The sequence below is a fragment of the Papaver somniferum genome, chromosome 7 (assembly GCF_003573695.1).
Source record: "Papaver somniferum cultivar HN1 chromosome 7, ASM357369v1, whole genome shotgun sequence".
Classification (NCBI taxonomy): Eukaryota; Viridiplantae; Streptophyta; class Magnoliopsida; order Ranunculales; family Papaveraceae; genus Papaver; species Papaver somniferum.
In genome coordinates, this window is record NC_039364.1 from 2,046,282 (window position 1) to 2,118,370 (window position 72,089).

Below are 72,089 nucleotides of genomic sequence, written 5' to 3' on the forward strand. Positions count from 1 at the left end.
AAAAAGACATAGTTTGACTTTGATTTGTTCTCTCTTATGTACTCATCAGAAGAAATGTTCTTTGGAACACACATGACGGATTCCTAGTGACTTTCAAGTCTTTGGAACATACATGACGGACTCCTGGTGACTTTCAAGGTATGCATGCAAAAGAACTATTAAGAAATCTAACTCCTTTAAAAGCCTAAGTCATATATATGAGCCTCCACGTTGAACGGTGAGAGTACCTCCTTCCTCCTTTGACGATGATCCTCGCCCACTCTTAGAATTGCTCCATTCTCCTTTTCCTCAAAGGAGAGAAAAACAAGGATTTGGCTCACAAAATTAAGAAACTTATCCCGGAAAAATAAAAATCTAAGAGAGAACAAACCCTAAATCATTTTTCTCTGCCCCCTCCATCTCTCGCCTATTTCCTTCTCTGTTGTGCTTCGATTTATTTTACCTTGATTTCTCATTGTGTTATTGTTTTACATGAATGAAGAAGTAAGGCACATATATGATGTCGACCCTAAAAGAGAACAGCTAATCTTCAAACAGGGCCAATAAATCATGTTTTTATTTTATTTTTTGTAGGTCAAGCAGCTGATGTGCTAAACGTCCTCATCGCAGCTGCTTGAGAATTTTTTGAATGCTAAATAGTAAAGAGATAGAATTAGGGTTTTGTTTTGAGATCAAGGAATCAAGAGCAGTTTTGAGATCCAGGGATGAGGATAAAGCTTAATAAAGGTATTCTTGGATAGATGATAACTTCCTTAAGGAGAAGTGTTCTCCCAGGATAGAATATATATTAAAATCATAATAATATCTCTTGTGTTACAACCAAAGTAAATGGAGATATTCTCCCAAAGGTAAATAAGGTAAGAGGATAATATAAAGTCTATTACACCCCCTTAGTCTGAGCGGGAGAGGAACAAACGCTAAGTCTAGAACGAAAACGAACAAATAACTGTCGAGGAAGCCCCTTGATAAAGATGTCAGCATACTGGTTCTCATAAGGGACGTGTAAGACTTGAATGGCACCAATATGAACTCGTTCACGAACAAAATGTATATCAATCTCCACATGTTTGGTGCGTTGATATTGAACAGGATCTCCAGACATATATATCGCACTTACATGGTCACTGGTAAACAATAGTAGCACGTCGTAGAGGTGGACGGAGCTCTAGAAGAAGATTGCGAGGCCATGTTGTTTCAGCAACCGCATTTTTTACTCCCCGGTATTCAGATTCAGCACTGGATCGAGAGACTGTTGCTTGACGCTTGGAGGACCAGAAGATGAGATTGTCACCAAGAAAGACACAAAACCCAGATGTCGATCGTCGAGAATCGGGACAAATCGCCAATTCAGTATCAGAGAATGCAGTTAATCCAGAGATAGAGGAGACCGAGAGAAACAGTCCGTGGTTGATGGTGCCCTGAAGATAGCAAAGGATTCACTTGAGGGCATGCATGTGAGGCTCACAGGGATCATGCATTAATAGACATACCTGCTGAACTGTGTATGCAATATCTGGCCGAGTAAAGGTAAGGTACTGAAGATCACCCGCTAGGCTTCTGTATAGAGTGGGATCCGAAATTGCTGGGTCAGAGGTAGCACTGAGTTTGGAATCTGTGTCGACCGGAGTAGCCACTGGATTACATTTTGTCATGGAGGCACGCGCGATGATATCCTGTGCATATAGTGACTGAGACAAAAATAATCCTGAAGATGAACGAGTAATAGTGATGCCCAGAAAATGATATAGTGGACCAAGGTCAGACATAGAAAACTCTCTCTTCATCAACTCGATGAATCAACATAGGAGAGCATCTGTAGAGGCAGTCAAAATCATGTCATCAACATATAAAAGTAAGCATGCCGTTTCGGATCCTGATTGATAAACAAAAAGTGAGGGATCACATACACTACCACGGAAACCACAACCTGTGATAAACTTGGCAAATCTCTGAAACCACGCCTTGGGAGCATGATCAAGGCCCACGATGGAAGAAGGGGAACGTGACCGCATGAACATCCCATGTGAAATGACGAGGGTACCAATTATATCACAATATTTTCGATATCAACTTATAAGTCTGATACCTTGCGTGATATAATATAGACAAAGACTGTCAAGAAAATAGCAACCCACGAAGATATTCACTTGGTATATATTATAAGTTTGAAACCAAACCTTAAATTATAGGGATCCACCCAAATGTTTGGAATTAATGTACGAGTGAAATTACTTTAATTATAACTTAAACAAAGTATAATATGGAAATTAAAATAAAAGCATGCGACAACATTTTATTAACGAGAAAATCGCTAGTGCAGAAGAACCCCGGAACCTAGTCCATTTTTAAATAATCTCAATACCACGAACAACTTCATATAGTTGAGACAAAGTAGAGTATCCCTAGTTACCTAGATTCATCAGTATCTCTGCGCCAACAACCGATCTGTCCAACACACGTGAATATTAAGATATAGTTCACTATCTTAAGTTATTTCATCCTCTCTGAAGACTTTAAGCACTTAACCTTTTGGATCGTCTTCCAAACAGTAATGGATTAATGTGTTTGGTAACCACTCTTCTTATCTCAATAAATTAACCAGAGATATTATAGTTGAGCTAGACAAAGGATTTTTTGTTTAAGTATATAAATTACTTTGTCAGGTTAGAACTTCCAAAATCTACGTTAACAGGTTAACCATATTAAGTCAAACAGAACTACCAGATTCTGATACTGAAGACTACCACCAAATGATAGCTTTTCAATCTAAATATGATTATTTAATCAATCCCCTATCAAAGATAAACGAGATCTACTTGTATCCCAGTCGATCAAGTTTGTGCAAGAAGAAAATCACAACGATACACTACACCAGAACAGTCATTTTGTGACGTTTATAAACGTTGCACATAATTTGTGCAACGGAAATAAAACGGCGTTGCGCATTGGTGTGCAACGCTTGTTATCCGTTGCACAAATTAAATTGTGCAATGTTTGTAAACATTGCACAGTCGATCGTGTAACGGTAAATTTTTCTTATTTGTGCAACGTTTATTATTTATAGATAACATTTTTGTGGGTCCCATTGTAATTTTCAATCAACGTTTTATTTATTTGGTGGCAGTTACATCCGTTGCTCATTTCAGATGATTTGTGCAACCGATAACTTTTCCATGTTTATATCCGTTGCAAACTAATTTTTAGGCAAAATAAAAGTTACTGCCGGCACAATACTCCGGTAGATTTGTGCTCCTGAATCACAATCGATCAAGAACAATTATTGATCATCACAATCCATCAAGAACGATTCATACGTCGACAAAGTAGCTAGATGGATGAATTATAAAGTATAAACCCATACAATATTAAACAACTTATATAAAATCCCAAATTTTATAAACATAAGTTTATGAATTTCTGCTCAGGAAAAGGTGACCGGCGCCGGTTGCCGCTGCCGACCTGCTACTACACCGTTGCCGTAGAAGGTGACGGAGCCGGAGAGGTGACGTCAGCAGATGACATCATGATGTTGCAGACGACGGAATATGCTGACGGCATTATAGACGACGTTAAGTTTGACGAAAAAAGCTGACGTCGTTAATAGTTGACGGAATATTCTAGGTATATGCTAACATCGTTAACGGTGATGGTTTAATGACATCATGCAGACGTCATCCTTTGTCTGACGTCACTCTGTGACAGGGCAGTGATTGTACAGGCTCGGATTGTGTGGCAGCTTCGGGTTGGTGGTTCCTTTTGACTGGGCAACGCTAATGTGGCTGGCTCTTCCTTACTTTTATTTGGACCTTCTCTCTTGGGCTTACATGGACAATGCTTATGAGGCCTAGTTAACATTCTTGGTTTGTTGCACATGGACTTGCACATAGAGTGCTTTTAGGGTCCAATTTGCTTACATTTGGCTAATATGTGGAGCATATTAGACCAAAAGGAGCCAATTTTATGTGTGGAATATCAGGGTACAAACAATGATCTGGAAAAAATATCTCCCACGGTAATAGGGATGGACCCAAGATAGTTTATTGAGTAGGATTGAAATCCGACTGATTGATATAATGGTCGAAGACTCCAAAAAAACGAAACTTACACGTAGCGCGTGGCTAATTCTAAATCACTTATAAAATGCTAGATGGATAAACAACTACCGAATAAAATTAACACAATTAATAGCCAAGTGTGATTATATAGAGAAATGACTGGGATGTGTTGAATTGGGATTAGTACGGATACTCAATAAAAACTCATAGGTACTCAACTAGGATATGTAAGGAATCATAAATATCCATGGAAATCAAATTGAATTATGTAAGATTCCACAAATACCTTATTTAAGGTTTTTTCGGACAATTAAGGGTCAAAATATGTATGGATTCTTATTGATATTTTAGTTAAAATATGTCTTTTACTAATCCTAATTTAATTATAATTCAAATTATATATCTTTAACGATCTACCAAATTCGTTTAAGAAACATCAGAAATCCACTGCATCCCTATTATAGTTTATGGAAACAAATTGGAGATGATAGTGTTGAGAAAAAGTTTTCTTTTGCTTTAAAGAAGGTAAATTTTAATTATCTCTTGCAATATGCACTAAAAATAAACTCTCTTAGAATTTATATAAATTAACTAAATCTAAAGGTGGCTAGAGTTTCTTTTTGAAAACTTTCACAGTAAAATGAATTTGTCTCAAAAGTACGCATGGGCTATAGCCTAGGTTAACCCCTTGTGAGGCGCATCCGTACCATGCACGCAGCCTATGTACCTTGAAAGCGAATAAGTGAAGACATTACTTTGGCTCGTGAACTATTAATCCACTCTACGAAAAGAAAAAAAAAGACCAGGAGAGGTTATATGGCTTTGAAGCTCGATATGTCCAAACTACTTGATCCTACAGAATTGTCTTTCTTGGACAATATCAGAAAGAAACTTAGATTCAGTGATAATCGGTGTGATAATATTCAAGAGTTTGTAAGTTTCTGAGATTCAGATTCTTGTAACTGGATCATCATGTGAATCCAATACGGGGGGAAATCTCACCTTATCTGTTTTTCTCACAACGGAAAAAAATAGTTTTTATGCAACACCGTCCACTCGATTCAGTAACCTCATACCTGACTCGAATCTGAATTCAACTCAAGAGTTTTTATGTTCCAATCCCCTTGGTAATCCAATTAAATATTATTTGTGGCCAGCCTTTGTGTTTGTGGTATAAAAAAAACTAGGGATAAGATGGGAGAGATGCGACAAGTTGGGATAACAAGAAAAATGTTTATAGTCAAATTTAAACTTATATCATTCATTATATATATAATTAACTTAATATATTAGTTCAAATAACTGATAGGGATCCTTGCCATCAGCTGGACACCGACGCCCTTACATATGACAATACCTAATCAATGAAAAAAGAAATTACCTTTTTTTGTGCTAACATCAAACCTAAACAAGTAGATTTTGCAGCCTATTCAAAAGATCCACAATATCCTCCCCAAGTCGTCAAAGCCAAAATCTTGAGCCAAACATTTTTCAAAATATTTTTTTATGTTTACGAGAAATGGCATTCCAAAAGGCCAACCCGGGCTAAAAATCACGAACTCCTCCACCAGTAAATGGTGACACCCCAGTCACATCCAAGCAAAAAATCCGGCCCTTACCCTAGTTGTAAATCATAATATTTGTAGGTCTAATAAGCCCCACCATCATTAGATAAGAGACCCAAATCAACTTCCTTCCTAGCAGGAACCTCAGCACGATAACACATATCATCAATAATATCTCTGACCAAATCATGCCGAAATTTAAGCCCCACCTTATGAGCACAGTGCAAAGCGTGATCTCCAAAACAATCCATATTCCGATCACAAAAGGTACAAAAACCATCCGCCGTGAAAAGGAGGATACCCAAACGGTAACAAAGAGATGCACTAAATCGGCACATGCCCCAAGCCTCTGATTGATTGAGCCCCTCAATTGTTCATTTATATATTTAACATGATTTTCATTTAGAGTTTATAATACTTCCTGATAAAACTCATCTTAATACGAGTGCAAATTTGTTCACCTGTTGAATACCAGGATGCACGTTCCTGCTCATCCCATTGGTCCACGCCGCCTGAATTGGTTCCGAGTTTTAGATTTTAATTTTTGGTCTTTTTCTTTTGTTTTATATCTTAATCTAAATTAATTCCTTAATTATATCTCTTCCCACCCGAAAAAAGGAAGAAGAAAACTGACCGTCGAATGAATCTGTAAATCTCCACCACTTTTTTTATCTCTCTTCGAGGCCCCTTAAGAAATCAGTGAACAGTCAAAAAAAAATGGTATGTTAATTGATGCTTAAATGGCAGGGAAGATATTGATCTCTTAAACTTAATAGACCGAATACTTGTGGAAAGAAAAAGAAAAAAAAACAGTTTTGATGTATAATTTTTTTCTGGTTACAAGGAAAAAGAATACAAGGGTTATCATCAAGAACAGGTGAGTTTGCAACTTGTATCCATTCGTATTTTTTTGTTGTTGGTATTCTTCATACATTGGCAGCTATGGTTTTGTTTCAACTATGTACTCACCTCTTCTCCTACACCTACTGCATATGTCTGCTTCTAAATCTACTACACCATTATTCATCCTATTGCTTACAGAGTTCACCTCCTGCTGCTGCGGAAACAAATGCTTGCATACGTTCTTTCTACAACTACACCCACTGCGACTACTACGACAATCTGCCATACCCGTTTGCAATAATGACTTCTAAGATTAACACTCAATTCTCAATTTTAAGGATGAAAAGTTTCCATAACCATTTTGAGGATTGGCTGTATAGTTAAAATGTTCGATATTGGACAAGAAACTGTCTTTTTTTTTTTTAATCCATGGAACCAAACAGAAGTGACCATATATTGCACTACTTTACAAAATGAAATTGTTGCATTACTGAGATAAGCATAGTTGTTTTGTTTGAGTTCCATTATGTAACTTATTCATTTTGTCATCGAGTTGAGCATCGATAAATTGGAGTCTTGTTTATAAATAGGCTCTCTATTTGAACTAGGTGTTCATAAGAGCAACTGCAGTGGTGCGATCAAAACCAAAGATCAAAGATAAAAAAAAAAGACCAAAATTTGGGTTTAGTCCGTGGTGTGACGCAACGGTACATGATTAAAATTTCGTCAGGCGGACTTTAAAAGTCCGCCCCATCCTTTGTAAATTTTAACAGGCGGACTTTAAAAGTCCGCCTCACTAAAATTCCATCAGGCGGACTTTAAAAGTCCGCCCCATTCTTTGTAAATTTTAACAGGCGGACTTTAAAAGTCCGCCTCATTCTTTTTTTTTTTTATTTAATTAAAATTTCATCGGGGGTAATTTAAAAGTCCGCCCGTTAACAAGCGTACTTTAAATTTACGCCCAGCAACAAGCGTACTTTAAATTTACGCCCGACTATATTAGAATTTGGGATTTGGTCGCGACCATATTTGGTCTGGAATTTGATCTTTGGTCCAAATTTGATCTTTACTCCGTCCCACTGTGTTATGATCTCATCCCATAAATTTGGTTATACTCGCCCACTGTGGATGCTCTAAGGGACAGTAGTTGTTGGCATAAAAATTAGAATACCGGAAGCTTATGATGTTTAACAAACAAACCTGGCCTCCAACAACAGTGGCAATACCCAATTGCCCAATTTCTTCTTTTCTTGGACAATTTCGAGTATCGTGACCTCCCTTGTCACATATTCTGCAAATTCTTGGTTTCCTTTTTGTCGTAGAGATACTTGTACCAACAGCCATAGAGTTTGGTGAGGGTGCTACCTGTTCGTGTTTTATGAAAAGAACTTGAGTATATTGAGATCTTTAGACAGTAACACACATATATGAATTTGATGCTAATATATATATAAGTATAGTTTGTACCTGCTGTGTTAAAAGAGATCCAATATGCAGTAATAGGCTTTGATGATCACTAACTCCTTGTGAGGTTTTTAGGCCTTCTGGATTATACACCATTCGGTTTATGGTAACTTCAACTACTGTGCGACCTGAAATGGTGTTGTTATGAAATTTGCTAACATGCTATCACAATTTGAAATGTATAATTAAAAAATGGAGACTAACCTTTTTTAGCAGAATTTTTTGGTACTCCAGTTTCAAATGTGCCCTTTATCGGTCTCCTTGGTTGCCCTCTAGATTTTTTTTTTCTGTTGGTCTCTCAGTACTTCCTGCTCAGTCACATTTGGTACCGGGTCAGATTTGCATTGGATGTACTCTTTGGAACATTAGAATCTTGTTCCTTCGGTGAACGTATGTTTGCCTCCATCTGTTGTTCCACTCTCAGCAATGACAACTTAGTCAAATCAAGTAATCCTTTTGATTGTGAACAATACTTGCTAACAATTATTTTGGAAATATGTGACAACTCACTGTAAAACTGTGTAGCAGATGGGTCGTTGTAATTTGGGATTAAATTGCCAGAAGCGTCGAACACAACTTCGTTTGTAGCTTTTCTAGACCATCTTTTTAAGTAGTACTGCGGAGGTAGATTTTTATACTGCAAGTCATGGAAGACTTTTAGTGCATGGGCGAAAATAATTCCATTAAATTCGAACTTCCTACAAGAACATGAAACCGAATTCTCTATTTTACTGTAAGTGAGTGTACGTACCCTTCTCAAATCGTCAATATCGTTTTTCTTATATATACGAATGCTTCCATCTTCTTTTTCCATTTCCAATAACAACTCAACAATTAACTTAAGGTATCCTTGAAAGATACTGAACATTTTTCGAGTATAAAATTTAGTTGCTTCACGCTCTACATTCCAATAAAAAAACACATCAGGCGATGTCTGTGCGTTTTAAATTCCTCCTCCAATACCTTTTCTCGTCGATCAGTCATGGCCTTCGAATATATTTGAAAAAATTGCCGCAGCACAAATTTTCCATCCCAAAAGTAAGACTTCAGAAACTTATCAATGCTTTCACTTCTTTGTGTTGTGGTTATTCCAGCACAAAAATAAGAATGACTGTAAACTCTTGAGCCCATTTTTCTCGCAAATCATATATTCCTTGTAACCACTCGTTATCTGTAAGCTTATAATCCTCAAGAATTTTTTCCCAGTTTTTTTCAAATTCATGAATTGTTTCCGGATTGTATATGCAAGATTTGAAATCTGATGCAAATGATTTATACTCAGCAAAAGTTTTACATAAATGCTTAACTACATTCTGACTGATATGCCACAAGCATAATCCATGGTGCGAATCTGGAAAAACTTCTTAAATGGCTTTCAAAATTCCTGGTGCTTGATCAGTAAATATACTTACAGGTCTCTTTCCTTCCATAGCCTCCACAAAATTATTAAATAACCACACCACAACATCAGTTGATTCACCATCTATTAGCCCGCATCCAAAAAGTGTATTTTGCCCATGGTTATTTTTCCCCACAATTGGTGCACGAAACATGTTGTAATTATTCGTCCCGAACTGTTGAGATTATTAGTCCCACATTGTATGGGTAATCTAAGATCTCGCGGTTTATAATTTTTTATGGCCTCTCCACTCAATGTCAATTGGTTTTGAGTTGGATGCCCATAAATCTTACATGGTATCAGAGCAGGCTATTTGCGTCAAGTCAGTTGACGGCACCTTTACTCCGTGTCACCCAATTTATTGTCCCACGAGTTAGACCCGACGAGGCTACACATGAGGGTGCTTGTTGAGATTATTAGTCCCACATTGTATGAACAATCTAAGATCCTGCGGTTTATAATCTCCTAAGGCCCCTCCACTCATCGCCAATTGGTTTTGAGTTGGACGCCCAGAAATCTTACAGGAACGTAGTGCCGAAACATATAACATCACCAAATAATGCATAATCTCTTCTCCACTGTGCATCGCAAAAGAAAACACCAGGTGTTTCTCCGTCTTCATTTGTTCGAGAAGAGTAAAAAAAAATGTTTTTTTTCCTGTTTCTTTTTCTGGAAATAGTTTAGGAGACAATGTGCATCACCTTTCTTGAAGATTTCTAGCCTTTTCATCCTATGTATAAAATTGTTAGAATCAATTCTAGTGGAGTTAAGATTTTTAGTGCAACCAGATTCTTCACGCATATATGAGTAAGTTCTACCGGTTTTATCCCAGAATCGTACATTTTATGGACAATTCCCTGTTGTGGAACCTTGATTTTTCTCTGGGACTTCAGATAATGGAAACACCATGCCGGTACTAGATCGTGTGTATGATCCGCATACAAACCGATTACCTCATACTTGTCACCATCACAAAGTTTAAACTCAAACATAGCTTTACATCCAAATCCTTGCTCAGCTCTTTTCTTCTTAGGTGTTCTAACCTTCCTGTATGAACCTTCATTACAAACCAAAAGTTGCCGACGAATTTTAGTACCATAGGTTCGGTTTCTATTTGTTCTTTGTATCCTCACACTAAAACCAACATTTCTTACGTATTTGTTGTAGTAGGCATAAGCTTCATCTCGTCAAATATCATTCCAATCTTTGGCTTTTCTTCCATCCTAGTTTCAATACCATCTGAAAATATTTCTCTCGTTTCATGATTTTCAACCTTTTCACAATATTCATTTACCATTTCACAATCAATTTCAAATCCCAAACTATGTTTTGAATATTTATTACAATTACCATCAACGTCACCTTCATCTTCAGTAACGTTACCTGTGAAGACCATTTCAAGAGTTATATGAATCCATGCATATGTATTACCCAGCAAACAAAAGATATATAAACGAGTAAGAAAAGAAAAATCATAGAAATTACCTCCATTATTGAATCTTCGTGAGGAGCAGTATTGACATTGGTTTCATAAAATTCTTTCAACATCATGTTGTTGCTAGGATTTTGAAAAGTGATAGAGAATCACCGATTCAGTCGACCTTCTGTATTCTTCTTCCTTTTTTGGGACGAGAAGAGAGATAAACAAGGCATTAATTGAGAGAAAATAGGGCGCTGACTTTAATTTCTGGGATTTTAAATACATATTAAGCTCTAAAAAACCAAGGTGATACTGTTTGAGTTACACAAACACCAGCCATATTCTTCGTCCTCTTCCATATCCACCAACACCTCCTTCTTTTTTATGCTACTACCATTTCACATGGCCACCAATACTACTTCCGCGACCACCAACCGGTTACGATGCTCAGATCTACATTAACACCAAATCCTCCATATTCTCCCCCTCCCCCTTCGCCACTAGCAGCAACACCTTCTCTTCCTTCTTCTATACCTCTATCAAACCCACAACCACCTCCACCAACACCACCTTCTTTTCTTCTTCCCCCAACCCACCAGCAACACCTCCTCCTCTTCCTCCTTTTCCTCCACCACCACAAGCAATAAGTTGAATTGATTGATAGTAATACGATTGAATCTGAGAGCCGAAATGATTCAGGTGTTTGATTATTATTACAAACTCGATTAGCGAAACCAAGGTGGTGATGGTGGAGAATTGATATCATGGTGGAAATGGACCATTGACGGGGATTCAATTTCATCTGCTTATTGTGTTGGGAGAAACGATGATTTTAATGGAAATTTGAAGTTGGTAAGTAATTAAAATCTTATTATTTTACTGATTTTTTTTAATTAAATTAGATACTGGATCTTGTATTGGTATGAATTTTGTTGAAACTGGGAATTGAAAAGTAACATAGAAAGAATAGAGCTAGATTGAACAAGTGTAAAAGAAGTAATCATGTAAATATTTTGTGTACGTTTCTGTAGCTTTTAGTTTGTACAATCTGTTGTTAATCGAAGGTTTGTTATGAGGTTTTATATGACTTCATTCATGTAACATTTCCTGTTACTTTTAGTTTACAGTACTTTCATTTTTATTTCTTGTACCTTGCTGGAATTCTCTTTGCTTACATGAAGATAGTTCCAAGTGTGCAAGACCTACTAAGGATTGGAGAGTACCGCCCTAGTTCGACCAGCTCTCATCGATGAAACTAACCATTAATTCTCCACCATATTTCAGGTTTTTAAAAAAATTGACTGCGTAACCAAAAAAATGGAACTGCACAAAGCTTAAAAAGTCTTAAATAATTTACCAGATTATGAAACACTCAAGAGTACATTTATGATGAAACCAATTTTGGTTCATCTAATTTTGGTGGAACCGATTTTGATTTCATCTAATTCTTTTTTATATTTTTTTAAAACTTCACCCATATCTTGATATTTTGGTTTCATCTAATTTTGTTTTATTTTTTTCATCTAAGTACTGATACCATATTGTGGTGCTAAATGATTGAGTGACCGGTGTAGGTGGTCAGTGTTGAATGAGTATTGCAGTTAGTGATTGAGTCAGTAAGTGGTGATGGTGGTGAGTAGGTTGTTTTATTCCTTTTTATCTTAGATTATTTAAGTGCATTTTCAGCATTATACTATACTTGATAATTTGGCCAATTTCATGTCTCAGTAGTTTTGAGTTTTCATTGTTGGCAGGTCAGAATTGCGGTTCGATTTCGACGTACACAACAAGTACACATTTGTTCAGTGGAGATGCTGAATAGGTATTTGCATGAAACCAATGTTGTAGAGAAACTAATCAAGTTCCCACAGTTGAAAGGCCAGCTATAATGTTTCCAAAAATCCCTTGTTATTAATCCCGATACTCCGCCACAACCAGGTCTTCCAAGTAAGAAGAAGAGAAATTTTAATACATGTTCACTTCCCAAGAAGAAGATGAGAACTTGTGGTAGCTTCCATGTTTTGACTACCCATAACCGAAGGGCATGCCATGCTCGACAGATGTGAAGCCATTTCGATTACAATTCTTCAAATTTCAGTTTCAATTTAGTTTAGGCCACATACAATATGTATTTAATCTACTTTTCATATTTTATTTTGATTTTTGTTTTAGAGTTTTTTTTTCGTTTATTCTCCTTTCTATTCTTTCTATAGTTAAACATGTTAATTTGTTGCAGGTGTGTCATGTTTGTTTCATTTTTATATTAAGTTTGTCAGAACTTGCGGGCTTTTGCAATCTGTTAGAACCAAAATAGGTTTCATCATATTTTTGCTGGAACCCTTTTTGGTTTCATCATTTTTTATTGTTATTGTTCTTTCTTATCTTAACAACATAAAAGATAATGTTGTCTGCTGTTTTCTTACATGGTTATCAAGTGTAACAATGTACTGAATTAGTGAAATTTTTCCCAGTTTTTTTAAGTGACGATCAATGTTCCCAACAAAAATAGACATCATATTCTTTAGACATAAGCTATAAGGGATTACAAACTGAAATCAATTAAATGATAAAACCAAAGATGGTTTCATTAAAACTACTGAAATTAATCAACACACCAACAGTCCTGGTGGAACCAAATTCGGCAAGGGAAAAATAATGAAACCAAAAATGGTTTCATCAAAATTACCATAATTAATCAACACACCAACAGTTCAGGTAGAACCAAATTCGACAAGAGAAAAACGTCGAATCCAAAAATCGTTTCGTCAAAATGACCGGAATCAACCAACAACACCGAACTAGTTCTAGTGGAATTAAATTTAATAGTCGGAAAATGTAATATTTGTTCATACCGACCATTAATGAACATCAACCAAAAATATGAACAATAGCAAGTAACGATCTTATGGTTGATCAAACAACATGAGATAAAGGATTCGATTTACCTTTTGGAGGATTTTTAATCGTCTTCTTGAGTTGTTCATCTTTGTTTCTCTCTTGTTGAGCATTCTTCTTCACCATTTTAATCAGTTTTTGTGATTTTTGTTCTACTTTTTTGAATTTAGGTCATAACTTGTCTCGATCTATAATTTCTAATTTCTAACAATCCATATCTGGAAAAAAAAAGAGGTTCCAGTAGAAGAAAATAGAATCGGAAGGGAAATGAATTTCGTAGAACTATTTTTTTTTTCCTGAGAGGTTAAGAAAGAGAATCAGACGAAGATACGGTGGGGGTGGTTTGCTGTTTGTTTTTGGGCTGAATAGATGGAGGAGTATTGTAGACAGTTTTGAAATTTGGGGTTTTTCTTCCTTTCTTGTTTTAATGGAGTTATCTTATGCAGATGTTGACATCCTTGGGACCGTAACGCGCGTGTTATTTTAAATATAATAGAAAAAGACTTGAAACCGGACTTCTGCGTGGACCAATGAGATGAGCAGGAACGTGCACCCCCGGTATTCGACGGGTGCACAAATTTTCACTGTCTTGATACAATAAAACTGATAATTATCTCGTTCAATAGTTACAATTCAAGTACATTTCATATATTTTTGTTAGCATAAAATATAATGTATCTTATACCGTTGAAACAAAAATTATTTTGTAATTTGTAGTGAACGTTGGCACAAGGGGAAAAATAAAGTAATTAAGTTAATGTCAAAGAAAAATCTGATATGGAGTTTATTACTAATTATTACTATTATCTAACATTAATCTCGATATTAATTTGCTTCCTAATATGGAAAGGAAATTTATTACTAATAATGGAAAGATTTTTTTATTTTTCAGATAAAAGTATATTCTTTTAAAGGTAGGTTTTGACAAACTCATTATAAATTTGTTTATGAATTCATTTTAATTCGAACTTAAAATTGCTCATAGTATCTCTGTTCAATCAAAAAGGAAAAAAAAATGAGTCGAGAAAATGTTGTTTCTTCTTCCATCAATTTTGTAATAACAGTTGTTTGTATTTCCTTTCTACTAAACTTGGCCATTGCAGCTAAGCCAAGAGGGTTTCGCATGAAGCTGATTGGCAGCGATTCCAAAGAATCACCTCTATATCCAAGGTATGCTAATTTAACTCAAGGTGAGAGATTCCAAAGACTATTCGAACAATCCAAAGCTCGAGCACATTACTTTGGATTGGCAAGAGCTGCAGCTTATAATAAAAGCAGCTCCATGAACCCCGACATTGTATGTCCACCTGTAAAATACATGGAGAACGGAAACTATTACATTGCTGAGGTAGGTATAGGTACTTTCGATAATCAACAACAACCTTTTTTTCGGAATTTTTATTTAATTATCGATAGCGGTAGTGATATAATATGGACTCAATGTTGAGGTGGCAATAATTATTTCTATCAAGATCCGCCAATTTATGATCAGCTAAGTTCAAGTACATATCGCCGTATCCCTTGTCAAAATCTTGATGTGTGTGACGCAGGACATTGCGAGCACGGGTTTTGTACGTACAAACAGGGATATGTGTCCGGACCAGAGACATCCGGTCATCTTGCTTATGAAAGGTTCACTATGAACTCAGACACCGGTGCCCGTGAAAGTGTTGAAAGCATCATAATGGGTTGCGGTATTAATCAAAGGAATTTCGGACCAGTACTTGGTGTTCCTGACATTCGTGAGGGTGATCGTGACTTCCCTCCGCCGAAACCTGCACCTGGAACTGCTCCTATAGCAGGAATTCTCGGTTTAGGACAAGGAGCCTCGAATTTTTCTCTGGTGCTTCAGTTGGATATTGAAAAACGATTTGAATACTGTTTGGAGGCATATGACGTTCAAGGCATTAAGTTTTCACACACGTATTTAAGATTTGGTCACGACACAATAATTGGAGAAGGACCCGAAGTACTTAAAACTCCAATAATTCAAAACCCAAACTTCGGGACGCCTTACCACTTGATTCTAGAGGATATTAGTGTAGCTAACAGAAGGCTAGGGTTTCAAAAAAGTGATTTCGAGCTTAAGCCGGACGGAACTGGTGGGACTATCATAGATTCAGGGGATCCATTTACCATTATGATTAGGCCTCATTTTGAAAGAGTTAAGCAAGCGTTGTTAGAATATTTTGAAGATTTTGGTATTTATTCTGCTGGTCCTGCACATGGGTTCGATCCTTGTTTTCATTTATCAGCCGATTTGGTTGAGTATCCGGAGATGACATTTCATTTTCAGGGGGCGGATGTTGGGGTATATATTTAAAAAACATAGTTTTGTAATAATATGCCAAAGTTAGAGAGATAGTATGGTGGCATTGTTTTGAGCTCCCACACTATAGGCATGGGTTCAATTCCCACCCCACACAATTTCACTAGGGTATATACTATTTATACTATATATTATATTACATTAGTCCGGGAGCGGGGTCTTGGGGCCTTAACAATTTTTTTTTTGTTGTTTTTAACTTAAATTTTCAAAACATATTAAGATAATTATATCATGATTAATTACAGTTAATGTTGAAATTTTAATACGGCCGTTTTTTTGCTGTTACAAAGAAATTTAATTGGCATTTAATCGAAAATTAATTTTCCATTAATTCCATTGATTCTTTTTGATTATAAAAAAAACTGGTTTCTGGAAGAGAAAATATAGAAAGTTATTTTTATTTCGTCAAGTTTTCTGAGCAAGTGTTGTTGAAAGAGTTATTATTGATTCGATCTCTCAGTGCAGAGAAATCGAAAGAGATAAGCTGTTTTATCCCATAGGGTTTCGACAAAAAACTGACTGCTAGCACAATCAAGAGGCAGAGTCGCGAAACACCTTAAAGATAGCGACCTAGTACGCGACTCAGCGGTTTCTTTGTGTGATTTGATTATAGTGCTTTGTTTCTAACAATTTTAAGGTGTTTCTTTTCTGCTATGGAGAATGAAAAGAAGCGCGTTGATGATACCAACAAGCCTTTCAAATTTGAAGGGTTGCATTTCAGAAGATGGAAGCTGAAGATGTTCTTTTATCTCAAACTGATGAAGCTGCATATGATTGTGTCGAGTGTTCATCCTGGAACCCTGGAACCTGCTGCTGATAAGACTGCTGCTGTTGCTGCTGCTGTTGCTGCTGGCGGTGGTGCTGCTACAGATCCACCTCCTACCGGTGGTGTTGAAGAAGTTGTTTCTCAAACTCCCGAGGAAAAACAAAAGGCCATCGACAAATGGATCGATAATGACTTTGATTGCAAAAACTACATTCTTAATGCATTATCTGACGATTTATATGAGTATTATTCAACTTTTGAAACTGCTAAAGATGTATGGGATGCATTACAGAAAAAATATGACACCGAGGAAGCGGGTTCAAAGAAATATGTTGTGAGCCGGTATGTGAGATACCAAATGGTGGATGATAGATCAGTTGTTGCACAGGCTCATGAACTTCAAAAAATTTACCACGAAATTGTGGCCGAAGGTATGAAAACTGATGAACAATTTCAAGTTTCTGTAATGATTGACAAGTTACCACCTAGCTGGAAAGATTTTCGTAATACTTTGCGTCACAAGACTAAAGAATTTTCTCTTGAAAGTTTGATTGTTAAGCTCAGGGTTGAGGAAGAAGCTCGAAAACAAGATAAGAAGGAAGAGATTCTCATTGTTTCTAACAATAAGACTCATCCGAATTTAAAACCTAAGAAAAGGGATATGAAACCTAACCCGAACCAGAAGAAATGAGGAAGGCCTAATCAAAACAAGAACCAACACCCATCGAAAAATGGACAGAATTCCAATTCTGAATTTCTTTGTTATATCTGTAATAAACCAAACCACATGGCTAGGAATTGCAGATTTAACAAGGAAAAGAATAACGCACAAGCTAATGCTGTGGGTGACGTTATAATTGCCATGGTCTCTGATCCAGAGTTCTACATGGTTGGTGGATCTGATGGGTGGTGGATAGACAGTGGTGCTTCGCGTCATTGTTGTTTTGATAGGTCCATGTTTAAGACTTATGCTGAAACCAAGGACAAGAAAGTGTTATTGGGAGACTCCCACAGCACTATGGTGAAAGGTTCTGGTACGGTAGAGTTGAAGTTTACTTCTGGGAAGACACTCATGCTGAAAGATGTCCTTCACACTCCAGAAATGAGAAAGAACCTTGTTTCCGGCTATCTTCTCAACAAGGCTGGGTTGTATCAAACTATTGGGTCTGATATTTACACTATAACTAAGAATAAGAATTTTGTAGGAAAGGGTTATGCTACTGATGGAATGTTTAAGCTTAATGTTGATGCTATGAATAAAATTGATTCTTCTGCTTATATGGTTTGCAATTTTAATGTTTGGCATGGTAGGCTTTGTCATGTGGGTAAAAAGTTAGTAAATAACATGAGTAAGTTAGGTGTCCTCCCTGAATTTTCTGAAAATGATTTTGAAAAATGTGAATACTGTAGTCAAGCAAAAATAACCAAGACTTCACATAAATCTGTTGTAAGAGAATCGAAACCACTAGACTTAATACATTCTGATTTGTGTGAATATGAAGGTATCCTAACTAGAAATGGCAAGAGGTATATCATGACGTTCATTGATGATTGTTCTAATTATACTTATGTTTATTTGTTGAGCCATAAGAACGAAGCTATTGAAAAGTTTAAGATTTTTATTGCTGAAATTGAAAATCAATTTGGTAGGAAAATTAAGAGATTTCGTAGTGATAGAGGCACTGAATATGATTCTTCTCCTTTTACTGAAATTTATCAAACTAATGGCATTATACATGAAAGAACTGCACCATATAATCCTCAAATGAATGGGAAAGCTGAAAGAAAGAATCGTACTCTTACTGAATTGACTGTTGCTTGTTTGCTTAGCTCTGGTGCTGCTTCTCATTGGTGGGGTGAATGTTTGCTGACTGTTTGCCATGTTTTGAACCGCATTCCTAATAATAAAACCATGATATCTCCTTATGAACTTTGGAGAAATAGAAAACCTAATGTCTCTTATTTTAGAGTTTGGGGTTGCTTAGCTTTTGTTAGAAAACCTGATCCTAAAAGACATAAGTTAGAAAGTAGAGCTTATGAATGTGTTTTTATTGGTTATGCTCAAAACAGTAAAGCTTATAGGTTCTTTGATATTAATAATAAGGTTATTATTGAATCTATTGATGTTGATTTCTTTGAAGAGAGATTTCCTTTTAAATCTAGAAATAGTGGGGGTAATAGTGGGGGTTCTTTATCTAGTGTTTTACCTAGAGCTGATTCTGAACATAGATTAGAAGAACCTAGAAGTGCAGAAACTAGGATCACTGAAGTTGAACCTAGAAGAAGTAAAAGAGCTAGGACTGACACAAGAGATCCTGATTTTGAATTTTATGCCGTAGAGGAAGAACCTTCTAATTTACAAGAGGCGTTCAGTTCTGCAGAGTCTAGTTTCTGGCAAGAAGCTGTAGATAATGAATGGGATTCTCATATGTCTAATGGAACTTGGCGTATAGTAGATTTACCTCCTGGTTGTAAGCCTATAGGTTGTAAATGGGTTTTGAAAAGGAAACTAAAACCTGATGGAACAATAGAGAAGCACAAAGCTAGACTGGTTGCTAAAGGATTTAGGCAACGAGAGAACGTAGACTTCTTTGATACTTATTCTCCTGTTACTAGATTAACATCTATACGTGTTTTGATTGCTGTTGCCGCTGCTCATAATCTTGTTATTCACCAAATGGATGTTAAAACTGCCTTTTTGAATGGTGAACTAGAAGAGGAAATTTATATGGAACAACCTGAAGGTTTTGTAATTCCTGGACAAGAACAGAAAGTATGTAAGCTAGAAAAATCCCTTTATGGTTTAAAACAAGCTCCTAAACAGTGGCATGAGAAATTTGATAATTTAATGATTTCACATAACTTCAGAATAAACGAGGGTGACAAATGCATCTATTATAAATTTGAGAATGATGTGTGTGTGATTGTTTGCTTGTATGTGGATGATTTGCTGATATTTGGTTCCAATTTATCTGTTGTCAATGAAACTAAAGGTATGCTTAGTTCGAATTTTGACATGAAAGATTTGGGTGAAGCTAGTGTAATCTTGGGAATCAAAATAACTAGAACTAGTAGTGGTATTTGTTTGGATCAATCTCACTACATTGAAAAAATTCTGAGAAAGTATGAATATTTTGATTGTAAGCCTGCTTGTACTCCGTTTGATCCTAATGTGAAATTGTTTAAGAACACTGGAGAAAGTGTTAGACAATCTGAATATGCTAGTATAATTGGAAGTCTGCGTTATGCAACTGATTGTACAAGACCAGACATTGCATATGCAGTGGGAGTTCTGTGCAGGTTTACCAGTAATCCTAGTTTGGAACACTGGGATGCTATTGAGAGGGTTATGCGGTATCTGAAAAGAACCACAAACCTAGGATTACACTATAAGAGGCATCCCGCAGTCCTTGAAGGATTTAGCGATGCTAATTGGAATACTCTTTCAGATGATTCCAAGGCCACCAGTGGATATGTTTTTACTATTGCTGGGGGCGCTGTATCTTGGAGATCAAAGAAACAGACAATTATAGCCCAATCTACGATGGAGGCTGAATTGATGGCACTAGCAGCAGCTAGTGAAGAAGCAGGATGGCTGAAGAGTCTGTTATCAGACATTCCAGTATGGGAAAAACCGATACCAGCCACTTTGATCCACTGCGATAGTACCGCGGCTATCAGTGAGAGTAGTAGAGAGTAGTAGTTATAATAACAGTAAGAATCGACAGATACGTCGAAAGCACGACACAGTTAGAGAATTTCTCACAACTGGTGTTGTTAGAGTAGATCATGTAAGGTCTGAAGGAAATATAGCTGATACTTTGACGAAAGGATTAGCAAGAGAAAAGGTATGGAATATCTCTAAAAGTATGGGACTTTTGCCCGTGAGAAGTTGAGTCATTTGTAATGGATACCCAACCTAGAAATAGGTTCAAAGGGACTAGACGAAGTTACAAATAATATGATAGAGTCATGCATTCCCATAGCATGATATCCTGAAGTGGGAAACAGGTTGAGTGTTTAAACTCTTAATGATGTCTATAGCTCTTAAGTTAAGAGTGGGATATACAGGAGTATCCTTGATAGACTCACCTATACGAATGTGAAGGTGTGGCCGCCTTCTATGAGAACTTGGGCATTTCTCTAGATCGTTCGTTAAGAAAGGGATAAGCACATGGCCCTAATGTGCAAAATTAAGAACTTTACTCTAAGATATAGTTGTGTGTGTTGTATAATCTATTATTAGTTAGAGTTCAAGACGAGAGTCACTCTAGTTACCTGATACTTAGAAAGTTCAACACTATGTAGAGGTTCAAGTCGAAAGGCACCTTTGCTTATGCACAACTGTATAGCACTTGCTCAATGTTTTAAAATATAAGTGGGGGATTGTTGGGGTATATATTTAAAAAACATAGTTTTGTAATAATATGCCAAAGTTAGAGAGATAGTATGGTGGCATTGTTTTGAGCTCCCACACTATAGGCATGGGTTCAATTCCCACCCCACACAATTTCACTAGGGTATATACTATTTATACTATATATTATATTACATTAGTCCGGGAGCGGGGCCTTGGGGCCTTAACAATTTTTTTTTTTGCTGTTTTTAACTTAAATTTTCAAAACGTATTAAGATAATTATATCATGATTAATTACAGTTAATGTTGAAATTTTAATACGGCCGTTTTTTTGCTGTTACAAAGAAATTTAATTGGCATTTAATCGAAAATTAATTTTCCATTAATTCCATTGATTCTTTTTGATTATAAAAAAAACTGGTTTCTGGAAGAGAAAATATAGAAAGTTATTTTTATTTCGTCAAGTTTTCTGAGCAAGTGTTGTTGAAAGAGTTATTATTGATTCGATCTCTCAGTGCAGAGAAATCGAAAGAGATAAGCTGTTTTATCCCATAGGGTTTCGACAAAAAACTGACTGCTAGCACAATCAAGAGGCAGAGTCGCGAAACACCTTAAAGATAGCGACCTCGTACGCGACTCAGCGGTTTCTTTGTGTGATTTGATTATAGTGCTTTGTTTCTAACAGCGGATATTGTCATTCGACAATGGTCTGGTATTTTTGCCTATTACAGAGATGAAAACTTGCTATGTTTTGCTATCATTGGCTTGAATGATGACTTTACTGGTGGTGGTGATCCGTATGATGTTATTTTTGGAGCTATGCGACAAGCTGATAAAAAGAATTATGTACGATCTTAGTGCCAAGCAACTCTCGTTTACTGATTGCGGATGCAATTTAGACTCATGATCGAAATGTTCGTCAATGCGAAGAATGAATAAAATATTTTTATTTCTTAATTTCAAATTGAACAATTAGTTTGACATGGTTACATATTAAAATGAGGGTAAGGAGAGATTGTAGTTCTTTTTCGTTCAAGTTTGAACCGTGTGTTTAATATTAATAATCCCGGTGTACTTATATTATATAGACGAAATTTTGAATTTTCTTTGTCCCACTGGATAGATCGAGTTCTCACAAATATCCTCATTTATTGAATATAAAAAATTGTGTTACTAATAGGACAAAAGATAAAACAAAAAAAATATGAAAAATTATGAATTCAAGGTAATTTTCTTAATTTAAGATAATTGACCTCTCCACTTATATAAGTGGTACAAAGGGAGTTCATGATTGTTTCGAATGCTAAGTTTTCTAGTCTGAAATTAAAATTTTCTCAAACTTATTTTGATAGTTTGAAAATTCATTGGAGATTAACATGGTTACTAGGCACGGAAGAATCCTCATCAGCTTGAAGCTTAGCCCATATATTAGCGTTGTTCAAGACTCGCTTGCAAATATTATCTTGAACCGAAACCTTTCTTGATGGGCTAATAACTATAGAAATTGTCTAATGTGATATACTACCTCCATTTCTGAAAAAAAATGTACTTTTACTTTTTTTATTTGACCATATAAATAGACCAAATTGAAAAAAACTAAAATAACTCTTTTTCGGAAACCGAGAGAGTACATCTAGAAAAAATTTATATCTCTCATGCAATAGGGTCGGCGCGGAATTTTTACTTGGGTGGAGATGGAACCCTGCAGATTTACATGATGGTTTGGGCTGCACATGGTCCGGTACGGCCCGGTTCTTTTATGGAACCGGTCCCTGCACCTGGTGTTGACCGGTACCTCATTTTGAGGACCGGTACCTGTACATGTACCTGGAATTGTACCTGTACCTCCGATACCGATCCGGTACAACACTGTTACCAGGTTTAATCTAGTCAATAATTATGCAACTCTTTACGTTTGAAGTGATTCTAATATTCCCCTAGACAAGTAGATTCTCAAAACAATAATTGTAAATCGAAAGCATGGACCATCAAAAGACATAACCTAAGCATGACTCAAGATTCCACCAATCTCCAATTTTTATGTGATTTAATCTAGTCAATAATTATGCAATTCTTTACGTTTGAAGTGATTCTAATATTCGCCTAGACAAGTAGATTCTCAAAACAATAACTGTAAATCGAAAGCATGGACCATCAAAAGACATAACCTAAGCATGACCCATCAATTGAGAACACAACCACTTAATCAGAATCATAAATTTAATTTCAGTTCAGTGCAAATAACCATAAAAGAATAACAAAAATTAAATTAAATAGAATTTACCACATAATATTTGGAAAAATGGCTTCCTCCGTCGCCTCAGCAATGGGGTTTAGCTCCTCATATTAATCACTTGTTCAAAATATTTGTTCTTAGCCCAAAAGTTGATTAAAAGAATGAAAACTATAAAACTGATTGTTTGCAACGATGTAATGGCGTTGCAAAACAAAGAACTGACTGTTACAAAGAAGTTACTGTAGCAGCGTTACAAATTTGAGACTCTGTTCTTATTTGCAACGCTTGTTCTTCAACAGCAGCAGAAACTCGGGTTTTCCTGCAACTTGATCAATTCAGCTCTGTGGTGTTAAAAACTCCTCTGAGACTGATCCAATGACTTCATCCCCTTCCGTGGGACTCGAAAACACCTTTTATACTCCTCAGAAACCTAAAAATAGCGATTAAATTCCTCTTTTTCTTTTCGTGCATGCCACGGAAATAATCTTCTCCGCCGACTTCCTTACGCGTTTATAAGACTTCCAAATCATCCGAAACTCTTACTTAGATAGAATATCACCTTAGGAAACAATATCACGCCTTTAGTCTCCCTGAAATTCCTAAAATAATTCCATACAGTTTCCTTTTACAAGTCAACCTCTGTTTTCTTCTTCCGGATTATTCAGCCCAATTTGATCGATTAAATCACCCATACCAGGCCTGTTTAGTTATATCACGTCCAGTACAATAAAAATCCGAGGTTTAATCTCCCTAAAACTTCTCAAAATTTTGATTTCGTAAACTGCAGGCTTGCTGGTTTTGTTTCCCGCCAAAACCAGAATTCAAATGATGAGGATGACCTCCCCCTATCATGTTCTGGTATCCCTTTAGCATCTGCCTGGAAATGGATGCCCCTTAGTTATTTGTTACCCCTTATCCATTTGTCGGGTCCGAATAGCAAGTGTCCTCCAGGGTGCCCGCGCAACTTTTCGAGCAAATTCTTTCAAAAATGTTTATTGGCCAAAAACACCTACACACATAAAACGCCATAATAAGTACAAAAATGAGCACTATCACGGTTGGACTTTGAATTCCGCAGATTCACCCGCACGGCAGCTGTTGTACATTACTATGCATATTAGCAGTTACGTCCGAGAAAATCGTAGCTCATTTCCTCCTCCCACAAATTGTGGATTTTCTGAGAATTTTCTATGAAACTAATTCTAAGGTTCTGTCCTGTTATTGGAGGTAATAATAAATTGAGTTACAACAAGTGGCGTTGAAATAGGCAAACTTAGTTGCCGACAAGAAGATGGAATTTAAATTGAGTATTAGTTGTCGATAGACTGATGCAGAGACTGTACACAAAATTTCTTTAACAAATACACATTTATTGAACCATGATTCATGATGCTTGAGTGAGATGGTGACTTAGACTTTAGGGAAAAGTCAAACAACATTACTGACATCAACCTTTTAAAACAGCAAAGAAAATGAAACGAGAGTAGTAATCATCTTGGCAGCAAGGATGAAACAGTTTCTGATGAGTCCGTGTGAACTAATGTGTTTGTCTCGGATTATTTGAGCCCAGCGAACTAATGTCTTTGCCTAGTTTTGGGTTATCATTTCTCGTTTTGATTCTGTACGTTACTTCTTCTTTTTTCTCTTTAAACTAAATCCGCAATTAATCCGCATCCCGCCCATACAATTCGCGGATGATTGGGCCGGACATGGTTGAATTTTTCAAATCCGTAACTTTGATGGTTTGGTTGCGGGTGACTCCTAATCCGCAACCGTCCTTCCGTTGCATACCCCTATTGTGCACCATCATTTCATCTCAAAAAATTTAGTTCAATATCAGCTGCTCATTATTTTTCTTTCTTGAGTTATGAACATCATCTGTCTACTGATTGTTTCACCATCAACACACGACACCTGATCAATTGATCTTTCCTGTAATTACAGCACCACCACAAACCCATCTTCGATCTCCTCCATTGCATCACACCATCACAGGAAATCAACCAGCACAACTTCATCTTCTTGATGTTGAGATCTTCTTACCCTTTATACACAACCACAGACCCATTTTATCAACAGTATCACCTTCTTATCTCAAGCTGTTACCACCATCAACTCGACACCAATCTCAGTAACCTGCAGTACCCATTCTTCAATCATCTCAGATCCCCCAATTTTCATCCATCTTTGTTATAATCATCTACAATTATTGGTTCCGGCGCAATAATTGGAGAAGGACCTCAAGTACTTACAACTCCGATAATTCAAGAACCAAACTTCGGGACGTCTTACTACTTGATTCTAAAAGATATTAGTGTAGACAACAAAAGCTTAGGTCCTGTTTGGTATAGTTTTCAAAAACAGTTTTCTGTTTTTAAAAACAGAGAAAACAGAAAACATGAGAAAATGCGTTTGGTAAGGACATTTTCAGAAAATGTTTTCTATCTGTTTTCTGTTTTTAAAAACAAAAAAATGAAAACAACAAATTATTGTTTTCTGTGTTTTCTCTTTTTTTCTTTTCTTTATTCTTTTCTTCTTTTCAGAACAAAGTAAGAGATGGGGAATGACTGCAAGTGAGTCATGGCTAATATCACCATCTCTTAGACGAATCTTTACATTTGATCCGATTTAGTTGGTTTTCCTTATTTTTAAAAACAGTTTACCAAACAATTTTTAGAAAATGAAAACAAGGAAAAAAGGGTATGTTTTTAAAACAGTGGAAAACTATTTTTGAAAATTGTTTTTCAAAACTGTACCAAACAGGCCCTTAAGGTTTGAAAAAAGCGATTTCCAGCTTATGGAGGATGGAACTCAGCTTATGGAGGATGGAACTGGTGGGACTGTCATAGATTCAGGGACTCCGACATTATGAAAGAGTGGAGGAAGCGGTGTTGGAACATTTTGAAGAACTTTGGTATTCGTCCTGCTGATCCTGAACCTGGTCTCGATCTTTGTTTTCCTGTACCAGACGATTTCAGAGAGTTTCCAACGATGACATTTTCATTTCCAGGCCTACTCTCAAATTATTATGACATTTTCATTTCCAGGCCTACTCTCAAATTATTATGTTCCCTATTGATCGTCCTGATGTTCTTCAATATGATTTTTGATGAGGGAAAACCACGGGAAAGCTGGTTTTGGTCTAGCCTATTTTGACTTTGACTTTGACTTAATATTGGGTGGATATAGAAAAAGCTTTCCCCTGTATCAAGTTCTACTGTTCTGAGTTTCATTTCACATAGGTTATTTTGTTTCTGCGGACCAATTTGTTCGACAGCCTATGTTGCCAAAACATCAGATGATATTTAGAAGTCCAGAAAAAGACTGGAAAGCACGACTACAATCCCTTTTGCTATTCTCGGGAGCAATTCATAGACTGCCATTCTCTCCGTATAGGCTAACTTGACCATTCCCGTCCACAAAATATTTTTGACAGGGGAAAGCTTATTTTTATGTTCACCCAGTATTGACCAAAAGTCTGGTCTAATAGTAAAGGTCAAAAAATCTTCCATATTGGTGTTGCTCTTTCCAAGAACTGCAAGTCCATTTGACAATTTCCCAGCGATGCACCCTGCAATCCAGACATTCTATTTCCCTGTATAAACCATTGAAATAGAGCAACTCCATCTGAGTTGTAGTCTTTGCTATATCAGAGCAGGTAGACTGCTCAACTGCATAAATTATTGATTGACACCAAGGAGAAAGGTTTGACACTTCATGAAGCTGCAACAAAAATCTCTGAAGCACCAACAGCCGGCCATCCTTGAGCAATCACTGTCAACCAACCTAAGGATGGCCAGCAATTGTTGGTTGACAGTGACTGCACAAGGATGGCTACAGTAATGTCCAATGAACTGCTGAAACTGTATACGTACATTTGAACCAGAGCGTTATAATTCATCACAAACCAATCACAGATTCTGATCACGCACAAGATGCTACAAAGTTCTCTTCTAAGAGCAATTTCAAAATGAAGGATTTATCCCACAGTGGAGTTTTTTGATTGGTCTCTGCAATGGGACCTCACAAACACCGTGGGCTTCATACGTAACTCTGAAAGTGGCGAAATCTAAAACTGTTCCAGCCAATACAAGTTGCTCTTAGAACAAGAAAACAACAGTCACTCTTAACTCGAAATTATTAGCACATAACTATAGTCATCTTGGTATAAGAGATGCAATTCATAACATATATTTTGCCGAAACTAACAAACTAAGCACCAAAGCTAACAGGAATTAGAAACATTATCATCATCGCAATGTATATCAAATAACTACTTTCAAAAAGATAATTCATGCAGGATTTCTAAAACAAAACAAAACAAAAAAACGAGAGAAACACTAAGATGAATTTGAGTGAAGATAAAAAAAAAATATTAACACCTTCCTACTCCACCACCAGCTCTAACAACAAATTGAACATTCAATTGGCTTCCGACACAATGCAGGTAGCAATATGAACCATTTTGCTTTATCGATCACAGATATCCAAAAGAAGTGATTAACACATCTGCCATTAGAAATTCTTAAATAATAAGTGCCAAAATTCTTTATAAACACCAGAGTTGTTCACAAAAAAAAAAAAACACTAGAAATATTCAAAAGAAAATGTGTAAAATGTATGTAGGAAGATACTCCAAACTCCATGTACCGTGTAATAGTCCAAGGAGCCTAACGAACTCCAAAATATCACTGTAGTCATCTTCCGACACAAAGCTGGTAACAGTATGAACCAGTTTGCTTTATTGATGACAGATATCTAATCCAATAAGTCTGTTGAATGCCATTTTAAACACCACAAAATTGATTCCTAAAGAACTACTAGAAATATTCAAAAGAAATACCACCATGAAGTAATGAAACAACATATATTTAACACAAAAAAAAACAAACCAGACTACCAGAGCATTAAGTTGAGTTACACGCAAAGCATTGATACTAATGTACAAAATGTCACAAGTAATTTTAATTGCCTTGCTAACTAGTGACCCATGACAAGTTAAGCAGTCATAAGTGCCAAAGTTTTGCATTAGCTTTGCTCTATTTATCTTGAAATCCTACAGATTAATTCAAGCCAAAACTACCTTAATAAATACAACAACAAAAACGGTACTTCTGATTGTATTTAAAATGATAGTATGACAGGTACACTTTATTGATCACAGAAATCCATAACACACATGACACTAGTCATGTGAATTATAAATCTACCAGATTCTCCATAAACACCATATAAATTGACACACACCACATCCAATTAAGTAACAGTGAACCAGAGCATTATATCCATCACGCTCCAAAATGATTGCATAAGATGTTACAAAGTTCTGCTTTAGGTAAACTGATCATCTCCCATCTAGAGCAGCAACTTCAAAAGCACTCCACCTTTTTCAAAATGAAGGGTTTTAGCCCGTGGAGAAGTTTTGAAGGAACCGCCATGGGCTGCATACTTCATTCTGAAAGCGGCGGAGTGCGAAAACATTCTATCCCTTACAAGTAGCTCTTAGGACAAGAAAACAACAGCCACTCTTACTTGAAACGAGAGTTTTCTTTTACTAATCACCTTTGTTTTGTTTAAAGAGAATGGAACCGCAATCACTATGAGAATGATATGAAAACAGTAAAAATTAACATATCTTCTCCAAAAAAGCAACAAACCAATACACACCAACATTGGCAGATAGTACTGCATAAAAGCAACAAAGTTCTATCAAAGTCGCATTCAAAAATTTAATAAACTGATTATATCCTATTTTTGCTGAGGACAAGAAAGCAAAATGGTCTTCCTTGGTTAAATAGCATACAGGAACTTTTTCACTATAGTCATTTTCGGACACGAATATGGTACAAGGAACCACAATCGCTGTGAAAATGACTTAAATACCAACCATAAAATTTACCACAACCTAGAAGACACGGAAATTAAATTTACCATATATCCAACTAGACCGCTATTCCATTTCATGTTTTCATGTTCGTAGTAATTTCATATCTCAAATGTAAAATCTTAACGAGTTCCTCTCAGACAAATGCCTCATTTAACATCAGGGTTAAGAATGGATATATCAGTCTCGTCATCTATCTTGACATCATTGAGGAACCGATATTCATACGATTATCAAAACTATTGAAAACAAATGACTTGAATACAAAAATCAACAACAGCAACCTAGATGCAGAAAATAAATTTACAGTATATCAACCACAGCATAGTAGTTTAAATCCACCAAAAAAGAGTTATTCCAACAACATATAATACCGTGGTACTTGTTGCCATATGGTGCCTAGAGGCTCCCACGCACTGTGGCGACTAACTGAGGCTCAACCCCAGGTCAGCCCCAACCCTAATGTGAATATTGGGATTAATCAAAAGAAATTAGTCCGCAAACGAATTTTATTTCCAGCCTTCCTGGGTCTGTCCATGGTCCCAAATTTACCAACCATTTTGATCACAACCAGGGACGGACCCAGGGGGGCTGAAAAAGAAAATCTTACTTGCGTGTATACTCAACCAACAAAATGCATAAAACAGGCAGAATGTAAACCCAGAGCAACAATAGAACTGGGGATAGCACAAAGGAGAAAATACAAGTCAATCGTCACATCAACACGATGCTTCTAGCAAAAGCAATAGCATGAATTAAAATTTGATATCCAACAATTACCAGACTGTCATGAACTTTGTCATGCAATACAGATAACCAATATTGAATGAAACATATGTAGGAAGATACTCCAAACTCCATGTACTTTGTAGTAGTTCAAGGAGCCTAACGAACTCCAAAATATCATTATAGTCATCTTCCGACACAACTATGGTACCGATATGAACCAGTTTGCTTTATCGATGACAGAAATCTAATACCACATTAAATACAAAAACGTTCACTTTCTATCGAGGTCAAATCTAAAATTTAAGTAAACTGATGATATCCTAATATCCTATCTTTGCCGAGAACAAGAAACTGAATGTTGGGGACGGAGGCAGGGGGCTGAAAAAGAAAATCTTAACTGCGCTATATTTCAAATTGGACTTAGCATTTACGGACTTATGAGCTAACCACAGCTTGAAACTCAGTTAAACCCCACAAGTCCTTCCCCAATCAGAAAGGACTTGTTCAAATGTACCAAATAAACAAATTAGATTGAACATCCAAACAAGATTGAGTTCAAAATCAACAGTAAAAATCTTGATTTTTTCAAAATCAATCAAGAGTAAATTAGATTGAAAATCCATACCAACTTTTAAAGTAATTTCAAAATCAAGAGTAAAATTTCTTAATGGGTTCCTCTCAGACAAATGCCTCATTTAACATCAAGGTTAAGAATGGATACATCAGTCTCGTCATCTAATTTTAACATCACTGAGGAACCCAAGATTATGATCATCAAAAACTATGAAATTGTAATGGTGATATTGATTGGCTCAGAAAATGTTTAAACTAATATGATCCCTGACTTTCCACAAAGGAATGTCTCATAGAGCTGGGATTAGAAACATTATCATCACTGCAATCTATCTCAAATCAAAACCAAAACCTCTAAATAAAATCAAAACAAAGCATGAGGAAAAAAAAAAAAAACACTAAGACGAATTTGAGTGAAAAATTACCACCTTCCTCCTCCACCACCACCTTCCAGCTGTAGCACCAGGATCCACCACTTGCGCAACCACCCCGGCTACACCATTGGGGAGGGTCACTCAAGTCGCCACCGCCTTCACAGAGAGAGACAACACCCTGTGATAGAACAAGAAGTTGGTTTTGTACAAGTCCTTTTATAAAACCCTAATTTTCATTAGGGTTTTGTGTGAGGGGTAAAACGGTCTTTCAAGGTGCTTAATACGGGTCAGCGTTAAACCGTTTTAAAAATACAGGGTCAATTTAAACCCGTTTCAAAATACGGGTCTAACTCGGGTCGGATAAAAATTGGTGGATAACATTCTATTATCGTTCATTGGTTTGTATACTTCTATTCCTAAAACCTTATCTATGATTTTCTTCTGACTTAGAACAAGTGGAACTGAAAGAAACAGGAAAAAAACTGTTAGTTCCTGCCATGGCAATTTCATCAGCAACAGCAAGTATTAGTATTTTGAGAAAAGACACATTTGAAGGTGCATCGCAGGTACCGAGATCCGGTGCGCAGTGTGTTCGGTTTCGTCAGTGTAAAAATGTAAGGTTTCAGATTAAGGCTGAATCATCACCACAAGAAACAAAAGATGTTGATTTTCAAGGAGAGAATTCAACATCAGTTGAAGCTTCAAAAGTTCCGTACTCAATAATCTCCACTTTGAACGTCGAAAAGATTCTCCGTGGAATCCGTAAGCGAAAAAAAAAATGTTGATTTTTGTTGCTGTGTTTGATTTGATTTTTGTTTCTTGGTTTATGAATTTTGGTTGTTTTAGAAATGCAGCTATAACTGATGTTGATCACTATGCTAGACTTGGAATTCCACGGGGATGCCCGTACGATCAGGTAACCGCCGCTGGTCTCTGCAACCTGACTGAATCCAAACTGGAATACACTGTCTGACATATTTGCATTCTCTACCAGGTTAGCATTGGTTATAAGAACAAATACGAATAACTGATGAAGCAAGAATTGGAGGAAGAAGAACTTGCCAACAAGATGGATCTCTTGAAGGTCAGTTTTGCTGTTAGCCCAAAACGTTGTCTCCTCGGGACTCTTTTGTTTATTCCTGCAATACAAAACAAATGGTTGTAAATCAAACATTAATTGGCAGGAATCGTATTCGATTTTATCATCTCAAGAAGAGAGAAGATTATACGATTGGAGCTTATTAAGGACTGGAACTCCAGATAGATTTGCCTGGCCATTTGAATCCGACATTACACAAGCCGATGTCATACAAGGAACTCCACCTCCAGGAGTATGCATCGCTCACCACTTCTATGAATTATGCCGTCTTATATAACATCCCGTTCGTTCAACAAGATGCAATGAAAAAATTTTCTGATATATATATATATATCTTGTTGTTGCTGTTATTGTGCAGGAACCAGAGGATTTTGGACCAACAAGGCTTGTAGGTTATTTCTTTGTTGGGTGGCTTCTACTGGCCGTTGTATCGTCCATCGCGTTTAATCTATAAACGAACTGCTTCATTCAGGAACTATGCATCTATTTTCTTGCTTCGCTGTATATTTTTCATCACCTGTTTAGCTAAGATCATCACTGCAAATAGCAAATAAAAAATTTATATTTGTCGGTTCCAGTTGCATCCAATGCTGGGATCGTCCTCCTCGATAAAGCCCAGACAATAAGACAGCCTCACAGCCAGCCCAGCCCACCCAATATTAACCCCACTAAGAAGAAAACATAAATTCTGTTCTTCTTTTTTTTTTAAAAACAAAAAAATAGAAAGATAGGAATTCTTTGTTTTATTAAGTCCAATCCATGAAAAAAATTAATAATTATTGATTTAAGATTCTCGATAATCATAAGTTGATAAATAATAACAAATTTTAACAAACACTTTCTCAATATAGTTGATTTTCTTAAAAAGATAAATGAACTCAAAGAGGAGACGATCTAGGATGTTCTTTCATTCCGTCATTGTTTTTTGGTTTTTTTTTTTTTTGGATGGTTTATCCAATTTCAAAAATTATTATTTTATATCCTTAAAATCCATGATTTTTCAATTCTCTTAAAAGAGTCATTTTTCTTACAAAAAATATTTTTTATGGTGGTTAGCAAACACATAAAATCTATTATAATCTTTTTACATAATTCAAACTTCTAAGAGCTATAATTCTTAAAATCCTCCATGTATGTTTATATTTTGTTTAAGAAAATAAAAACCATCAGGTTACGCATTTTTTTGGTACATCATTTTGTAAGTAACGTCTAAAACCCTCCCTAATAAGGTCCTTGTTCACCGGAAATAGCATCTCCATACCCTATGAGTGACATCTAGATCATCTCTAACGAGGGACTTGTACATTTATTCATGGGAAACACCATCTCCCATGGGGAGGGATCCCGTTAGACCCTCTGATTTTTACCAATTTACACCCTTAATTTTTACATGACACTTTTTTGTTCTTTTTCTAGTAAATAGCGATCTTCAACCCTCTACTCTTTCAAATAATTACGGAAGAGGGAATTCTCTTAATAAATTTATTGGACGTGTAAAACAGCAGAAAAAGACCATGTCTTGTGCCAATGGTCCGCAGACAACTTAATGGTTCAACAGTAATTTTCCAAATTATCTAACATATTAACGTCCTTTAGGTTGCAGCATTTTATCGTTTAATGGTTCCGCAAGAATAAGACTATCGAGTTCACCATCGATGGTAAACCATTAAGACAAGCTATTAAGCAACCAATGGAACAAACTTTTCCATCATCAAAAGAATGGTCTTTCCCTATTACTTTAAACTCCGGATAGATTCGTCATCATCTCGGATTTTAAGGAATTCCCCCTCTCCTCTAACTTTTGAAAACGAAAATAGATAACAAATCATTTTTGGAAATTTTATAACCCACGAAAATCTAAATTTCCAGTTTATAAAAGATTTGAGGACCCATAACCACACTAAATATATTATATACTATCGAAAATGAATTCTACTAGCACATGATAAAACTTCTAGATAAAACTTCTAAAAGATGAAAAGTGAATTACACATTATTTTGAAAAGGTTTATAACAAAAATCCAATTTTTCGATTTATAAAAGTTTTAACATGTGCTAATAGGACCCATCCTCGGTAATACATGACACTTATATTCAAAGAACGAGAAAATGGGTGAAAGGTTGGTTTTTAGAAGAGTTAGAAAAATCTACGTAGAACAATTGGCCGTAATTAACCTAAACCCCTAACTTTGAACTTTCCAAATGCTTAAAGTCTTTTAGGACTGCAATTTGCGCATCAAAATGAAAACCTGTCATAATATAAAAAATTCAGACTTTCGGGTCACTAACATTATAATTAATACAACTAGTGATCCCACAGCCAAAATTCCATATTTTCTAAAAGGTTTTCAGCTCGAAGCATAAAATGCAGAACTAAAAAGGTTTTAGATGTTTTATTCTAACTCTGCGCAATTAGACAGCTTAAGGATTAGGGTTTTAGGTTATTTACACCCTAAAGCCAAAATTCCATATATACCTAGGACATCTAGTATAGACAAGTATGAGAGCTATCTCCAACTCATGAGAGGGCAAGTGTAATAATCACAACACACCTCTTAGCCAACAAGCTCATGAGAGGCCGAGGCTGACGTATATAACAAGGCAAGTTTTAAATGATGATATCTGTCCTATATGCATTTTCCTTGTGCACATTAACCAAAACATGTCAAACAAGCAACCTGGCAGTCACTTATGATGGTAAGTGCCGACAGGCAACAAAGTCGCTTGTTTGAAATGCGCTTGATGACCATGTCGAGGCAACTATTTAAACAAAATGTTCATGAATAAATTGTTAAACTGTAAACACAAACCATGTGAGGTGAACTACTTTTAGACTGTGGCACTGAATTCAATACCATTTGCTAATACTGCTCCTGAAGCTAAAAATCTACTTCAAGCAAAACGGAAAATCACATCCCCGACCAGTAAGTCTTTACTTCAACACTTATGGTCTCCAGAGACTAAACTGAAAAATCAGCTCTAACTCACAATGTTCTAGCTCTAAAAAGATTATAAAGTATCCAACGAGGCGAATTCAGTCCACTAAGAACTGGGAACCAATACGCATGCAATAATGCCCTAGGTCAAACTCTACAGCGAAAAAGATAAGAGGCGACTACAATACATATAAGTATGACTTAAAGTTTAAAGTAGATGCAAGTCCCAGATAACTATGCAAGCAGCGATATGACAGAAACAATACAGTAACAACACAGATCAAGGAAAAATAACAACACAGATCAAGGAAAAATCATAGAGGTTATGGAGATTTGGATATTGTCACACTTAGTTATCTAGAGATTATTTCATCCTAGATTGCAAAAGAGGGGCGCGTACTATATGTGGGTCTTATTGATTATGACCCCTAAGCACATAAGGAAAACTAAGTTAACAAAACCTTTCATTTTGTCAGAAACCTCGCCCATAGATGCAACAACTAATAACTCGTTATTTTTTGTCGTTTAAATCTATGGCCAACATGTGAGTTGGCCAAGAATATAGTCAAAATATTTGACCACACGTCTTTGAGCATTTGGTTCTTTGACTGTTTCCTCAGAAAGTCAAAATACGTAGTAAATACAAAAGCACCAACATCTAACTACTAACTACCAACTACTCAACATGTAACATACAGGTTCGTTCTTAAAGTTGTGAAATGAGATATTAATAACCACTACAATTCGAAGCATCCAATAAGCAAATTGATTCTTAAGTTCTGTACTCACCAGGTCAGACGCCATGGATTCTTCCCTAGGAAAGTACCCCAAACTGGCAAGAGAAGACATAATTATACTGGAACAAAGTCAAAGCATGTTCATTTCCTAATGGTTGGAAGAAAGCAACTTGACCACTATTCCAGAGAATATCATAATCCAACCAGTATAGGGCTTTTGAGTTGATAACCAGATTCAGAAAATCACATCCCCAACCAGTAAGTCTCTTGTGTTGTAAACAAGAGATCACAATTTGATAAAATTCAAGAACAGGAGAAAAACACAATGATCATCTGAAAGGGAAAAAATCTACAATGAACCATAGAGAACAATGATAATCATTTAATTTTAATCTTAGCGTATTGTAAGTTCGTAAAAGTAAGATAATTTGGGTAAGAAAATGAAATTCAAGCCACATAGTCCTAGTAGAATGAATTTGGTCACCGCAGGACCACACTCCAAAAGAGGTGCATAGTTTCTCAAAGTATTGGTGATCCAGGCCTGGTTTTGACTCTACCGAGAATATGTGGTTGGTAGGTACTAACATGTTTTTCTTTTTAAAAAAAATGCAGATGCTACTCAGACCACCTAATCACGATTGAGTCAACACCGGAATCAAGTGGCCAGTATCCTGAAACCATATACACCCCTTATAAGGAGTACATTCAGGGTGGCCATGCGTATGAGGGAAGAACATTGAAATACCTAACTATCATGCTTGTGAGTCGATGAGACTCCATCAAAATTTGAATTGCAAGTGAGACTTGTTGAGTTACATAGAATCGAGACCTCAACAGAAAAACATCATGAGGAAATCAGAAAGCTATTATACAAGCGAATAACATAAAAAGATAACTCACTGGAAAAAGACACCAGTGAAGATTATATTTCCAAATCAATACCAAGCACAAGGACACCATGATAGTCCTACATGTATGACCCTACAGCCTCTAACACAAGGAATGACATCACGATTTAGAGCATGATTACTATTTAAGTATGTGCTCCACATACGATTATCACGAACAGCTACAAAGACAATGATAAACAATCCCTGACATAGCTTGATAAAGAGTAAAAGAGATAGCAGGGTAGATCATAAATAGATATTAGCAAACTTGGACTGATACTCCTATTTCCTCTTTATTTGTTTGATGGAATAACACATTTTCAGATAAAACCCTAAAAGAAAGACCATGTGTCCTTCTACCTCCTCGATAGAGAGATACCTTATATTACACTAATATGGTGTCTTTAAGATACGCTAGACTTGATGTGGCTACTCTACATTTACCAAATGATCAGGACTGATTGCAAAATCATAAAAAGCCAGCAGGAAGTTGGACTCTTAGCAGGCATATTCAAAACCAATTCTCATAACCAAAACTGAAACTTGTCCAACCTTATTTTTCTTTTCTTATTTTCATTTCCTTCTCCCTGAATTTCTTTGACCCTTAAGAGAGCAAGAGATGTAGGGAGTTGGAAGAATTTAAGAGAAACAAACAATAAAGAACATACCTCAAGTGATCTCCAGCTTCAGTAATCTCTGGCAAAGGAAAGCTTCATCACGTGGTAAAATTCATCAAAACCTTATAATTTATGTGGAATCCGTAGAAAAACAGGCATTTGGTTTCCTTCGAATGTCTAATGAAGAACAGGGAGATAGATGGGTTAGAAAGCATGTAGTAATACAAAGATTGTTAATAGTCTGCCCAATTTGCGGCCAACATCTGTATCAACAAAACCAACAAAATCTTTTAACATTAGAACTAAATGACATGGGTCCTACATTTAAAACAGTTACCACAAACATGATTAACCAAAGTTTCTTTTGTAAGTAAGGTGTGTAAAAGAAAACTAATTTTGAGTACAAATATCTCAGTTTAGAAGAGTAAAAGTATACGAGTACCAGATAGGTTGCCCAATTGAGGTTTATACTGTCCTTTGTACAAATTTACCTCAGACATGTCCTCTATAGTTGTTATTGGTACACATTAGTGGACTCTCTTACCCTTGTGGTGTAAACGATGATGGTGATCCTCCCTGCAGTCTTCTTCCAAACCATCGACCATCTCCCACCTTTCATTATCATTTTTGGATTTCAAATGGCGGGGATGCTTCGAACTGTGAGCCGAATCTTTTTCTCTTCGATGTCTCTTGGAACTTCCAGATGAACTAGGTTCCTGGCCAGAATTTGTGTGGCTATGATGTTTCCGACTATATCTTTTGGCATCAGCCTCAGACCTCTTTCTGTTGGTAGCAACTTCTTTGGAGCTTTCATGGTGGTGACTTTTCCGGCCAGAATCACTAACACAGTCACCCCTTCGTTCTGTCTTAGAATTTCTCTGGTGATGCTTATGTTTACTGTCTTTATTGTGGCGAACAGAGTTGTTGGATGTTTCATGTATATCTGGACTAGATTCCTCGAAGTTACGTACCCAATGATCTCTTCCAGATGCTGGGGTACGAGATACCTTCTCATGTCTTTGCTCGATAAGGCTCCCCTCCTGATCAAGACGTCTGTCACGTATATGCTTCCTTTGTGATCTTTGTACATCAATGTCTTCGTCAGAGTAACTGTAGTGGTTCTCCTTTTCTGATTGAGGTTTATATTCATGTGAAAGTTGGGGCTTAATGGGGGGATAGCCGTCGTCTGGGTAATAATCACCACCATGCGCTTCCTCTCTAATAAAGTTTGAGATAAGATTATCAGTTACGAGTTAAAAATGCGATGAAAACCTAAAACCAAACACATTGATTACGACCAATAATTTGTGATAACAATCAAATCCACAATAGAATTACCTCTCTAAATGCTCCTTTACGAGTCTGTTTTTCTGTTCATTAATTTGAAACTCCATATAATCTGGTCGCATAAGATGGTGTTCTCGCCCAGTGGGACCAGACACCATCGGAGGTGCCAAACCTCCCATCCCCATAACCCCACTACAAAAAGGTTTGGAGATAAATACAAGGATGCATGTAATTATTCCAACGAAACAAAAGGCACACTGTGGTTCATGGCTTGAATTATAATGTTTGACGAAAAATCGTAGAAAGTATGAAGGAAGGTATAACAATAAAATAAACTAATGAAGGCAGCAGGTTCTTACTAGGGTGCTTGCATGCCAGCATACATTGACGGCATATATGAATGAACTGCATAAGGATTTACTGGGACCATATTGGAACCATAGGGCATCATGCCAGGAGTCACATAAACATTTGGAAAGGGCCTAAATTGGGGGCCATTCCAATAAGGTGGTGGCCCATAAGCTGGCATACCTCCTTGGTACACAGCATTACCTGAAATGGAAACATGAAAATAAGAGCTGTGTCAATTCATTTACTCTTGCAGAGAAAGCATGCAGGACATAGATTGGAAGAAACTATGTCTTACCTGTCTGAAGCATTGGATACTGATTGGAAGAAACTGGACAGTCTTTAATGAAATGATCAGGAGAACCACACATATAACAAGTACGATCACCCTGTTTCCAGACAATGTAACTAATATTAGTATGAAACAAATGCAAAGAGTTGTGCCTTCAAGATTCCACTTCAAAAATTCACAACATTATCCAGCATGGTCCAGGAAAAAGTAAACTGCATACGCTCCGGACGAAGAAATTTTCATGTTAAAGTGCATAAAAGAAGCATAATGCTGAAGTCGTTACCTTTCTGTATTTGCCTGTGCTTGTAAAATTTCCAGATCCATCTGAAATGTCAAAATCATCATGTCAGCAGATGAATTACACAAAATACAATCTAGTGACATTGAAGCGGAAGAGCATGAGTTGTTTACCTGCAGGGTTATGCCACATTTTCTTTCTCCTGGCTAAATAAGCATGGCCACAGAATAACAAAATGAAGATATGTAATTAATTACTGTATCAAATCAGGGATATATTGTGAACATTCCTTCAAAATATTGAAATCTTTCCACCTACAAACTAAGGGAAAAGCGTCGCGGAAACCAGCAAGAATAATTGTACCTTCCTCATTTTGCAGGTGATTTGCTGGAACTTTTAAGGGCTGGTTTTCCCCTTCATACTCAGCAAGAGGTGTGAAGTTTTCTGGTACTGCTTTTAGTGACGAGGCTGATCTTTTGCCGGCAGCAGATCCATTGTTTCGGAATGTTGATTCATACACAGATTCACTCATAACTTGATTGGAGCCTTTCCCAGTAGCAGATGGAGAATGAGGTAACTGCGAGTCTCGTTGATGAATAGACACCACACAGCCGAACTCTTTTGCTTGTATTCCAGATGCTTCATCTGTACACCATTTTAATAGTTATTTGATTTCCAGAACTACATTTTAATTTTCACGTAAGTACTCGAGTTGTTAAAGAACTGCCCTCACCTGGGGCATACTTTTGAAATATGTTGTCTGAACCACTCATAAGTCCTTGAGACTCAAGAAAATGTTCAATGGCCTGCCTTAGAGAGACATTCGGCAGCAAATCTTCAACTTTACATTTGGTTGAAGAACACTTGGGACATCTTGCCTTTTCATCCAAAACAGAACGAATGCCTGCAAAAAGATTCCACATCAGGAGACATAGAAATATCACAAATGGGGAGAACTTTTAATAAGTCTCTATATATGAAAAGCAATGGTAAACTGGTGAGCTCTCTATGTGTAGAGACTGTTAAATAGAACCTACATTTGTCGCAAAAGCTATGTTGGCAGCACGGTATCATCACAGCCTCTTTGAATATCAAGTTGCAAAGAGAACATCTCAGCTCGGATGGTAGATAAGCTTTAGGTATTGCTAAGGATCTTTCATCTACCACTCTGGGAAATTTCAAAATTAACAGAAAGTTACAAATAAATCAAACTAAACGACCATTAAAAATTGATGTACATCAACAAGTATGATTCCCTACTCGTTCAACTTCTTATGCTCTTCCATTTTAGATTTTAACATTACTTGCACTGTATGGCCATCAACCCAACATCAGTAAGACAAGAAAATGAAAAAACATAAGCTTCGGTAATTCATTAATAAGCATTTTTACCTTTCGGAATACCTTCACTAGGATCACTTTTTTCAATATTTTGATGTTTCACTCCTGATGGACCAGAACCAGAGCATCTGAATCAACATAAGATACCAAGTGATTTAAATCGTGAAAAGGAAGGATTATGTAATACAGAATCGATGGACAAATGTTGGCATGTTAGACTTTATGTAATGCTGAGCATGTAGCTTGGTGAGAAGTATTTTAGCACTGAACACAAGCTTTTTTGTTTTTTTCTGTGTTACAAGGACACGGACACGGTGTCGGTGTGTCGTGTCCAATACGTTAGCTTGACACGACAATTTAAAAAACTAGAAAACGGGGACACGGATAACAAGCATTGCAAAATACTTACATATATGTACATGACTAATACAAAAGGCATTAGAAATACAGACTCCATTGATATTTCTATGTATCTCCATCATCTCATAGATATAGCTGTAGTTGTGGGAGAATATCTCCATTTTTGCTAAAAAAAATCTAATGGATATTAGTGGAAAGTTTCAGGAGTGTCTCTATTTTTACTGCTAAAGATAAAACTCCTTATTGAAGCTAAGAAAATATGTTTTTATTAAAGATAAAGGTTCTTATACAAGTTGAATAAAGAAAATATTTTCTTTCCTAATATAAATATGTAAAATATCTATAGCTGAAGTATTTTTTAATTTTATTAAATATTTTATTGTTGTCTTGGTAATTGAGCTCTGTCCTGTGTGTCGGACACGAGTGTCCGTTCCTCACGTGTCGACACGGCACTTTTTTTTTTTGGAGTATCCTTGTAACACAGTTTTTTTACATCTAAGCCAAATAATTAAGGATAAGAAGATGATGCAGATCATCTAATCAACTAAAGAGGCATACCTAGGAATTTCCTTATCTGCATGTACACTGCTGGTACAATTGACTTTATCATCATCGAGGTCCGAGTCCAACAAAAGTGTCTCTGGAGCAGGATACAGATCAATCCCAAAGTCATCGAAGTTTTCGACTTCAACGTTCTGCAAATTATAAAATGTCAAAAGTAGAATTATACAAAAACATATAGATAAAACATTTGCACTAAATTAAAAATGAATGAACTTTCAAAAAGCTATACCTTGTCACACACTGCCGGAAGAGTCGGTTCATTAGTATGAACAGAAGGATAGTGTTTTTTTGCCATATTCTCAACCGCTGGCCTGCACGAGATCATTCATGTAAATAAACGTAATACAAAACTTCTTTAAACGAAGAACAAGTTTCACGAAGGAAACAATTATTCACATACATAAATGGTTAGAATTGACCTCAATACCCAATGAAAAGTCAATTGAATTGAATAACTTAAAAGTTTAACTTAATTTTTGTTAAAACCACTTTCAAACACTCGACAAGATACACATCTGACGTCAAGTCGTTGAACTTCGCCGCACTCCCGTCAGTAAGCAAATTAAATCCTACTTGCAGCAACAAAGAAAATCTATGACACAACTATAATCAATAAACCCTTGTACCAACATGTATGCATTTCGTAACAAACATTTATTAGACCTCCACAGGATTCAATCACTTTTGTTTATCTTAGACCTCATTTTCCAAAAATAGACTCCATAGATGATCAAAAATCAGCACGACATTCGCTTGCACGTGGTGGAAACAGTAATGAGTGTGTTTTCCTAGACTGACCCCAATTTAAGACCAACTAAAGAAGCAACAGCAGAGACTTCAACAACATCCTTCAAGATTTTAAAAGGTTTCAACTCCCTAAGACTAACATAAGATGATTGCGAGTAGGCCATAATGGACAAAGATCGACAAAGTGATATTCATAGTCATACAAGCACTTAAGACTCAAAAACTTATAACGCTTATACAAAAGTCGTGTACAAAAGACCAATAATGTACAAAAGCTCATTACCACCACAACCCACCAACATTCGTTCAAGAAAACAGTGGTGGGTGTTCGTGGTGGTGCAGGGTGAAGTGCCTGGAAGCACCCACAACCATATAATTCATAAGCAAACACCCAACACCATAAAATTCATAAGTAAACACCCACCACTGCACCACTGCGGTGGTGGTGCATTGAGGCGGGTAGTAGTGAGAAATAACATTGCCCCAACTATCACCTACCAACTCAAACAGCCATCATTACCATCATCCACCAACACAACCCACCCATCACCTAGGTGCCAGTGGTGGCGCGAGGCAGAGGGTAGTGGTGGTGGATTCTAGTAGCTCAACTATCCTACAAAAATAACAATTCATCAACTTAAACACACATATAGAGAGAAAAGCTTACCGAACAGAATTAGCATCTCTATCAACTGGTACTCTCTTAATTATAACACTTGAACCGCTTTCAACAAGAAATTCCTCATCTTCAAACTCTGCATTTCTCATCAACAAATTCAAACATCAGATTTCAACTCCTAAAAAGAAATCCAAAAAATTATATAAATCCAGAAAAAAAAACTTCAAATTACCTTGTCCAGTAATGGCATTAGATAGAACAAGATCAAAATCTTGACAAATCTTCAATTTACTTTGATTAATTATTCTTGATTTAAGATCTCTGACTGATACTGATGGTGAATCTTCTAAATCAATAGAATCGAAATTCACTGAGCTTCTGAACTTGAATTTGATAGACATGATAGATTGATAGGTTGATTGAAGCTGAGTTTCAAAGAGGAATTGAATTGAGATTTGGGAGAAGGAGAGAGAGATTAGGGTTTTTGGAGGAGATTCTGGAAATTAGGGTTTGAATTTTACTTTTTTTTTTTTTGAGAGAGAGGAGAATTATTTGGATATTTTGGGAGTTTAGAATTTTTGAGTATTTAAATGGGAAGAAATAGGATACACGTGATGTGGGACCCACTGCTTTCGGGAAAATATGGGATATTAACGCCTTGCTCTTTTACTAGCTAACACCAAGGAAATATGGGGAACCAGGCCGATTAGCTCTTACGTTATAGGTTAGAGGTTCGAACCTATGGGTGGGTGAACCTTGGCCGGTCATTTTATTGGCTTAACCTATGGGTGAGTATGCTTTATGGCTGGTGAACCAAAGAATCACGATAACTCGATAAGAATGGTGATGGCGTCTTGGCGGCTCTTGGCTAGGCTATAATATAGCTATAGCCAAGAGAAACGAGCAATCACAGTGCTTGGTTATTGCTAAAAATCTAATGTTTTAAGTTGGGTTTTAAGCCATCATATTCGGAATCTAGCAATTCTAACCATTACACTTGATTGTAGCAGTGTTTCATGTTTGGTATGGTCTCGATTCCATCATAAAAATTGTATGAAAGTCCAGGGGACAGCTCCGTTAACATGATTTAAGTCCCATTCAAGGGAGATCTCGTGCGTTTTAAAACCAAACCTCTGCTGAATTTGATCCGGCACATAATATCCCGTGTTTTTTTTTTTGTTCTCTCTAGCACGTTGGATTAACACTCAAATAATTAGGTGTCTGAGTAAGCAAAATTTTCAGCATATCCCAGTAAAACAAATGAACCACAAGTTTTAAGTTTTTACTTTAAAAAGAATAAATGGAGTTTGCATGAGATATTATTCTAACCAAGAAAGAATGTAACCATAATCTGTAGGTGAATTTTTTTGCATGCGCATAAACACTTTATTGAAACAACATAAAACATAAAGATCTTGCCATTGATTAAAATCATCAATTAAAACAAGCGAAGAATTAGAGCTTGATGAGTTAGGTACGTTGTTACAGGAGTATAAGAACCAACAATTATGATTGCGAATTGAGTCTTCCCTCCTCTCTCAGATCAGTTGTATATGGGATACTCGTAGCATGTTTGATGAGAAGATTGACTCACCTCCTTTATAGTAATCTTCAATTCTTACCCATTACGAGAATTAGAGATATATAACAACCACTCGAAATTCGTTGGATAACTTGGAAAAACTATGAGTTTTCTCCAACTAGTTATCTTTATTCCTCATGAATATCCTAAGCGACTAAAACCGGAGTTTTAAAGATATTGTGTCTAGTGTTGACCACACAAGTGAGTTTTATTCTTATATTCTCCCATTTGGTCAATACAAAACACTTAGTTTTAAGAAAACATCATTGGATCAAGTTTTTGAAAATGGGTGGCCACCCTTTGTTTGAAAATCATTCGCATAGATAACATATATAGATAACAATGTAGTAACCTTCACCTAAATATAACAACACCACTAAGTTGGATCATGAAGACATACTACATTCTGTGAGATGCAAGGTCAGTCATGGTCTCAGGTCTAGCATTACTGAAAATTTAGTAGGTCATCTTTATATCAGCGGTAATTGAGATATTGTGAATGTATAACACAATATTTACTGCAATCCTTTATGTGTCATTCACATTAGTCCATGCGTCATGCAATAAAATGTTCATGGCATCCTAATATTTTACTGCTTCTGCATGTAACAAACTTTTACCATCTATTCTAGACAAAAGCTCATTAACGATGGTGCCTACCCATGTTAAGCTCAAGCACTTAAAACTTATGCAAATCTTTCATAGACTATTGTTTATGATGCATCAATGTGAAATAAACTTATTCAAACAAAGGGTTATCTCACTGTAATAATTGACTGTAATATAACCGAAAATTCAATCAACTTTACTGAACCAACAAACATAAAATACTTAGTGTACCAACATTTTTGCAACTTAGCTGAATCTAACTTTACTGAAAAACAAAAAAAAAATACTTAACTAGCTTTTACTGAAAGAAATAATGGGAATTTAACTCCCACTGAAAAGCTACATCAAGTGATTCATGAACACACATACAAGATGAATACTTTACTTAGAGAAAATGAGAGTAAACTCCCACCTAAAGTTCTATCAGGGAATTCTAGAATTCCATGAAGGAAAACACGAGGAAAAATGATACGATGTTGCTGCAATTCTATTCACAAATTTCTTCGATCATTATAATTATTCTAGGACTATCCTAACCTCATAAAATAAAAATTTCAAGCAAGCACATTAACATAGAATACATAGGAACGTCAATCCATTCATACCTAAAACGTCAGCTTTCGGCAATTTTCTTAATCTCCTTTTATGCTGCTCGTATCTCCAAGCGTGGTCAACTATAATATGTTTAAGGTTAATGGTCTGTGTGCACTATCTTAAGTATAGAATCAACTACAGCCTTATGCACGTACTGAGTGCATGGGCCAAATATTCTGTGAGAATGAACTTTTGTGGATCAAAATTTTGTACTACATTTAAAGTTATGTAAATGATTATCACTTCAGTTTTAGGTCAATATAGAATTCAATTATTGATTCAACTAGAAACATTACATAATAATTGGTACGAAATTTTCATGATCCTCGAATCTCATCTAGATATTCATTGAAAAACTGCAGATAAGGTCCCAATTACAACTTGCACGTGTTGATTGGTAACAATACAATTAATTAGATTCTAGAAGTTGTAAGCTAGAAGTTGTAAGTTGTAAGCACAGATTACCAAGACTTCTTGGTATGTAAACCTCTACACATCAGCTAAACCAAGACTTCTTAATTACGATTTTATAATGTCGTACGTAGATCATCAAGTACAATCAAAATACCTCAATGATCTAAACTTTAAGTTGAGAGGGGTCCGATGTGCTTTATTGGAAAATCTACTTAATATATTATCTCATATCTTTAACATATTTTCCCTGTAAGATTCTTGTTCACAATGGGCACAAACGATATGATCTTAGTTCAGATGTCATTAGAATTATAAATGTTCAACATATAGGCATATCAAGAGAATTTCTCGATATGGGTATGGAGGCTTTGACTAGTGATAAATGGGTTAAAGAAGGTTCACATATATCCTTGGTAAACTCCCAAGTACAACAAAATGTCAACACATGCAACACATGCTTGAGTATTATGGATTTCTTATTATGATCACTTTAAGAGTTCCATTTTTAGTAAACTACGGACAACCACTGGTTCCTTAAACATGACACACAAGCTCAATCTTTGGTGGAAAATAGTTCAAAATTTTCAAGCTATCAGTTGGTGTTATTTTAATTCACGACATTGTGCATCCTACAACACCATTCCAAAACCGATTCCCTGACTAGACTGCAAACAGTTAGCATTTCAAAACTATGCTCTGTACTTCGTTCAAGCAATATATTAACTTTAACTCCACTTACGAAAAATAACTATGTATTCTTAATTAGCCTTTACAAAATAACAATACTACTAACTTTCTGAAACCAATAACTCACAAATTGTTTGTTCTCAACTGAATCAACAAACTAAAAAAAAAGTGTTTATCAATAAAATTAACTGATTATAGTTTAAGGTGAAGTTAAAATGAACATGGATCCTTAACACATAGAGACTATTTAAAATAAACAAGTCATCATTTAAATGCAAGGAAAACATTCTGTAGACTCATTCAGGAGACAATATCAAACTATCGGTCCTTCAAAACTCTAATCATAACTAATGGATAAAACAAAATATTGTTTAAGGTATATACCTAATAAAACCTAATACTAAGAAATTAAGAAACTAAAAAACTCTATCTAATCAGCTGAAACGTTCTGATTGCTTCAAACCCAACTCGCGACGCTAACAATAAGCATGAACTATTATAGTTATGAGTCTCCTCTTGTGTATTGACACCTTCTTTCTTCTTTAACCACTGCTTGTACTTAAAGCAATTTTTCTTAAGATGTCCATTCTTATGACAGAAAAAACACTCCATATCCTCGATTATTTTGGGATTATCTTCCTTGGATTATGTAGTAGAGGTGGAAACTTTGTCGGGTCCGTTCTTATTAGTAACCGCTTGATCATTTCCACCATTCCTTTTAAAATTCCTTTTATAGCCATTCCTTTTGACGTTTCTCTTATTAGATCCGTGAAAAGCTCAATTTACATATTCAACCATTCCTTATTTTTATCGTTCTTCTTCCTTTACATAATAAGCAATCAACTCATTTACAGTCCACTTATTTTCTTGAGCATTATAGTTCACTTTGAAAGTTTCAACTGAACGAGGAAGAGATGCAACAGCTAAATGAACAAGGAAGTCAGTACCTAAATCCATTTCGAACTCCTTAAGAAAAATCATAAGCTTTGACGGCTTGAGGATGTGCTCACGTACATTTCCATGTCCGTCATACTTGAGTGAAATGAGTTGTTTAAATAGGTACATTGAAGTTCCTTCTTGGATCATGTAAACTGATCCTCTATGTCTTTCAATGGCCCTTTTGAAATCTCTTATTGAGGACTTAATGATCATCATTTCCATCTTGTTAGCTTTCACCCATTAGAGATACTATGTATTAGCAGATTTAGATGCAGTTGGTTCAGGAACCGCAGGAATTTTATCAGTGAGGGTGATATCATACTCCATACATACCAAAACAATTTCAAGTTGCGACTTCTATTTCTTGAAATTTGAACCACTTAGCGGTTAACTTCCATTCAAATGTCGTTGAAAAATCCATCCATAACTGTTAATAGTTCACTAATAGGTTGGGAAACCTACAAAAATAAACCGCAAGTGCACAACGTCAGACTAGTAGACAATGGCAAGTACAGGTCGTTCCCACGAGGATTGTGAAATACTACTACTGGCTAATACCAAAAACCAAATAATCAAATAGACAATGTTTTAACGATTTTTAGAAATTTGGAACAAAATGAAATAACAATAATTCTGACAATAAACAAGATGGGAATGGGTTGCTAGGGTTTTAAATTTCCAACAATTCAATCACATAAAACTCTACTAATCTCTATTTATTACTCAAGACAAATTTCGAAATCAATCTCATGTCCCGTAAGATGGTATATTAAATTCTAAAATTTAGTTTCTCCGTTATAACTTCCTTCGCTTCAAGGATAGTGATTCTAAAGCATTACTTATCAATCCTAAAGCATATGGCGTCAAAGAATTTAACCAAGCACGCAATATCAATTGTAAAGCATAAATAATCAAGAAAATCACATAATCGATTAAATACCAAGCTATATGAAGAGAAATTACTAGTCAATGAATCATTATTAGAAATATCATCGTAGAGTTTATATAAATAAATTGTTTTCAATCTAAACCCTAAGAAACAACTTAGCAAACCATGAGAAAAGAAAACTCTAATACACCAAACCCTTGTCGCCTCTTCTCTGTAAACGGCTCTGTGGCCGCGCTCCTCTCCTTCTTTCAGGTTTGACTTCTCTTTTTATTTCTTTTCTTCCTTGCATCACAAATATAATACCAACCAATCACTATACCAAAACAGCTATTTTGGAACGTATACAAGTGTTGCTATGAATTTAAGCAACACCATAGTACGTTGCTAATACGGTGTAACAAATTATTGTGCAACGCCATGATACGTTGCTCAAATTAAATAGAGCAACGTTATGAACCGTTGCGCACCTTGTTTACCAACGTTTTAGTTTATAATTTGAGCAACGTATTTCTAAATTTGAGCAACGTATTGGATTAATTTAAGCAACGTATAATTTTAATTTGAGAAACGTTTTTTTCGAATTATACAAACGGTTAAATAGTTTCACTAAAAATTCTGCAGCGTTATCTTGTTTTTAGTACCGTTGCTCATGGAAGGAAGTGAAAGAAACGTATTAAATTTCCAACGTTAACATCCGTTGCACAATTTTTACAGGTGAAAAAAAAATTCTGACGTTTTTTCCGGTAGATTTCTGCACCTGCATAAATATACCATTCCAGATTTCTGCACCTGCATAATCCATTCTAGATCAATTACAAGACCCAATTTTTCATATGGAAGAAATCTCATAAACACATTATCATCATCACAAACATATGGATGATTATCACAATATAGAACTATAAATATATATACTTGTATCAACTTGCAAACTGAATTCTAAGCATACTGAAAGCAAATTAGACTACACATAATACGAGAGACGCATAAATTACAGAATCATATAAGTACAAACCTTTCTCGGCGATGAACAAGTTCAGTGCACAATACGCCAATACCTAAGAAACCAAACCAATAAAAAGAAAATAAGAATCTGAACATTCAGATACAGGAGAAATAAAAAGCATACAATCTGAAAAAAAGGTGTACTCTACAAAATCCGACCTTTCAAGTCCTTAGAACCGCAATTGTACTCTACAAAACCTCCACCAAAACACAAACCATACTTTAGTAGTCCATTACAACAACAATCGATGAATAAACTCATAAAACAACAATAGATGAGTCAAAATCCACCTCAAGCCATAAACCCAACTCTGTATGCGAATCATTCACTTTTTAAGACTTTTAACATTAAAGGGAAGTCACCAAAATCTATACATTAAACTGAAAATTGTAGCGCCCCATTTTCAGTAGTCCACAATTATCGCACAAATCCAAATCTTAAGGTAGTAAATTATCCCCAAGTTGAATAAACCAAAGTAAAGAACAAATGACAGAAAATTCAAAAGAAATAACAGCAAGAGTCTACAAATAACAGCAAGAGTCTCTCTTGCTGAGAAAAGAGACCGTAAGTACTGGTCTAACCTTACACATAATGAAAACTTACAAGGTTTCAAAAAAAAAAACAGGCATCCTAAACACATTCACCTTCAAAGACTACAAACACAGGACTGCCCGTAAAATGTGAAACGTGTTTTTCAAAAGAAACTACTTAAGAGATACATCCTATAACTATACATCAACAATAACTTACACATACACACAATTCAGTTCCCTAGTAAGTATCAAAATATAAATTATAGGTTGATAATAAAATCTTTACTTCGCATACAACACTAGGGTATAGATATCAAAAAACAACGCATGGATTTGTTTAAGTGTATAGGATTAATTTTGTAAAAAGACATCAATGGTTACAAAAGAGTAACGTAAGTTCCCACCTCAAATCGCACTCAAACCCTAACCTCTGAAGTTCGCCTATCGAAGCCAAAGATACCTTAAGCACATAGAAGTTAAGTTAGAACATAGAACACACCCAAAGAAATCAACCTATAAGAAAGACATAACAAAAAGTTCTAGCTATAACCTTATATTCTGTACCACGAATTATAGCATTTGAGGTCAAAATAGAAACATTGGAGAATGCTCTTAACATCAACAGTAGAACCTTGAGACTAATTCAAGATGCAAAAGCGTTCAATTCGTTGAAAGCAGGACTGCCCAGGTACAGACAAAACCTATCGAAAACTGTCAAAGCTTGTAACACAAAAACAGAAATGGAATACTTAATATCATGATAGGACCCCTCCTTCAAAGGGTTATGTTTCCTTAGAAACAACTCCAATCCAATTCCAAATCAAAGTCACCGAAAATCAAAACTAAAACAATTTTAAACAACCTAGGAACTATCTGATCGACATGATTAACTAAAATTTCATAGACCCAAGTTTTCAAGATGACTTATAGGTCAGGGAAAACATAAATTCAAGCACACAGTGACATAAACTTAGTATCCTAATAACAAATTACTGAAACTAAACAAAAGCTATCCAACCGCATGGTTAGTTTTTCTCAGAAAAATTGAGATACTAGCTATACAAATTATACTAATTGTGGCCTTGATAAATAGATAAACAAAGACAAATAATAGGATCGCTACAAAAAAATTTAAATCACCAAAATCTATACTACTTCAACCAAAATAACCTACATTAAACTTTAACATTAAGGCTAAATAAAATTACCACTACCATTTTAGACTAACAACTGACTTGGATCCACAAACAAAACCCCAAATTTCACATTTGTTGCCTTCTACATCCATGTTTTTGAAATCCAAGATTTTCAGGATCTTAAAAATAGCTTCAAGGTCAGCTTCCTGACATTTCATGATGATTAAAAACTTGCAGGACCTATGAAAAAACTGCATACTTAACCAATATGATGAATTAAAACCAAAATACTAGAACACTTGAATTGTACTGAACTAAAATCTTCAAAAATATATTAAAAAAAAATTGAGCAAAACAAAGAAAAACCCAGATCAAAGTTCTTAAATTGACAAATAATCCATGAATGAAAGTGATAAAATCATCTTCTCACTTCAATTTCTGAGCTAAATCTTAACCAATACAACCCATTGTTGCCGTTAAGCCATCACCGACTATCTCCATACAGACGACTACCACGGAAGTGAGCTCTTGTCGTCTTGCTGTAGTTCAAATGCGACACACAACCAACCTGAACCTCCACCAGTAAAATAAACATAAATTTAATCCGAGTACGAACCCCACAGATCGTATCTCAGCAATCAACCATGGCAACAAGTAACTCCAAGAACTTGTGCATCTGACACCGAAGCAAGGAATTAAACTCGATCACTTCTGCGCAATTAGGGAGTATGAACTCCTTTAGCGAAAACCACAAACATAGGCCACACGCTCATCAATCAGGCGCACTCCTTACACTGACTAGTTAGTGGTCAGGGTATTTAGCCGACTTCTTCTGGTGTTGTTCACTGTAGCTCTGGGGTTTTGAGTCGCAAAAGCCATTTTATCTTCTAATTTAACCATTTATTTTCGTATGATCGTATTTACTTGTAATTTCTACAAAGGCACTAAAATAGTGTTATTAGCCCAAATATCGATTCCTAGCTAATATAAATATGGGTATAAAATATCACTCTTACGTGCTTATCAACACCTACACACTTATATTTTTCTAGTCCTCGAGCAAAACAAAATATTGACCCGCTACACAGCTGGTCATATCATAAGAGAAAGTTAGACCCGCTACATAGCTGGTCATAAAATGAAAATTTGAAATATCATACCAAGACCCGCTACACAGCTGGTCATAGAAAATACCATACAAAAGACCCGCTACACAGCTGGTCATGACAAATATCATACACAAGACCCGCTACACAGCTGGTCATAACCCTGAAAATCATAATGATAATATTATTTTTTTAAGACCCACTACACAACTGATCATCTTTTTCTTTTTTTTTTTAGACCCGCTACACAGCTGGTCATAACATTTTTTTTAAATCGTTAATTCCTAAAGAAAACGCCACTCCCCCACACTTAAACATTACATTGTCCTCAGTGTAATTGAGTCATCCAACATAGAAATTAATGTGAGAATTCTAAGATACGATATGCAAAAATTACACAAATAAAAATAAAAATAAAAGATAGAGAGAAGGAACAAATCTGATGGGTTGACTCCCATGAAGCGAAAGTTATTTGTTTCCCTGCTTTCCAGTACCGCGTTCTCAAAAAAATTGAGGTTGGTACCTCAAAGTAAGTTGCAAATCATATATATAGAGTCTGAAAAGTTGGGGACTGACCCAACATATCAGTTTAGCTAAAAAGATAATCCTGCAACCAGATTGATTAGTACCCAGAGAGCTAAAACTGAATTCAATATTATTTGGAAAATAATTTAAACTTTCCCAATCATATGTGGGAACATGAAGCAAATCAGATTGAAAAATTGTTACACTCCCTAAATCTGGCTCTAAGTCCGAGGGAACAACTTCCGCGGATGATATTGGTTCAAATTCTCCAAAATATGGAACACGAACATATGTTGGTTCAAATTCACTCGCTGAAGAAAAGCTCAATGGAGCAGTAATATGATGACTCATAGACCCATTATCATCTACAACAGTTTCATTATTAATATCATCAAGATGAAAAACTTCAGAACTTGATAGGTCAGACAATGACTTAAGGTTCAAGGTCGGTGATTTCTCGACTGAAAGAACTAGTCGAGACTCGGGCATAACAAGAGGTTCTAGTTTGGGCTTCCATTTATTAGTGTCTAACAGCGGTGTGGAGTCTAACAAGGCATTGACTTCACAAATAACACAATCATCATCAAAATCATACCCAAAATGAGCTAAGCAAACCTCTAATGGATCTTCCGAGTGGCTCTTGCAAAATTTTTACGAGTGCATACTTTTTTTCTCGCCTTGCAGCACTTTCTAAGGTACCTAAAAAAAATCAAACAAGCTACGTGAAAAAAAACTAAAAAAAATCTAAAAGAAAAACAAAAATAAATTATGTACAGAAAATAAAAATAAATAAATAAAATATGTACAAGAAATAATGATATCAATCAGAGAGTATTATGCTGCCACTCCCAGGCAGCGACGCCAAAAACTTGATAGGTTGGGAAACCTACAATAATAAACTGCAAGCGCACATCTTCTAACTAGTAGACAATGGCAAGTACAGGTCGTTCCCACGAGGAGTGTGAAATAATACTACTGGCTAATACCAAAAACCAAATAATCAAATAGACAATGTTTTAACGATTTTTAGAAATTTGGAACAAAATGAAATAACAATAATTCTGACAATAAACAAGATGGGAATGGGTTGTTAGGGTTTTCGATTTCCACCAATTCAATCACATAAAACTCTACTAATCTCTATTTATTACTCAAGACAAATTTCGAAGTCAATCTCATGTCCCGGAAGATGGTATATTAAATTCTAAAATTTAGTTTCTCCGTTGTAACTTCCCTCGCTTCAAGAATATTGATTCTAAAGCATTACTTATCAATCCTAAAGCATATGGCATCAAAGAATTTAATCAAACACGCAATATCAATTGAAAAGCATAAATAATCAAGCAAATAACATAATCGATTAAATACCAAGCTATATGAAGAGAAATTACTAGTCAATGAATCATTATTAGAAATATCATCGTAGAGTTTATATAAATAAATTGGTTTCAATCTAAACCCTAAGAAACAACTTAGCAAACCATGAGAAAAGAAAACTCTAATACACCAAACCTTTGTCGCCTCTTCTCTGTAAACGGCTCTAGGCCGCGCTCCTCCCCTTCTTTCAGATTTAACTTCTATTTTTATTTTTAATGTTCCCTGCGTCACAAATATAATACCAACCAATGGAAGCGTGCCACATCATCCCTTCCAACGCCACCGTATTCCAAAATCAGTCCACGTCCAAACACTTTCCAAAACTGGCCGGAAACAAATTTCTTCAGTTCGCTGGCCACCTAGCCTGCTAGCCACCCCCTAACTTCTTGACCTCAGACCACGGGACAACTAGTAAGTAGTAACAAATACTACTGCCTTCTTTTTCATCAGCTATCGCACGAACCATATTCTCATGATGTTGCTGAACCAAATATCCACACAACCATCTCGTTCAATACCCATCTTCCTTCCTGCAAACGCAGAGTCCATCAGAACTCTAGCTGACACACCGCCATCTTCACACAACCAAGAGCCATTAAGACAACAGATGTATCGACTTCTATATAGTACCTCCTGCTTCATCTTCTCCATTCGAGTACCAACATTTCACCATAACCACCAGTCGCATCACCAGCTCCTTGTCCCGCTCCCATGGCCGCAACAACAGCTCTTTCTTCGACTGCAAATTCTTCTCAATCACGACTGAGCTGTCTCAGCTCAGTTCCATTTATTTTTTGCCTGTTGTACGTCCATGGAGTTTAATTCCATCTATCCGTAACTGCCATCATCTTGTATCACCGAGAACAGATCAGCCAAACATTTCTTAGTATAACATTCAGACCCAATACAACCCATTGTTGCCGTTAAGCCATCACCGACTATCTCCATACAAACGAATACCACGGCAGTGAGCTCTTATCGTCTTGCTGTAGTTCAAATGCGACACACAACCAACCTGAACCTCCATCAGTAAAATAAACATAAATTTAATCCGAGTACGAACCCCACAGATCGTATCTCAGCAATCAACCATGGCAGCAAGTAACTCCAAGAACTTGTGCATCTGACACCGAAGCAAGGAATTAAACTCGATCACTTCTGCGCAATTAGGGAGTATGAACTCCTTTAGCGAAAACCAGAAACATAGGCCACACGCTCATCAATCAGGCGCACTCCTTACACGGACTAGTTAGTGGTCAGGGTATTTAGCTGACTTCTTTTGGTGTTGTTCACTGTAGCTTTGGGGTTCTGAGTCGCAAAAGCCATTTTATCTTCCAATTTAACCATTTATTTTCGGATCATCAGATTTACTTGTAATTTATACAAAGGCACTAAAATAGTGTTATTAGCCCAAATATCGATTCCTAGCTAATATAAATATGGGTATAAAATATCACACTTACGTGCTTATCATTCACCATATAGTAATGGGTTAAAAATTATACATCGACAAAATATAATTTCATTGTATACTGCAAAGTATGTAAATCAGTGTAGAGCCCCCAAAACTAGCAGCTGACTAATCCAAGAAATTAACTATAATAAAGAGGCACTAAGAATCTAAAACAAAATCTTAAGCATTCAACTAAGAAATCCGCTACAAAACTTAACCCAGAAACTAGCCTCGCTCAGAAATACATATACACAAGGTCTCCTCTCAAATGATACATATACAATAGTCATTTGGTTTACAAATACAATATGCAATATAATAAACATAGTAAAAATTAACCAACTAACGAAATCAACACTTGAAGGTTCCGCTGCGCAACTCTGATCTGTCTCTAAAACTGAAAGTGGGAATGGGTGAGCACATCATCCCTAAAAGGGATGCCCGGTAGGAATAACATTTAACTTTCAAGTAATCATTGGAATGATTTGGAAAACAATGAATATATAGGATGTCGACCAATTCCTTACACATCCCATATTATACATTGAAAATGAAGTCTATTGGATGTCGACCAATTCCTTACACATCCAATAACAAATCATATTTTCCCCAAAACACTAAAAGGCATCCAAAATACAGAAACAGACAATCATGGTATATGGAACTAACTCCTTCGACAAAACAATGTATTATTGGATGTCGACCAATTCCTTACACATCCAATTGTATACATTGACAATGAAATATATTGGATGTCGACCAATTCATTACACATCCAATATTATGCATTGATGTCGACCAATTCCTTACACACCAATGTTGGTGTCAACCAATTCCTTACACACCAAAATGAAGTAGCGTATTCTATATACTTTCGGAAGTTAAATAAAACAATGCACAATCAGACAATGCATGAATTTGTTAAACATAAACTTTTGTAAAAGAAAAAAATAATAATTACAAAAGAGTTAAATATAAATTCCCACCTCCTTTGATGTCAAGCCACGCTTACCTTGAGATCTAAGATCCACCGGTTCATCCTTTGAATCGATCGTTGTTAATATAGACTAACTGTTAATCATACAAAAACTCTAAGAATCTAGCCAAAGTGGCTCACACAAGGCTCATAACATAATTTATACAAGTTCCAGTTATAAGCTAAGTGAACTATCTAATGGTTCTAAACCCATTATGGTATCTCATTCTCTATCTTTAACACAACCAAAAATTTATTAATCCAATTAGATTGTAATTATAGTCCATTACTTAAGTCTTATGAGTATCTACAACTATGTGGAAGGAATCAAAGGCTAAATCAGACCATTAGGGTCCAATACATCAAAATAGGAAAAACTAAACCTAAGCCCAAGTCCACTAAACAAGTCATTAACTTAATTCCCAGTCTACCTAAGTCAACTAACGGTCAATAACAGTTGAAGGGTCAATTAACAGTCAACATCTAGTCAAAGGTCAATGTCCTGCTCAAATGATCAACTCGGTCAAAGCGAATCGGTGAGTCAACTCAGGTTTAACAAGGTTCACTCAACTCAGTCAGATAACCGAGTCAGAATGAATAAATTCAGTCAGACAAACTAAAGGTTCTCACACAACTAAAACTCTTAACTATAGTTCACCTTCGATCTATTCAATACATTAATTCATTCATTTTAACATAATACTGAATAACAATGAAATTCATTTACAAACAACAACTTTGATTACCTGCAATTGCAGCTTTAGTCAACAACTTTCTACAAGAGAGATTTAACTCCACTAAAAGTGTAGGTTCACTCCAACTACAAACCAACTCTGCACAATACAAACTCAGCTCATACTTATACTCCCTACAACCTCAACAATCTAAACACTAACAACAGTGCCACTTCTGCACATTCAAACAATCACTACATCTGCCAGATCCCATTATACATTTTATGCACACCCAGGACTGCAATACCAATCTCATCTCCAATTTCTACCACTTCATTATCATCATCTCAGCTTAACCATACCTAACTCATTACCCGCAATTACTCGACTCCAATAACAACCCTGCAATACTCATTCCATCTCTCTGTAATGGCCACTTAACCCCATCACCTGCCATTTATATTCACTACCTTTAACAAAGCAATACCCATCTCATCTTCTTCTCATTCTCCCAATTCATAAGCACATACATTCATTTCAAGTAACTCAGCACCAACAACATCTCTAACCCCCACATCCTTTCACTTTGTCTATTCATTCTAGTTCAAAGTAATTCAACACAAATCTGCTTCATCCACAATTCTACTCCATATCCATCTCATAACACACTTTCAATAACAATTACACAAACTCAACAATTCAATGATTCACCCTTCGTATATCAAAATTAAAGCAATTGGAAGCTTACCCCAGTAACAGCATCCACTGAATCGAAATTCCCTGACTTGCAACTCAAACCCATGAACCCTAAGTCCTCATTTTATTAAGAACCCTAACTGAAATTGCTTCTTTCTTCTTTCACAAATCAATTCCAGAATTATCAAGTCCACAAACCCTAATCTCCGTCTTTCCCTGAGCTTGCATCAGTACTTGAATCGACACCAAAATTATCCCAATTCCATCAACAACTTCAATCATCAAACTCAACTCCATTTAACACCCTCAAATCCAAATCTCAAAACTGTAATCTTCATGTTCTTCAGTAAATCCTCTTTTATTTCTCCATCCTCTATAGCAACTCTAACCCTTCAATTCCTTATCAGATAAACTCCAGAACTTCAAATAGATAACAACCCTCTTAATATTTACCTAACAACAACCCGAATCACTTATCAATTTCAACATGAACTCAATCTCAAAACCCTAATTTGGTTCTCTCTGATTTACCGTCTCTTGTATCTCTGAATCAACTGCTTGAATTAACACCGCCAAATTATCACCTTCATTATCTACACAAACATCATAAGTTGATTTTCTTCACTGAGTCTCACGGATAATCAACAAGAGAAGAAGAACCGAGAAAGAGAGGAAGAAAGAAGACGAAGAAAGAGAAAGAAGAAGCTGAGAAGAAAATAGAATGAAGAAGAAAAAGGAACAGATCGATTTTATCTTCTCGGTCTGGGGATAAGACCAAGACAAGTTATAAAGGAACTGCCCCAAATGATAAGGGAATACAGGTCGGTTAGAATGTTAAAAGATTAATTTGCCCTTCTCACTAATCTGATAAATTCTTCTTCATCCGGTATTCGAATGACACGTTCGAGTAGTCTCGCATAACTCTTCGAGAACTATCTAGCGGTACTAGTTTCATCTGTAGATTACTGTTAGATTAATTTCTAGTAATTAACGTTCGCATCAAAATAATTGGGTCATTATCGGCTAAATCGTCTCTTGACTAGTCTAACAGCGTTGACGAGCTTCAGGGTCTTTACAATCATCCTTAGGATATAGCTGAAATATTAAGAGTGTTTTAAATAATTTGCAAGATTTGCACTCTACAGGACAGTGAAACATCAACAATATACGCCTTTGGGAAGTACAAAACGACGTACATCACCTCCTTATGTGCGACGAATGTCATCAAAAAAACTAAACTATGAGAAATTATTTTGGCACAAACACTTAATTGCCTTTGGGTAAGGGTTATCTACTCATAAACAAGTATTAACCATTATTCTGTTAAACCTAGTAAACAAATAAACCAACTCGATACCTTTGGAAAATACCAATAGTTAATCGCTTATATGCACGCACTCATGATCTTAATGGTTACAATCCAAATTCCATAAAACACAACGTTTACAAGTTAGTCACCTTTGAGCAAGACATATAGAACTTATATAAACTTTGCATTGTCGAACGATCACTTTAGTGGTCCTCCATAACCCAATATAGGATAGACCTTTCAATAATGACAAGTTAAAACTATATAATCAATCAACAAAAACATTTCAATGTTCATATTAATATTTCAGACATGTTATATGCGTTTTTATTTTCAAAACTATGTCAGACATTTTATCAAACACTTTTTATGCATATAAACAGCTGCAGTTTCTTTCAAAACAATGAACAAACCAAGCATACGCAACAACTCACAAGTAATTGAATATAACCTATCATGTATGTGAAACTGGTCGAAAATTCTTTATGTAACACAACGACGGAAACCAGTTCTTACCCAAATCATGAGTACTCGAGTTTCTAACACCAAAGTTAGATTTTTAATCAAGGCACAAGCCAGATCTGTTACCAATGCAAAAACAAAATAAAAAATATTTATGCATAAACACTTAATTGAAAAAACAGAAAACATAAAGATCTTGTCATTGATCAAAATCATGTATTAAAACAAGCAAGGAATTAGTAGCATACCTGACCGAGAGCTTGATGAGTTAGTTGTGTTGTTACAGAAGTATAAGAACCAATAATTACGATTGAGAATTGAGTATTCCCTTCTCTCTCAAATCAGATGTATATGAGATACTCGTAGCATGTCTAATGAGAAGAGGGACTCATCTCCTTTATAGTAATCTCCAATCCTTACCGATTATGAGAATTTAATTAGGGATAGATAACAACCACTTAAGATTCACTGAATAACTTGGAACAACTAAGAGTTTTTTCCGACTAGTTATATTTATTCCTCATGATATGATATCCTATGCGACTAAAACCAGAGTTTTAAATATATTTTATTTAGTGTTGACCATGGGAGTTTATTCTTATATAATCATGCCATCATACAATTATGACAGTGAAGATGCATGTAGAATTAGAAGTGTGCATCTTTTGCCTCTTTACAAATCCGAGTAATGACATGTATATATTTTAATAGCTTTTCTACAAATTCACCTGACTTGAACAAAACTAGAATTCTGGTCATCCGAGACCAAAGCAGCTTTGTGAACGTACAAATTGTAATAGAATCTCACAGTTCTTATCTAGATAAACAAAGTTGTCATAATCTATCAAAAAATATTTTTATCTTTCGAAAGACTGAGAATCCTGGTCCAAAAATATCCTCATATATCTACCATTAAACCCACTTCCATATATATCTTCATACGAAAATGATTCATTGCATAAAAAGTGGATGTGTAAAGTAATCTTTTTGATTCGTTCTTCAACTATATTGAGAAAAACAATAAATCTTGTCCATTATGGTATCAGAACAGGAGAATTGTAACGAATTGTTTGATCTACGGGTGACCATTTGGTCCATAATCCATGAATTCCACCAGGGCCAAACGTTTTTTTGTGGGTGTGCGTACAAGCCGTTCGCTAATGGGTTGGATGCGAACCTGATTTTTGAAATCCAATGTGTTATACATCATGCCAGGATGCAACCTTTGAAATATGTTGGACATCCAGACCCCTAATGTGGCGCCCCCAAATCTAGCAGCTGACTAATCCAAGAAATTAAGTAAATAAAGAGGCACTAAGAATCTAAATCATGTACTTAAGCATTCAATTAAGAAATATGCTACAAAACTTAACCCAAAAACTATCCACGCTATATATATATATATACCAGAACTCCTCTCAAATGATACATATACAATAGTCATTTGGTTTACAAATAGAATATGCAACGTAATAAACATAGCCGAAGTTAACCAACTAACGGGCTCAACTCCTCGAAGCTTCCATTGCGCAACTCTGATCTGTCTCTCAAACTGAACGTCGGAATGAGTGAGCACATTATCCCTAAAACGTGTTCCCAGTAGAAATAACACTTAACTTTCAAGTAATCGTGGGTATGATTTGGAAAACAACACATGTTTTCCCAAACATTAAAAAGCGACCAAGTCACTGAAATAAACAATCATGTATATGGACAAACTCCTTCTTTAAACTATTTATAATATTGATGTCAGCCAGTTCCACACCTATTAGGTAATATTATGGTGTATCGCCCTAGCCATAGTATAAAAGCTGAAAGTAAGTAGGTATAAATGTGAAGGAGCGTATCCTATATACCACAGGTGGAAATTCTTATTTCTCATACAATTCATAATGACAAACAATACATTACAGGTCCTTTCCAAACCATGGAAAGATTAAAAGAACCAACAGAACTTTCGAAACTCAAAATAAAATGATGCATCAAATATACAATCAGACAATGCATGGGTTTGATAAACACAAATATCTGTAAAAGAAAACATCAATGTAAATTCCAACCTCTTTTGATGACAAGCCACGCGTACCTCGAGATCCACGATCCACTGGTTCTTCCTTGGAGTTGATCGTTGTTAATATAAACTAACTGTTACTCTAAGAATCTAGCCAAAATGGCTGACACAAGGCTCATAATATAATTTCATACAGTTCTCTACTTATAGGTTAGGTGAACTATCTAATGGTTCTAAGCCTATTTATGGTTCTACACTTTTTCATTCTTTAACTTTAGTATGTCTAAGGTTAACTAATTCAATTAGGTTGGTTATATAATCCCCTTGATGTGTCTAGTGAATATCTATAACTTTGTGGAAGGAACCAAAGACTAATTCGGATCATAAGGGGTTCAAATCATCAACATAGGATAACTAGTCCTTAGCCCAAATCCACCAAACCGACCCATTAATCTAAGGCCGAGTTCACTCGGGTCAACTAACGGTCAAACTGATGGTCACAGGTCAAATAACAGTCAACGTCAATCAAAGGTCAAGTCCATAGTCAAAGGAGTCAAAGTATGGCCCTACCATCAATAGGTTTAGCCAGAGCATTTACAACACGACCCAAATAAGCTTCGCTCACAGGTATCTGAGCAATTCGTCCCGTTGCTTTTACAAAACTTCCCTCTTGTATCATTAAACCGTGTCCACTTTGTCTACTACATTTGTATCCAGCCATGCAAGCCATGAAGAAGAAAGTAGCTCGGAGTGTATAGTAAGTAAAGGAATAGAGGCTGAAATGCCTGGTCAATTGAGGTCAGGGTCAAAGGTTAAAGTCCCACTCTGTCACACTAAGTCACTCTGAGTAAAACTGATTCAACTCAGGTTAAATATCTAAGTCAGAGACAAGCTAGGTCAGTCAGCAAGACTGATTCAGGTTAAACATACGTCACTGCACATCTTAATTCACCATCAAGATGCAACGCAACAACACAAACCAAAACTCTAAAACAACTTCTTCAGTACCATTTCAATTTCAATTAAATTATAATAAACAAACTTCAAATTCTAATTATAATCAAAACTATGACTCTCTACAATTCCATCTTTAGGTAACATCCAAATTCAACTCAAGCAACACCATCACTAAATTGAATCACCACCACTTAGACCTGAACTCCAAAGTTCATACATATCATCACTGAAATCAAATCCATTCTAATTCATTTCATTCCTTCCTGAACAATATGAAAACAACACTACAACTCCCTGCAACACCACTGTCACTGCACACCACCATCTCCATTCTGTTCAATTTGTCTCAGTCACAACTATTGTGACTCGAAATCAGCACCGGAAAAAATTACAGCCACTTTACACATACAACTACAATCCATAGCACTATCAATTCAATTCTCCAAACATCTCCAAAGTTCTCTAACTCATTAAATCAACACTAGTTCATCATTGCACCAGCCAACCAACATAACCCTTACAATTCCATTATCAACTGAACCAAAGTCAATTCCACATTCTCAACCTAACTACAATAACAACTTTACAACAAAATCACATCCAGTGTACATCATTTATTTTCAACACAACCAAATGTACAACACTTCAACCATCTAACCTGAGTTCAGCTTCCTTGTCATATTAGATTCTTCCTTGTCCAGTATACGCTGCATGCACCACCATAGACCAATAATTCCACTTGCGCCTGCAATCACCACAATTATCAATAACCCATTTCAAATATTAATATCCACAAATCACCAGTTCTACTAACTTACTTGAAAAAGCAACAAACTCTAAACTATAAACTTCAGTTTCATTGTGTATTTATTATCATCCATAAACTCATAAACTCATTAACTGAAATCAATATCTTTAGTAAGTTAATAAGAAGACAATTATCTCAAATCAGATTTTCTCAACACATCAACCAGATCATCAGCAGAGATAACTCCATCATTTCCTTATTAACACAGAATCGAGCCCTAGCTTCACAAACAACTTCAAAACCCTAACTTCAACAAACTCGAATTACTCTTCATTTCTAACCCCAATTCATCCAATCGATCAATACCCATCTCAAATTCCCTTCTTAAAACATAGATTTCATCTTCCAATTCATCTTTGAATTCTTCAAGAAACGGTAACTTCGATCTTCTTAGCTTCATCATGAATCTATAACACTATCTAATTGTTCTTCTTCACTAACCACCTAAATCCTTATTTAATTAAACAATTCTTCTATATCTTGAATCCAAACCGAAACCCTAACTTCTAATTAACAGCAACATCGACATCTCTTCTTATTCCCAGAGTTAATTAACATCAGTACCACCAACAACAATAACTAATCCATCATACTCTACCTATTTTGATCTCAAAATATCGTTTTCAATTTCCTAAAATTACCAATAGGTAAAGAACAGAGAAGAAAGAAAAAGAAGAAGAATGAAGAAGGAAGAAAAGATAAGAAGAAACGAATAAAAAATAATACGAATTTATCTTCTCGATGGGTGAAGATGAGGCCGACCAGATTTTACTAGGCACCCACGTTCTGGATAAGGGATGGCAAGGCGGCTAAACTACAAAATAATTATTTTGCCTTCAAACGAACTTGATGATATCTTCTTCGCCCGATATCCGAATGACACGTTCGAGTAGTCCATTTCGCAAAACTTTTCGAGATATATCCAATGATACTAGTTTTCTATCTAAATCGATGTTAGATTAAATCCTATTAATCGAGTTACTGTCGACTGATTCGTCACTTGACTGGTCTAATAGCGTTGGCAAGCTTGAGGTTCTTTACACGTAAAATGAAGGTGTTGTGTTGAGTATATTTTTGATCAATATGTATTACAGTACAGTGTATTTTCACTTCCAAGTGATATTCTCATCCTTTCAACATGCAACTTTATAATAGAGTTAAAATGATAGGCCTTAATTTGCACACATTCTGTAAAGAGTGCTCATCCACAAAATGATATCTTGACGACCTTAATATTTCTTTAGTTTTAGTAATAGGAATAGGTACTATGATCATCTTTTACTAACTGAAATTATATTCATTCGATGTTTTTAACTCTTCAAACCATCATAAAGTTTATCTTTTACATGCTTTCTAGAAACGATGACAAAAGCGCTGCCACCGAGAAGGCGGATTGAAACAGTTCATTATGCAAGTTTGATGAAGGGTGCTATAAAAACCACCCATCGGATTATCCGTACATCCGTCCATCAATTGGATGCGAGTCCGTTTGATGATTGATTAGATGTCAAGTTTAAAATCCGTAATGATTTGGATTAAATGCGGATGAGTAGAACAACGCCTCATACCGGATCATGCGCACACATAATTTGATCATGTCGTAGTGTAGAATGTAGGGGCTACCAGGATGTGTGCCACTAGTAGTTATTTAGTAGTGCCCTTATAATATTAGCGCCTGTTTTTAGTTATGTATAATGGTTGGTTTAGATTAGCCTACCTGGAGTGTTTCTAGTTGTTGGATTAACTTGAGTTACCTAGTCTTATAACTAGAGTCAGTTTTATTCGCAAGCTACTCGATTATCAATTATCAAGTAAGAACCTTGTTCTTTAGGATGTGTTTATCACTAATTCTATCCATATTTTTGTATAACTGTTGTAGCAATACAATAATTGGCATCAGAGCCGTTCAATCCACCCAAAAATTTCTTCAATTTTTCTTAATCATGGATTCAACAGATGAAAAATGGGTTGAAATGAATGGAAAACTAGTACCTCTGCTGAAGTTGGAAAGGATAGCAACAGAGAAATTAGATGTTTGCTCTAAGTGGCATCGACATTATTTGATGAACAAGGACGCAGTAGATCGAGATCGCAGACTACAGAGGTGGTTAAAATTGATAACCAAGGCATTCGAGAGGGTGACCTCACTCATGATTATTAGGCATGCTGCTCCATCTCATCCATCTCCTTGCAGAGTCAAAGTCGATTTTACAGTTGTTGATGAATTTTCAGAACCGGAGTTGATTCCTTCTTATTTCTTTGAAGAAGTTTCAACTGTCGTTAATTAAATTCCTTCCGCTATCGATGAAGAAGCAGATTCTCTCAAATTAGGGTTAATTGCATCATTTTTGTTTCATGAGAAGAATGATTTTTCTGCTGGTGAGAGTTTATAGTATGAGAAAGTGGTGAATACTGATGTTGTTGAAGTCATTAGGTCAAATCCATTCAGAATCGGGGAAGTGAACCAGTTTATTAACATTGGCGTGACTGAATTCCGTGTGAGAAATTGCGTCAAATTTTTTTCAGCACACCAAGGAAGTTGTGACGAATTTTTCTTTCTCCACAGAAAATTATAGGTATGGGTTGTTTTTGCTTCAAACTTGATTATTCTCATTTGTTATTCGATCGAGGTAAACGTGCTGGTAGATTAATTCTTCCATTACTTTTTAGATTTGGGTATAACTCAGATTTTTCATCTATGCGATCAATTCATATTTTACGTGTTAATGATGCTGACGTTTATGATGCGATGAAGTTGTTTGTTCATATAGCTTAGAGACACAGAATTTTGAAACTCCTATGGATTAGGCTATATGAACCTGAAATGGTACATGATTTCTTGGGTAAACTTCCTGCTAGTGTTTTGTGGATTTGGAACGATGGTGGTGTTTATTACTATCTTTATTTTGTGCACCTTTGTTCCGTATTTGATCGTAGAAAATGAATTGAGCCTACCCACGGGTCTACTCATTCAGTGAATGACTATAAATTCTCTTTTAATCTATCTAATTCTCGTTCATTGATGCTCGATGAGTATTCCAAATTTTGGTCTAATAACAATGGAGATTTCGCCTTTGAGTGCATTCTGGAAGATTGCAAGTGGTACGGGAAAATGTTGCTGTATCGTAAGCCTCTGTGGTCTAGGTTGATACTTCCATTGACAGGGGTTAATGCAGCTGGTTCTGCAAGGGAATTATTTACTCAACTACATCACAGCAGTATGTGGAGTTTACTGTCAACAACTGAATTATCTACCCATGCTCTTCAACAAAAACTTTTGTACTGTCATAGCTTGCGGAGTCCCGTATTTCAAGAAAAAGAAATTCAGCGTCTGAATGTGCTGCATTGGGTAGAATACTTGAGCTGGAAATTCTAGGTTTCCACTAATTTTTGGAGTGGGAGAAGTATTAGTGTAGCAGTTCATTTCTTAGTTCTTGAAATTGCTACAACTCAATTTTATTTTTCAAGAATCAGGTTTTGGTTGCTCTATTCTGCTTCTAAATGCAGTCCATTGCAGTTTTTTACTTCTTGAGGAAGTTGTGCAGAAAATTTTGCATAACAAATTGATTTATTCACTCGATATTTATGATTGCGATTCCGCTAAATATCCTCGTGGGTGTTATTGGTATCTATGGAACTTTGTTTTTTCTGATGTACCTAATATTTCAGCATTTCATTATGACGAGTCATTGAAGGCTGGTGGTGGTGAAAATGAACATAAAGTTGTGCCACAAACCCTTTTACAAGAAGTTGAAAAAGATGATTCTTATCTCTCTCGAATCGAGCTCATCTTGCAATTTTTACTGCTTATTTTAAAGCCTACAAGAGTTCTTCAAATCGACATGGGACTATAAATGCAACCTTAACTTCAGACCTTGTATGTTTACCACCTGCTGAATTTTTTCAACCACCTAGATGATTGGTTTCTCAAAATTTGGTTCCCGTCAATATTCAATTTCTTTTTACAGTTGCTGGTTGGGTTTGGTGTATCAAGCGAGAGAAGCCTATATAATTGGATATCTAAGGTGGAAATTCAAATTAGTTTCATCTGGATTGTGGTGTAATATATGTTGTGCAGATGGGATTCGTAATCTGATTGTTGCAAATGGTGTCGCTAAGCTCATTTGTGTATTGCTGAAAACGCTTGAGCAATTTGAAATGATCTTTCTCCATAAATTAGTCGGCAGTGTAGTCTGGAGACGAATTCGTAGTGATGCTGATATTTTCTTGCTTCAACTGGGTCCACATAATACTTCACAAGACTCTTTTGACATTATTAAATCAGTTGTTGGACAATCAACTACCACAATTGTTAACAGTCGGTGTTATTTTCGGCAAATAAGTCATTTTCAACGCCCTCGATTGCTTACATCTGCAGTATTTGGGAAGTTTCTGCTACACAAGAGAGTTAGATTGACAGTTGGACACTCAAGTGTTCAAAGAGTACTTGGAATTCAGGCATTTCTAGTGGAAATTCGGATTCTCCACAAGTTGGTAAGGGTACAGTACTTGAGATGGAAATTCAGATTCTCTTACCAACCACTTATGATGCTCCCATCATTCTTTAGAAGTTGTTCCCAGTTCTTCAGCAAGGGTCTATTTTTGCATTATCTCATACCTACATCTCGCTTAGAACAATCGGCTTCCCATCTCGAGGAGTTATTCGTGGAAAGTCATGGAGAGATTGCACTGTTCAGTGATTCCGCACCAAGGCCCATGCTTGCTAGAGTTGTTTTCCTACTGTTACACATCTCTCAAGCTGGTGGTAATAATGATAAAGCACATGTTCACCCCGAGGAATTGTGCATAAGCTTGGCAGCTCAAATCTTTCCCAGGGGGATTCAACTTATATATGTGTGGATATGGATAGATTATTTGAAGTGGAAATTCAAATTATCTTCCACTAGTTTGTGGAGAGTTGGACTCAGGGGCATGGACGCAACTTCTGAGGGAGTTGTTTTGGGAGACTGGTTTACTTCAGATGGGTATATTTTTGGGGATGTCCAACACCTTTGGGGGAAAACTTAATGTTAGCGCACCACATGGCATACTAATACAAAAGAAAGAAAAAGTTGTCAGCTCCATACTGTCTACAAATGCATCATCCATATTGCTATGTTCACAACTTCAGAAGTGGTCAATTGATGATAGAAGTTTTATCTATTCGATTGTTGCAGGTTCATTTTACAGACGAAAACACGCGGATTCAGATTCATGCATGTCTCAACTGGTTATGGAGAAGGATTTCCTATGCTCACTGAATCATCATTGTCAATTACAGAGCTATTTTTGAAGTTAGTGAAAGATCACAATTCTTACTATGTTGGACGGATGCTGCTGCAATGCCCAGATGAGCCTACACATGCACAACAACAAAACAATCTTCCTATTTTATTTTCCATCCTTGAGGACAAGGATGTTTTCAACGCGGGTGGAATGTCGTAGTGTAGAATGTAGGGGCTACCGGTATGTGTGCCATTAGTAGTTATTTAGGAGTGCCCTTATAATATTAGCGACTGTCTTTAGTTATGTGTAATGGTTGGTTTAGATTATCCCACCTGGAGTGTTTCTAGTAGTTGGATTAACTTGAGTTACATAGTCTTATAAAACTCGAGTCAGTCTGTATATGCAAGATTATCGATTATCAATTATCAAATAATAACCTTGTTCTTTAATGGATGTGTTCTCTGAACTCAGATTTGGCCTGAATCTATTGATTCAGGAGGTGTTTTTCATCAATTCTATCCATCTGTTTGTCTAACTGTTGTAGTTTTACAACAGAGCACACCATTACTTTACGCCACTGATGAGTGCTAAAAAGTGCATATTTCTATATATTTCTCTTGGCATTTAACTCATCTTTTGTGCATTAATTCTACATTTTATCCCATATTCTGTATTTTCATTGTTTTCAAGCATAAATATTTTTATTAATTAATTTTGTATTTTTAGGTACTAAATAAAGCTTGGATGAATTACGGAGCAAAAAGAGCAGAAAAGTGGTGGAAGCCAAGAGGAATCACACAAGGAAGCCGCGAAGAATGTTGTGCGCAAGACCAGAAGGCTAGAAGTGGGCTTGGAAGGAAGAATTTGTTCTTAAAGAAGAAATGGGCTCAGAATTATCCCAAGCCCAACTTATCTCCCAAACCAAAACCCAAATCCATAACCCACTTCTCATGTAGCCGTCAGATTGGATCCATATCATCATCCAACAGTCGCCTCCTCTTCGTGCATCAAAGTCTGAAATTCCTGACCAACACTACAGCACCAAACTCCATCTCACGCCGTTAGTTTCTTTGTATCTCTTCATCCGACGGTCGCTGAAGGCTATGTTCCATCTTATCGTTGGATGCATTTCATATGTATCGATCCAACGTCTATCACTCGCCTAACATCGAAATTTGATGAGCCCGCCTCACACTCGAACAACCTAAACCTATACCCCGCACCAAACAACCCCTTCTCCTATTCTCCATCGAATCCATATTCTCCTCCACTCCGCTGCAGAGAAAAACCATGTCCGCCATCACCATAACCACCACCTCAACCACCACCATCTCCTCTCAAATCAACCAAACCACCAACTCCACCTGCTCGAACATCATCACCCCCTCTTTCTAGCCCCCTATTTGATTGATATTTCTTCTCACCTTTCTCTGAAACCTTAGAAGAAAAATCAATCGATTAGGCGAGTCTAGAGTAGCAATTGACACATGGAAATGGAGCAAAGGACCAAGGGGAAGAATGGGTCGAAGTCAGAATCAATTTTCAGAGAGTTGGTGAGTTTTAATTTCACTTTTGGTGAAACCCTAATTTTTGGGAATTTTGGGGATTATGCTTGCATGTATAAATTGAGTGCTTGGGGTGTAATTTTAACTATGCCCGGAGTAGCCGGTGCACCAAGTTGTAGAATTTAATTTTAGTTCATGTTCTAAATTAATCTGCTAGGGTTTGGATGAAACCCTTAATCACATGTTAAGATAATTCAAGTTCATATTATTTTCTTATAATGCTTCATGGCTTTAGAGATGCTAGTTAGCTACATTGATCAAATGAACCTGTGATAAGCTGTACTGTAAGAAGACAGTTTATGCTAGGGGGGAATTAGTGAAGTTGGTTGATAAGTTATCCATTTGAGATCCCACCATAGAATAAGAACTGTGCTTAATTGAGAAAAGAATGAGAGTTAGCTAATTGAACCAAATTAGCCTGTGATAGGTTGTGCTGTAAGAAGACAGCCTATGCTAGGGGTGAGTTAGGAAGATTAACTGATAAATCATTCTTTGGAGTTTTCTTTGGAAAGGAACAAGAACATAATTTGAATAAATATTGCCTTAGCATAGGATTAAGAAGGTGGATTCAAGACCCTAGTAGTGTTACCACAACTGTTTTACTTTGTTTCTTTGGCTCTTTACTTCACTGCCTTTGGCTCATTGCCATTGTAACTGTCACTGCCACTGTCACTTACTGTCACTGCTTAGCTTAGGAAACTTTCAATCACACACACCGGTCTCTGTGGATCGACCTGTTCTTGCACAAGCTACAACAACAACTGTGCATTTGCAGTTAACTGTAGGCTTCTCTTCTTGCTCTTATTTTACACTCTTAAAAGCCTACCAAGTTTTTGGCGCCGCTGCCGGGGACTCGGTAGCGGCGCTGTTGCTGTTTGCTCTTTATCTTTGCTCTTATTTTCTGCATTTTACTGCATACTTTTCATTGTCACTGCATATTTGCACTTTCATTGCATATCTTGCACATAACCTCATTCTTGCATCTTCATCTTTCACTCTTGCTGTCACTCTTACAAGTTATTTCCCTTTGCTCATTTGCTGCTCACTTGCTCTTCTAGCTTGCTGTGTAGTCTCTCCTGTACATATGCATTTTTAGCTCAATCTTCACTATTGCCATTCTTTTGCATTGCATTCCATTCCTGTAGCATAATTCATAACTGCATACCACTATATCTTAAACTTGAATTTTTAGTCTAGCTGCATACCATCGTCATCTTAAACTAATTCTGCATTTCATTCACTTTAGCATCTTGCTCTGTAGCCTTAGCCTTCATCTCTTCCTGTAACTTAGCTCTTGTAATGATAGCTATGCATTGTCATTTTCAGCAACTTCTTAAACTGCATGTTCTCAGCAACTTTATATTCTGCATTCTGTAAGCATTTTCTCCATCTGCAATTGCACAACTGCATTGCAGTTCTTCAACTTTGCTTACTTTGCCCATGTTCTTTGTGTATTGATCACACACATTTAAGTGTGCAGGTAACTGGTGCTGCTGTTGGTTGTTGCCTTGCTTGCCAGAGCTGCTGGTGGGATGTAGGTACACTTTGCTTACCTAGCTGCTGGGCTAGAAGAACCTTGCTATTGGGCTG

The 72,089-nt window shown here is 36.1% G+C and overlaps 2 protein-coding genes, 1 long non-coding RNA gene, 3 other non-coding genes and 1 pseudogene across 8 annotated transcripts; 2 read left to right on the forward strand and 5 right to left on the reverse strand.

The window, feature by feature from the left end:
- The first annotated feature begins 14,764 nt into the window (after positions 1-14,764).
- Positions 14,765-15,964, forward strand: LOC113292881 (aspartic proteinase nepenthesin-1-like). The gene is made up of 2 exons (XM_026541706.1): positions 14,765-14,989; positions 15,134-15,964. Exons 1-2 carry the CDS (start codon positions 14,765-14,767, stop codon positions 15,962-15,964), a joined length of 1,056 nt encoding a protein of 351 aa, XP_026397491.1.
- An 11,616-nt stretch (positions 15,965-27,580) lies between these two features.
- Positions 27,581-31,140, reverse strand: LOC113294401. Its single transcript, XR_003332658.1, has 2 exons — positions 30,945-31,140; positions 27,581-27,839 (listed from the first exon to the last, which is right to left on the reverse strand). It is a non-coding gene; the product is annotated as an uncharacterized LOC113294401 (long non-coding RNA).
- LOC113300935 lies at positions 29,346-29,427 on the reverse strand. The gene has a single exon (XR_003336022.1). It is a non-coding gene; the product is annotated as a small nucleolar RNA SNOR75 (small nucleolar RNA).
- On the reverse strand, positions 30,617-30,699 carry LOC113300931. The gene has a single exon (XR_003336019.1). It is a non-coding gene; the product is annotated as a small nucleolar RNA SNOR75 (small nucleolar RNA).
- LOC113300880 lies at positions 30,749-30,846 on the reverse strand. The gene has a single exon (XR_003335986.1). It is a non-coding gene; the product is annotated as a small nucleolar RNA snoR69Y (small nucleolar RNA).
- A 110-nt stretch (positions 31,141-31,250) lies between the features above and the next one.
- LOC113294400 lies at positions 31,251-32,650 on the forward strand (annotated as a pseudogene).
- A 2,994-nt stretch (positions 32,651-35,644) lies between these two features.
- Positions 35,645-43,515, reverse strand: LOC113294404 (E3 ubiquitin ligase PARAQUAT TOLERANCE 3-like). 3 transcript variants are annotated; one of them, XR_003332659.1, is made up of 17 exons: positions 43,198-43,515; positions 43,014-43,101; positions 41,829-41,910; positions 41,594-41,730; positions 40,727-40,803; positions 40,595-40,643; positions 40,372-40,502; positions 40,068-40,238; positions 39,698-39,979; positions 39,508-39,540; positions 39,380-39,420; positions 39,103-39,193; positions 38,816-39,008; positions 38,508-38,648; positions 37,714-38,387; positions 37,221-37,346; positions 35,645-35,995 (listed from the first exon to the last, which is right to left on the reverse strand). XR_003332659.1 is itself a non-coding variant. In XM_026542802.1 (16 exons), exons 1-16 carry the CDS (start codon positions 43,364-43,366, stop codon positions 37,300-37,302), a joined length of 2,406 nt encoding a protein of 801 aa, XP_026398587.1. In that variant the 5' UTR covers positions 43,367-43,515; the 3' UTR covers positions 36,668-37,299. The 3 variants fall into 3 exon arrangements, 2 of the variants coding, with proteins under 2 accessions (XP_026398587.1, XP_026398586.1); XM_026542802.1 differs by lacking the exon at positions 35,645-35,995 and having other exon boundaries at positions 36,668-37,346; XM_026542801.1 differs by lacking the exons at positions 35,645-35,995; positions 37,221-37,346 and adding an exon at positions 37,364-37,432.
- Positions 43,516-72,089: the final 28,574 nt, after the last annotated feature.

Bases quoted from the DNA above. Each gene is read 5' to 3' on its own strand.
- LOC113294404 (XM_026542801.1), bottom strand. From the start codon at position 43,366: ATGTCTATCAAATTCAAGTTCAGAAGCTCAGTGAATTTCGATTCTATT. The intron at 39,421-39,507 runs GTAAACAACTCA...TTGACATTTCAG, and splicing joins AATGTGGCATAACCCTGCAG to ATGGATCTGGAAATTTTACA. The intron at 39,009-39,102 runs GTAAGACATAGT...TTTCCATTTCAG, and splicing joins GTATCCAATGCTTCAGACAG to GTAATGCTGTGTACCAAGGA.
- LOC113292881 (XM_026541706.1), top strand. From the start codon at position 14,765: ATGAAGCTGATTGGCAGCGATTCCAAAGAATCACCTCTATATCCAAGG. The intron at 14,990-15,133 runs GTAGGTATAGGT...ATTTATGATCAG, and splicing joins GAAACTATTACATTGCTGAG to CTAAGTTCAAGTACATATCG.